The 66,880-nt window shown below is 46.3% G+C and overlaps 18 protein-coding genes across 18 annotated transcripts in view; 6 read left to right on the top strand and 12 right to left on the bottom strand.

The window, feature by feature from the left end:
* TREMEDRAFT_13294 (uncharacterized protein) overlaps positions 1-59 on the top strand; it is a gene marked incomplete at both ends in the record, with an annotated part of 3,059 nt that extends 3,000 nt beyond the window's left edge. The window contains one exon of the mRNA XM_007005197.1: positions 1-59. This exon is cut by the window's left edge and continues 60 nt beyond it. Coding sequence (XP_007005259.1) covers positions 1-59 — 59 coding nt within the window.
* A 577-nt stretch (positions 60-636) lies between these two features.
* TREMEDRAFT_39472 (uncharacterized protein) lies at positions 637-8,891 on the bottom strand. Its single transcript, XM_007005269.1, has 8 exons — positions 8,711-8,891; positions 5,948-8,660; positions 5,728-5,813; positions 3,608-5,682; positions 3,048-3,227; positions 2,622-2,804; positions 1,663-2,363; positions 637-1,359 (listed from the first exon to the last, which is right to left on the bottom strand). The coding sequence occupies exons 1-8, from the start codon at positions 8,784-8,786 to the stop codon at positions 921-923; spliced, it is 6,453 nt and encodes a 2,150-aa protein (XP_007005331.1). The 5' UTR covers positions 8,787-8,891; the 3' UTR covers positions 637-920.
* Positions 8,892-9,502: 611 nt separating this feature from the next.
* On the top strand, positions 9,503-14,551 carry TREMEDRAFT_62983 (uncharacterized protein; the record flags this gene model as incomplete). The annotated part of the gene is made up of 1 exon (XM_007005336.1): positions 9,503-14,551. The coding sequence occupies one exon, from the start codon at positions 9,503-9,505 to the stop codon at positions 14,549-14,551; it is 5,049 nt and encodes a 1,682-aa protein (XP_007005398.1).
* Positions 14,552-15,497: 946 nt separating this feature from the next.
* Positions 15,498-17,320, bottom strand: TREMEDRAFT_62982 (uncharacterized protein; the record flags this gene model as incomplete). Its single annotated transcript, XM_007005335.1, has 8 exons — positions 15,498-15,556; positions 15,846-15,942; positions 16,081-16,158; positions 16,288-16,334; positions 16,381-16,438; positions 16,736-16,793; positions 16,895-16,979; positions 17,176-17,320. The coding sequence occupies 8 exons, from the start codon at positions 17,318-17,320 to the stop codon at positions 15,498-15,500; spliced, it is 627 nt and encodes a 208-aa protein (XP_007005397.1).
* Positions 17,321-17,564: 244 nt separating this feature from the next.
* Positions 17,565-20,823, top strand: TREMEDRAFT_74076 (uncharacterized protein; the record flags this gene model as incomplete). Its single annotated transcript, XM_007005467.1, has 7 exons — positions 17,565-17,988; positions 18,046-18,326; positions 18,405-19,001; positions 19,193-19,303; positions 19,526-19,695; positions 19,989-20,173; positions 20,602-20,823. Exons 1-7 carry the CDS (start codon positions 17,596-17,598, stop codon positions 20,821-20,823), a joined length of 1,959 nt encoding a protein of 652 aa, XP_007005529.1. The 5' UTR covers positions 17,565-17,595.
* Positions 20,824-20,983: 160 nt separating this feature from the next.
* Positions 20,984-23,312, bottom strand: TREMEDRAFT_74075 (uncharacterized protein). The gene is made up of 2 exons (XM_007005466.1): positions 23,206-23,312; positions 20,984-23,162 (listed from the first exon to the last, which is right to left on the bottom strand). Exon 2 carries the CDS (start codon positions 22,777-22,779, stop codon positions 21,199-21,201), a length of 1,581 nt encoding a protein of 526 aa, XP_007005528.1. The 5' UTR covers positions 22,780-23,162; positions 23,206-23,312; the 3' UTR covers positions 20,984-21,198.
* Positions 23,313-24,238: 926 nt separating this feature from the next.
* Positions 24,239-26,719, bottom strand: TREMEDRAFT_32061 (uncharacterized protein; the record flags this gene model as incomplete). Its single annotated transcript, XM_007005265.1, has 6 exons — positions 24,239-24,322; positions 24,517-24,959; positions 25,172-25,276; positions 25,453-25,700; positions 26,076-26,331; positions 26,584-26,719. The coding sequence occupies 6 exons, from the start codon at positions 26,717-26,719 to the stop codon at positions 24,239-24,241; spliced, it is 1,272 nt and encodes a 423-aa protein (XP_007005327.1).
* A 592-nt stretch (positions 26,720-27,311) lies between these two features.
* On the bottom strand, positions 27,312-29,021 carry TREMEDRAFT_21899 (uncharacterized protein; the record flags this gene model as incomplete). Its single annotated transcript, XM_007005205.1, has 5 exons — positions 27,312-27,457; positions 27,590-28,318; positions 28,443-28,518; positions 28,699-28,854; positions 28,962-29,021. Coding segments are annotated over 5 exons (1,167 nt in total), but the record flags the coding sequence as incomplete, so codon positions are not given.
* A 1,527-nt stretch (positions 29,022-30,548) lies between these two features.
* TREMEDRAFT_74074 (uncharacterized protein) lies at positions 30,549-33,266 on the bottom strand (the record flags this gene model as incomplete). The annotated part of the gene is made up of 6 exons (XM_007005465.1): positions 30,549-31,724; positions 31,770-31,838; positions 31,885-31,964; positions 32,010-32,238; positions 32,380-32,544; positions 32,756-33,266. The coding sequence occupies 6 exons, from the start codon at positions 33,264-33,266 to the stop codon at positions 30,715-30,717; spliced, it is 2,064 nt and encodes a 687-aa protein (XP_007005527.1). The 3' UTR covers positions 30,549-30,714.
* Positions 33,267-34,070: 804 nt separating this feature from the next.
* TREMEDRAFT_62976 (uncharacterized protein) lies at positions 34,071-34,606 on the bottom strand (the record flags this gene model as incomplete). The annotated part of the gene is made up of 2 exons (XM_007005334.1): positions 34,071-34,097; positions 34,253-34,606. 2 exons carry the CDS (start codon positions 34,604-34,606, stop codon positions 34,071-34,073), a joined length of 381 nt encoding a protein of 126 aa, XP_007005396.1.
* A 1,598-nt stretch (positions 34,607-36,204) lies between these two features.
* On the bottom strand, positions 36,205-38,860 carry TREMEDRAFT_32017 (uncharacterized protein; the record flags this gene model as incomplete). The annotated part of the gene is made up of 5 exons (XM_007005258.1): positions 36,205-36,888; positions 36,947-37,000; positions 37,198-37,690; positions 37,959-38,390; positions 38,649-38,860. The coding sequence occupies 5 exons, from the start codon at positions 38,858-38,860 to the stop codon at positions 36,205-36,207; spliced, it is 1,875 nt and encodes a 624-aa protein (XP_007005320.1).
* A 1,696-nt stretch (positions 38,861-40,556) lies between these two features.
* TREMEDRAFT_32024 (uncharacterized protein) lies at positions 40,557-42,345 on the bottom strand (the record flags this gene model as incomplete). Its single annotated transcript, XM_007005259.1, has 5 exons — positions 40,557-41,308; positions 41,542-41,717; positions 41,783-41,959; positions 42,179-42,215; positions 42,282-42,345. 5 exons carry the CDS (start codon positions 42,343-42,345, stop codon positions 40,557-40,559), a joined length of 1,206 nt encoding a protein of 401 aa, XP_007005321.1.
* Positions 42,346-43,644: 1,299 nt separating this feature from the next.
* Positions 43,645-45,493, bottom strand: TREMEDRAFT_62973 (uncharacterized protein; the record flags this gene model as incomplete). Its single annotated transcript, XM_007005333.1, has 4 exons — positions 43,645-44,086; positions 44,185-44,477; positions 44,580-45,322; positions 45,376-45,493. 4 exons carry the CDS (start codon positions 45,491-45,493, stop codon positions 43,645-43,647), a joined length of 1,596 nt encoding a protein of 531 aa, XP_007005395.1.
* A 4,707-nt stretch (positions 45,494-50,200) lies between these two features.
* Positions 50,201-52,085, top strand: TREMEDRAFT_22027 (uncharacterized protein; the record flags this gene model as incomplete). The annotated part of the gene is made up of 8 exons (XM_007005206.1): positions 50,201-50,296; positions 50,352-50,450; positions 50,584-50,789; positions 50,923-51,082; positions 51,195-51,401; positions 51,534-51,604; positions 51,650-51,763; positions 51,938-52,085. Coding segments are annotated over 8 exons (1,101 nt in total), but the record flags the coding sequence as incomplete, so codon positions are not given.
* A 401-nt stretch (positions 52,086-52,486) lies between these two features.
* TREMEDRAFT_74073 (uncharacterized protein) lies at positions 52,487-55,384 on the bottom strand (the record flags this gene model as incomplete). Its single annotated transcript, XM_007005464.1, has 12 exons — positions 52,487-52,875; positions 52,921-52,998; positions 53,040-53,179; positions 53,228-53,407; positions 53,443-53,782; positions 53,820-54,073; positions 54,119-54,332; positions 54,378-54,591; positions 54,671-54,798; positions 54,884-54,957; positions 55,007-55,145; positions 55,223-55,384. The coding sequence occupies 12 exons, from the start codon at positions 55,382-55,384 to the stop codon at positions 52,564-52,566; spliced, it is 2,235 nt and encodes a 744-aa protein (XP_007005526.1). The 3' UTR covers positions 52,487-52,563.
* Positions 55,385-55,572: 188 nt separating this feature from the next.
* TREMEDRAFT_71823 (uncharacterized protein) lies at positions 55,573-57,489 on the top strand. The gene is made up of 10 exons (XM_007005463.1): positions 55,573-55,777; positions 55,896-55,994; positions 56,045-56,196; positions 56,290-56,430; positions 56,477-56,484; positions 56,531-56,613; positions 56,659-56,736; positions 56,779-56,873; positions 56,937-57,230; positions 57,277-57,489. Exons 1-10 carry the CDS (start codon positions 55,762-55,764, stop codon positions 57,439-57,441), a joined length of 1,131 nt encoding a protein of 376 aa, XP_007005525.1. The 5' UTR covers positions 55,573-55,761; the 3' UTR covers positions 57,442-57,489.
* On the bottom strand, positions 57,450-61,988 carry TREMEDRAFT_39463 (uncharacterized protein). Its single transcript, XM_007005268.1, has 15 exons — positions 61,542-61,988; positions 61,076-61,505; positions 60,049-61,034; positions 59,600-60,012; positions 59,389-59,551; positions 59,199-59,334; positions 58,929-59,157; positions 58,738-58,885; positions 58,427-58,683; positions 58,212-58,377; positions 58,065-58,172; positions 57,945-58,022; positions 57,757-57,899; positions 57,582-57,699; positions 57,450-57,540 (listed from the first exon to the last, which is right to left on the bottom strand). Exons 1-15 carry the CDS (start codon positions 61,950-61,952, stop codon positions 57,502-57,504), a joined length of 3,825 nt encoding a protein of 1,274 aa, XP_007005330.1. The 5' UTR covers positions 61,953-61,988; the 3' UTR covers positions 57,450-57,501.
* Positions 61,989-65,377: 3,389 nt separating this feature from the next.
* Positions 65,378-66,686, top strand: TREMEDRAFT_62968 (uncharacterized protein; the record flags this gene model as incomplete). The annotated part of the gene is made up of 3 exons (XM_007005332.1): positions 65,378-65,497; positions 65,783-66,328; positions 66,549-66,686. Coding segments are annotated over 3 exons (804 nt in total), but the record flags the coding sequence as incomplete, so codon positions are not given.
* Positions 66,687-66,880: the final 194 nt, after the last annotated feature.

The following is a 66,880-nucleotide window of genomic DNA, read 5'->3' as shown; positions in this document are numbered from 1 at the left end:
TCGCCCTGGGATTGAGCGTTTGGGCAGGGGTTAGGAGAGAACGTTTGAGTCGTTCGAGAGCATTAGCGTGGGTGTTTTTCAATCCCCTCCCCCTCTTCCTTATTTCTTGTGTGTTATCCGGAGTTCCTGGGATCTTCGTATATCTATCAAAAGTTGGATACTTGAGCATTTTTTGTTCTCCCCCCCGGTCTGATCCATTATGCCAAATTGATGGTTCGTTTATCAAGCCGTAGATCAGAATTCCCCCCCTCCCAAGCTGAGGATGGTCAAAGAAGAGACGAGTGTGTCGTTATGTTGAGGTATAAATGACTGACGAATCAGACAATTAGAACGTTTACAAGAAGTAGAATCATGATTTACATTTTTGGACAATTATGAACAAACATTCTTTCTCGTTTCATGTCCGTGTTACATGAATCAGCTTATCATCTTTCGAGATTTAGGATAAATTCTTCCTTTTGAGTTGTGTGAAATTCATGAAGATCATAACTGCAAGACACGTTGGTCTGGTTTTGTGTAAGAAATGTGAAGATACTTTAGATCAATTGGTTGTATGTATCTTTTCATGCATTATTTTATCATGATTGACAAGGCTTTCTAATTGTTCATTCGAATGGCGTCAGCAACAAGATTGTAGAAAACAGATAGTTATGCATTCATTCCATTCAGTCTTTATCCCTCCACCCAACTCCCGAAATCATCCCATCTTCGACTTTTCACTTTATCTCACTTGTCACTTCATCCCTCTGTCGGTTGTATCCCTCTCACCACTCCATCCCTCTGCCGGTATTATCCCTCTTGCCACTTGCCACTCCATGCTATCTCACTACGAACAAGAGGTTTATCACGTCATGTAATGTGAATACATGTTCCATCCCATTCCAAAATCAATTGACGATAAGGCGAATGATCCCCGGTGATCAATCCTGTTCCATCCCATCTTCACTTTCCTCCTCACTTTCACTCTCTTCTTCACCTTCTTCAACCGAAATCTCCTCCAAATCGAAATCTTGATCCGCACCAGTATAAGAATCGCAAATCACGTACAATTTCAATTTCTGTTTACCTTCAGGTAAACTGACTTCTAAACGACTTTCCAACTTATCTTTGACCGTTACTTTTTTGATAGCGTACAAAGTACGTGTTTTATGATCTCCTACTACTAACCACCAAGATACGGTTTTTTTATGTGGGAAAAGAGGAGCATCGGCTATTATATCGTCTGGGTTTGAAGGGTCTGATTCTCTGTCTAAAGTTATGGTCAAGATTAGAGGATCGGAAGTTGTGTGAGGTGATGATGAGATGGAATAAGAGATTTCTAAATTGGGATAAGAGTTTACGAATTTTGCTACTCGAGCACTGGAAGTTAGTGTTTGTCAATGTTTTGACACTTGAGATGTGTTTTTCCTTCTTGTCACTCACCACGAGGACCCGGGGAGGGGGGGGGGGGGATTATAAGTCGGATGGGCGGGAGGTGGGTGACGGATTGGGAGGAAAAGATGAATCAAGGGAGAGTACAACAGGAATGAAATGAATAAAAAGACAGAAAGGGAGAAGTGTAGAAGAACATTTTGACAGATGCAGGTATTACAGAAATGAAGAGAGAATGAAGAGATAGTGGATAAAGAAGATATGGATGTATGGAATGAAATCAAAACCCACAGTTGTCTCTCATTCATCCTCAACAGATCCATCCTCTTTTCATCCTCCAATTCCATGATATCATAAACCGAATCCAAACCTTCTTTCTTAAACCTATCTAAAACATCTACGTCGAAATAAGGAACTTGTTTCAAAGGACTATCTCTATCCCAAACGGCTTGAACACACATTTGACTTAGATCCATCGCTCCTAAACATCCTAAAAGTGATTTAGAACTCATAACATCCACACAAGCACTTAACAATCCAGTGACTTTACCCAATATCGTAGCTTGATCGATGGCTAGATCAGGTGGGAGTGTCATCCTTGAAAAATGAGCTTGTAGCAATAAGAAAGATTTAAAGTATGGTGATGAATAATCTACTTTTTGAACTTTGACAGGAACTCTATCGTAAATTCTAGCGAGTAGAGAATCTTCGTGATGTCTTATTGGAACTGTTTCGAATTCGTGTGCTGATGAAACGATTTCGAGAAGACCTTTAAGTTTGGTTGTTTCTTTGATTGATGCTGAGAATGTTTCGACAGTGACGTAGGATATGTAATAGAAGGAGGCGATCATACCCAGGTTATTCGGGAGAGTGTCCATATCGTCTTGTATGATGATACAGTCGGATTGGACAAGATCGCTGAGAGTGGTTTCGACAAGTTCGGAAAGGTAATCGGCGATGTGAGTGGGAGTGGTTCCTTGTAGATTGTAAAACTGGGGTCAGTAAGGCGTAATGGTATTCACAGATTTTAGGACCAAGGAGTGGGGATAGACGAAGGTTGGTGGATTTGTAAGAAAGAATATTATCGGCAGACTGGGACCAGAGGGAAAAGAAGCCAATTGGATGGGAGACTACACGGCATCGAGAAGAGGGGGTGTGAGACGACAGAGTACCGGGGAGGGGTGGGGGTGAGGGTCGCGTAAAGGGGCAGAAGAACGGGAAGGAGAACAGAAAGAAGAACCACTACTCACCCCTGGATTCTGCATCAACCTCCTATAAAACCAAGTCCAAGTACACCAATCCACTGCATCCTGTTTATTCTCAATAGTCTTGGCCACAATTTCAGCGTTGAAGTGATCGTGCAGGTAATTCGGCAGACTGCTTTCGACGGGTAAAGCTTCATTGATGAATTTTTTGAAGAAGTCTTTACGGACCTAGCTAGTCAGCTCGTGGACCGTGACAATGATGTGGTGCAGGACTTGAGACCCCAAACTTCGTACCACTGCTTTGTACGACTTCCCATGACGTGGTGAATTGACGAGTCACTTCTCAACTTAGACGCCGAAGGTGGTGGGGAGATATAAGCTGGGTTGTGCAGCCGATACAAATTATGCAGCGCAGCGAGTGAGAAGATTCTGAGGGGCATCCGAGAGGGATGTAAAAGAAAGATCACTCACCTGCTGACACATCAAAACACATCTAGACGATTTATCTACCCCAGGTCTACACGCTTTACCCATCATCTGTAATACGTCCGCAATGGCATAATCAACATAACGATGTTCTTGTCCGTCAAAAGATTGAACTCCCATGATGAGGACCATGTAGGCTGAAACGGGAAGAGACCACGCTGTGTCCTGGAGTTTAGCGTCTCTCTTGTGCACAACATACTTGAAGTTCCCGACTCGAAGGGAGACGGATGAGGTTCGTGTCGTCCCTCCTGTATCACTCTTCGCTTAGGAGTTCAAGGTAAAAAGGGTGAACCGATACAAGAGTTGTGAAGAGCACATAGATAGGGTGACTTGGATGTCTGACAATGGTCCAATGAAGAAGAAGACCTTTCCAAAACGGACGAAGGGATAAGCCACTTTAGTGACAAAGTTCGGATTGAGCGGCGTAAAGGAGAGGAAGCAAGGAAATGGTACAAGTGATTCTCATCGAAACGACTTTCAAGAGTTGAAAATTAAAGATAGATAATACCAAGGAATGAAAGTGATGTGAGATGAATATAACTCACCTTGGATGCTACCAAAACTCTTATAGCACCTTCTTCAAACAAAGTAGTCACAATTTTCTTATCCAATTTCCCTAAAGCTTCATGATAAAACCCAATCCCATATTTCAAACTTTCTCTCAAATCATCATCTTGAACTCTATCCAAATGTTTTTCCAATTCTTCTTTTTCAACACCTAAAAACTTTTCTTCATCTTCATCCGCAAGACAATAACTCAAAATATCATTCGCTGTTAATTTACATTGTTTCCTACTGGGTACGAAACAAATCGTAGGTTTTCCAATTGAATGTTCTACCATTGATAGATAAGCAGGTTTCGACATTGATAACATTAAACTTGGGAAATGTGAAATTGAAAAAGATTGAATATGTACTTCTAAAGGTAAAGGTCTTGAAGAAGTTGAGAAATTAAAAATGTTTTGATTTTGACATCCTAACCAATCACCTAAATCTTTTGCGTTTGATAATGAAACTGATATTGATATAATACGAGTTTTTAAATTTGTTTGTTGAGAAACGTATCTTGTTCTTGAAACTATGACTTCGTATGTACTTCCTATATCACCACCTAAAAGTTGAAGTTGATCCGTTATCAATAAACCTATTTCTTGTACATCTTTTCTTGTTTTCCATCTACGAGATAAGAGATCCCATTGAGAAGGTGTACAAATGATCAAATCGGATTTATGTAGAATAGCTAGATCGGCAGTTGCTTCACCTGTTAAAGAATTTATCTCTTTGTTTAAAGAAGAGAGTTTATCAGACCATTCGAGTAATCTGAGATCGACCATTTCGGGATAAGGTTCAATACAAACTGCTCTTGGTGGTTCTTTCTTTGTCCATAATCGTAATAAAGCAAGCTCGGCACAAATGGTTTTCCCACTTCCTGCAGGAGCACCGATGAAAACGTTTTCATCTGTGGTGTATAGAGCTTGAAAAACTTGAGTTTGAATCTTGTTGAATGTTTTGAATGAATACAAAGCTTCGTATGTTGGATTATGTAAACCAGATACGGGCATAGGTTGAAGATCCAGTAATTGAGTATGAGGTGGGAATGGTTCAGGTCGGATGAGATGGGTGAAAGAAATAGGTAGTCGAGTTTCAGATTGTAGCCAACGATCGGATATCACACTGACGTAGTAATTCGGAGGAACAGGTTCTGAGATAGGAACGGTCAAAGTGACAAAATGTTCATCTTGAGCGAAACGTTCTCTTAGAATGAAAGAATCGTGATAAAGGATATGTTCACCATCAACATCTTCCACAATGATCCAAAATGCTTGACTGGATCCGTGAATCTCATGATCCCATACGAAATCAGGAGTTATGGTGACGTTGATTTTGAGAAGTGTTCGTGTCAACGGTAAGACATGAGCTTGGAGATCTAATCGAGGGAATTTATGAACGAGGGATTCTATCAATTGTCCAGATTTAGGTAATCCTAATAATTCACCTAATTCCGCAGCGTCCAGGTCGAAATATCTATACCAAGGAAATTCTTTTCGTTCGGCTTTGGTGATGATCTCATTTCTGATTCGAGGGAATTGTCTAAGTGGAGTCATCGATTTCCACATTCTTCTTTCAACCATTTTACACAAATCCAAAGCTATCCTCATGGGACCTGCCCAACCTTTTTTGAGACAAATTTCGAACATTGCACGTATGATACGTCCTGCAGATTGTTGAATGAATACCATATCTGTCACAATGTCGAATCCGCTCAATTTCAACTGAGAGATGTATGCTTGGAGAAGGACGTTGATCTTAGCGATGGGCTCGTCGACACCTTCCTTGACAGGTATGGGGACACGTTCAAGCAGCTTGGCTAATTCGAGTTTCTCTTCTTGTCGGACGGGTAAAAGCTTGAATTCGTTGGACAAGGCGAAAACTCTGAACATGTCGATGATGCTCATGTTTGGTTTCAGATGTTTATTGTACACCGACATTGAAGAGTACGTCACGTAGTAGTGGGAGGCAATACGACCCAAATCGGTCGAGGCGAAGATGCCTGTGGAACGATCATACTTGATCAACCCGCCTTTCTCCAGTAGAACAGCAGCCGAGTGGATAAGATCGGCTGAAGAGTCAGCTTGCCACCCGAACATCACCAGGCAAAGCTCACCTCTTTTCTGAACAAGCGCAGCATCACCGTCCATGTAGTCGGCACCGACATTGTACAAAGCAGGTGCGCCAAGCATACGAACGTATCTGAAAGTTAGTCATATGACTCAATTCTTCTGAGGTCATGGACAAAATATGAGCACTCGGGACCCTGAGAATGCGATGACCGGGATACAAGAACTCAGGACGTGGTGGGCTAAGCAGGGGGTGAGATAACTCACAGATAAGTATACCCCATCCACTGCACTCCCTCATCTCGGTTCCTCACTGTACCCAGCACAATCTCCGCGTTCAAATTGTCAACCATCCTACTGACGAACTGACTCTCGATTGGTAATTGCTGATTCAACAAACTGGTATAATACTGCAATTCAGAGTGATTGGTAATGATGATACCCTCTCCGTAAGTATCGAATTGAGGTCTACCCGCTCTTCCTAACATTTGTAACACGTCCTGAGGACTCAACTCGCACCATCTTCCTTTCTCCGGATTGTAGATCTGTGTACCTTTGATGATGACCGTATGCGCTGGTAGATTCACACCCCATGCAAGAGTAGCAGTACAGCACAAAACTTGTATATGACCATCGAGGAAAAGTTCTTCCACTGTAGCTCGATCTTCTTTAGACATACCGGCGTGATGGATACCGAAACCGAATGGAAGGATATCTTTCAGGTTCCCGTCTTTGCTTTGTGACGCTTCATGTAATAAAACTTCTCTTGAAGCTCCTTCAGGGTTGATGAATTGAGTCAAAGTTTCTTTCTCCATTGCCATGTCTCGTAGGAATTTTGCAGTTTTCGCAGTTTCTTTCCTCGAGTGAACAAACACTATAGTTTGAGATTTCCCAGCTTGATTTAGAACTTTTTCGTAACAAACTTCGTTGATCGTTTGTAAACGTTTGATGGCTTTCTTTTCTGTCACGCCGATGAATTGTTGTTTTAATCCTACAGGTCGATACGAGGCGTCGAAGTAGAACAGACCTTTATTAACGTCCACACGTAAGAACGCAGCGACATCTTTGTAATTTGGCAAAGTCGCAGATAATCCAACCACACGAACCTCATCGTGGATTTGATCAGCACGTCGGATCGTACGAGCCAGGATAGCTTCGAGAACAGGTCCTCGGTCATCATGAAGCAAATGAATTTCGTCGACAATGATCAAACGTACAAGATTGGTGTATGACACGTCTGTGCTTTTACGGGTGATGACGTCCCATTTTTCAGGAGTAGTCACAATGATCTGCGTTTCGGAAATTTGTTGTTTGGTCAATTGACTATCACCGGTGAGTTCGGCGACGCGGATATCAAGACTTTTGAACCGTTTGGAAAACGCGTTGACTTGTTCTTGCACTAAAGCTTTCATAGGTGAGACATAGATGATCTTGAAGGAATCTCGATCGATATAGCCAGTGTTGGGGTCTCGATATTGTGAGATTGTTCGAAGAATGGCGAGAGCGGCACAATTTGTCTTACCTGCTCCTGTCGGAGCACAGATGAGCATAGCCTCGTTAGTCTCGAAAGCCGTGGAGAAAACTTTACTCTGGATGGGGTTGAGTTGAGATGTTTGAACGCTGGCCCAAACGGGATGTGTCCATTCCGGCATACGAGCGATTGAGATGAGCTCTCCCCGTTGGATTTCTCGTCGTTTAGGCTCGGGCACGTGGATCTCTTCATACCCCTTCATTTGCCGCTTGTACGATCCTTCAGGCAAAGTGACCTTCTTGCGCGACATCAAATGCCCTCCTTCGGTAAAGATGAGCGAATCGATATCAATGACCTTCTGTGGTCGGGCAACGGATCCAGGAGCGAGGGTAGCTTTTGTAGGAACGACATTTTGAGGTTTTTCTTCAGCAGCCTGTTTGCGATCTCCACGAAGTTGTCGTAAAATCCATCCCGCTCCTCTTTCTCGCATGGCGACTTCGACATCTTGACGTTCATCCTCGTTACAACGGGCGAGTTTAGTACACCAAACGATGACCTCGCGGTTTTTGGTGAGCGTTGCGACGAGATCAAAGTTTTCGTATCCGAACATCTCCGCCAGGGCATTCTCGAGATCTCGCAACTCGGCTTCAGAACCTAGTAATTCCAGAGCTCGAGCGGTGAAGTCGGAAGATTGGACAGGGTCAGGGTAGTATGTAGCGATAAGACGTTGAAGCCAAAAACCGTCGACTTCATGTGGTGATACTTTGTCGAATTTTGATTTCGTTTTTGTTGTTTCTTTACCAAGTATCATAGCTTCTTCCACATCCTCAGCTTCGGAAGACTCTCCCTCTTCTTCATCTTCCTCCTGTTCCTCGTCCTCATCCTCGGATGAGGCAGCACTTTCAATGGCGAACTGTTCCTCGTCCTCTTCCTCATCTTCGAACAACACTGCTACACCTTCGTCATTCACCGCTCGTTCTCTTTCATCACCCTGGGGTTCATCTTCATCCTCTCCGTAATCAGTGATCTTCTTCCCCATGTTGATCAACTGATTCCAAACCTCTTCAGTCGTCGGTCCTAGGACTATCTCGACTTCTTTACGTTTGTCAAACTCTTTCAAATCCTCCCTCTTCAGTCCTTCCAACACGGCGTCGGTAGCACTTCGCACCACTTCTTGAGTTTGATCCCCAAGACCTTGATGTACCAAGCCTAGCATAAGCTCATACACCTCCCGAGTCTCCGCAGTTCGAGGTCGATATCTCAATCCCTCCAGTTCGGCGACACTGGTCAGGACATCGCCACCACCGAAACGAGCAGATGAGGATTGAGCTTGACGTTTTATAGATCGTTCAACCTCTTCAGCGGCTTCCCTTTTGGCTTTGACCTTTTTCTTCTCGACATCTTTGGGCGCCTCTCGTTGAACGCGAGAACCCATATCTTTGAGGTTGATACGACCGACGAGAGATTCAGCAACACCAGTGGGTTCATCTTGTCGCAGGACGGAACGATCTGAAGTGAGGTCAGCAAAAGTCAGAGAAACTATCGGGTGGGAAACTAACCCTGATTGACGACGAGACTTGATATGTTTCCATAGTTGAAACCAGAGAGATCCCTTCCCTTTTTTGGAGCCGACATGATGGTGAGATGAAGGAGGGAGGGGAGTGTCTGAAGGGAGGAAGGGGTCAAGGGGGAGTGATGGTGGTTGGGGGGGTAGTGGGTGGGTGAGTGGGTGGTTTGGTGGAGGAAGGAGAAGGAGGAGAGAGAGGCGCGATTTGCCACTTTTGAATAAAATTGATGGGATATATTTCATGAATTTATCCCATTTTAGTCGTGAATTTGAATCCGTCCTCTCAACCCCCCCTTCTCACCCTTTCTCACCCACTCTTACACTTGTTTTCCTTACTTTTCACTCTATAATCATTTCCTTCATTTCGTTTTCTATTTTCTCTTTGGTCGTCGTCGTTTTGGCTCTATGAGTGATCCAAGAAAGTAGCGTTGAGAATCAAGAGACCGGTCGTCATACCAATTCTACACGGGCCTCTCAGAGTTCATCCTTCCCCCTCTCCCGCCCACCTTGACTGGCATAGCTTTTCCCTGTCTTCATCTTCACCTTTCTCTCACTCTACACCGCTACATGGTGCAATAGTGAGTCACATGATTCTACCTTTCCCTTAATCACACTCGTCCTTCGCGAGTATCAAACCGATCACAGATCAACAAACACTGACTCGCCACCTAGCTCTCACCCTCTTTCCTCCTCAACCCTCCTTTAGAGCCCCTTTGTCTATCCCTTGGTCAATCCTCATCGCCACCCCTCGACGGTAGATCAAGCCCGAGGCTTTGTACAAACCATGGAAGAAGCAACTCCGCCCTCTCTGGTCTCTAACGCCGTCTTGCAGGTTGACACGCCTGCGAGCATTCTGCCTATCATGACAAAGCCTCAGAGTCCTTCTACCCCTCTCATTGCCTCCCTCGAGGTGGGAGCTGAAGCGCTGGATGTGATCATGGAGACGAAAGAGGATGTAGCTGCGAGTCAGACTGATTTGGCTGCCGGTCCAGCATCTCAAGAGGCTGCACAATTACTCCTGGGTATCTCTGCCGCTGTCGACGCGCACATTCCTCCAATTCTATCACCCAAACCCATGGTCAACTCCCCAATCATTCGACCAGCTTCACCGCCTGCTGTATCAACAGCGTACCCTCAAACCCCTCCGGACGATGGAGCACCTTCACCACACTCTGGGCCTCAGCAACTTCCACCCCTTCCGGTCGATGTCGTTTTGCCACCCTCTTCTCCTGCTGGCAGATCTTCTCGTCGAGCAGCTGCTACGATCAACAACGCCGTTGCCGGACCTTCCAGACTCACCCGACCCGAAGACAACGGTAAACGTCCGGCTCATTGGATGGGAGAAGACAACGACACTATTCGATGTATCTGCGGTCTCACAGAGGATGACGGTTACAGCATTCAATGCGAGACATGTTATGCCTGGCAACACATGCTCTGCTTTCGCATCACCGACCAAGCTCTCGCACCCGAGGTCTGGTATTGCGAGATGTGTGAGCCTCGGCCGGTGGATGCGGAGTGGGCTAGGGACTTCATGTCGAAGCGCTTAGACGACTTGTACAATAAACAAGTCGAGGACGTCAAGACCCCGGCACCAGAAAAGAAAACCAAGTCAAAGCCCAGAGCAAAACGGTCCAGAATGGGAAGCGTCATGGTCGGAGAGATGGACCCGGAAAGTGGGAAAGATCAGCAATCCGGCACGGGAGCCATGGGTCCTCCGATCAGTAAACCGCGAAAGAAGGTAAACACTGGCAAACGGACAAAGCAGAGTACTACGGAAAGTACCCCCGGACCAATGCCCCGAGACCCTATTCCCCCTCTCAATTTGGAAGGGTATTATCGTCAGGCATGGAAGATGGAGTATATCCCTGTGGAAGAAGTGGTCTTTCGTAATGATCGCTCTCGTCGACTCTATCAGCAATTCCGACGCGATCAGACGGAAGAAGAGGATGTGGCAACACCCAGAAAGAGATCAACCCCGAATCCCACTGGGCTACCTTCGCCTACTGAAACGGGTGTCGTGCGTCTCTCCCCAGACCGTTTACTACCCCGACCCAATTTTGGCATCCTGGCACCCCCCGTGCCTCCAATACATCTCTCTGGTCCACCAAGCGAACTAGCTCACGCTTGGGAAGTGAGGCCCGTAGAAAATTCCGATTCCTTCTTACCACCTCGATACGAACAATCCTCGTATTCCACATTTGACTCTTTAGGCACTTACGCCAGGCCGACGATATATGCGGTGTTTGCAGATGAAGAATTAGATATGGGAGCGTTTGTAGGTGATTTCACGGGTGAAGTGGTCGATCCTAGGACATATCGGTCTGATCCCATCAACCAGTATTCTGGATTGGGTACCACTAAACCACATGTCCGGAGCATAGGACCACCTGTCAATTTGATCATCGACGCTAGGAGTTACGGATGTGATCTACGATACATTCGATCGGGCTGTCATCCCAATGTCGTCTTACGTCCCTATCTGTGTCGCTCTGTCGACAAGAGCTCTGACGATTTCGACGATCTTGATCATGATGATCCTGCAGATCAAGAGCACACCCGGTTAGATCTTCGATTTGGTATTTTCGCTGCGAAACGTGTCGAGCACGGAGAAGAGTTGGTGTTACCATGGGAATGGGACGACAAACATTTGGTACATATTCTTCATCATCTCATAATACCCGCTATGACCCCCGATGGTAATATCGCGCCTCCATCTTATACCATCCCTCAATCACGAGCTGTCGCCTTGGGACGACAGATCGAGATAGTCCTCACTCATCTATACTCAACCTTCTCTTCCTGCGCCTGTCAAATACCTGGAAATTGTGCGCTGGCCCAACTGAAATACATCTGCGAGTCACTACGACGAGACGAGTATCGCCCCGCGGAAGGAATCAAAGAAGCTGCGAATCTAGGAGAATTGATAGGTAAGGCACGGATGTTGAGATCGTGGGAGTTGGAAGAGGAGGAAGCTCGTCGAAGGAGATTTCCAGAAGGGTTCAATCTGGCTTTTCACCTCAGTAGGCAAGTGGACCGTGAACCGATGTCGAATTGGGAATCAAGGACGAAGGAACAGAGTGTAAAGAAAAGTGTGGAAATCACACCGACTGCGACGGAAGTGAATGATGGGAACAGTTCTCAATCTGAGGATTCTGATGATTCCGATAGAGATGAGGATATGGACATTGATGATTCACCCAAACGACATAGATCGTCTTCGCCTTTATCAAACACATCTCAAACTTCCCGACATACTTCACATCTCATCGAAAGTCCTCTCTCTCATCCTCAATCTCGCCCAGAATCACGAAACACTTCCAATATGGATGACATTGAAATGGAAACAGGTTCAGATTCCGAGACTACGGCTACCGAGGTGTTGGAAAGTGAAGATGATACTGATATGGAAATGTTCTCAGGGTCAGAGGCTGAAGTACAAGATGAAGTCAAGGACTTTTCTCAAAAGAAAACCCAGGTTGTTTCGCCTGTCAAAGAAGTCATCAAACCCATATCGACAAATTCCACTGCGTCAATGGAAGATCAGAAACCGGCTTTACCGATTTCGATTCTGGGAGAGAAAGACGCTCTCGATTCGCCACAGTCAGCACGTGCGATGGAAGACGCTTCTCTCAAGGATGGGGAAGGAAAGAAGGATACCGGTCCTGTTGTACGAAGCAAAACGAGGCGAAATTCGTCGGTCTCTGTGACCGATACGAATATGAGACCGACCCGTGGGACAAGGAACACGAAAACGAAAGGGAAGATAAATACGAAGCGGAATAAGAACACGAAGCCCGTTGCGTCATCTGATTCCGAAGATTCAACTATGGACGAAGTCGGAGTATCTCCCGGTCCGGTGATAGATTTTTCGGATGATCCTGCTGGTCTTACCACTTTCGAGGGTAAAGCAAATGACAATTCTACTGCACTCAAGCCTTTGCACGAGGGTTTGACAGGGATTGGTCAACCCATTGGAGACGTTGAAGATCTGGTGAGTGATAATAATTTGATAGAATCTATACTGACACTTCAGAAACCTGCAAAAGTCGAAGAAATTGAAGATGCCAAACAGATCGAAGAAGATGAGAGAAAAGGAGAACTTCAAGTTGGGAAACGCGAACCAGTCCCAGAACCCCTTCTTGATCCCCCGAAGAAAATCAGTATTATTGAATATTTGAAAACTCATAAAATCAAGAAAGATACCGGTCCAACTCATGTGAACCCTATTTCTGCTCCCAACTTGGAAGAAAACGCGAATCGTCCCGCTCCTCCCACTCCTGATGCACCAGGAATAGGAGGTAGAAGAAATTTTATGGATTTCTTACCTTCTCGACCTACGTTTGCACAAGGATCATCCACTGTCAATACGTCTTTCGGTCAAAGTACATCCAACACTCCTGCTACTCCTGGAAATATCAAAGAAGGTTATTTCACATCTCAACCTTTATCTCATACAGCTCCAAATACGCCTGGCCCAACATCGAAATCTTACGTTCCAAGAATTAGCTCTTCTTTCGTTCCTAGACAAAACTCTATTCCTATGACGAACCAAATTTCACTTTCTTTCACTCCAAACACCGCACCACTTAATCAATTTCAGCCTGTATCAACGACTCAACCTAACCAACCTATGTACATACCTCCAACTCAACCTAACCAACCTACATACATACCTCCAAACATACCTCCAACCCAACCCAATCAAATGAATAACCCATCAGGTCAACCAACTATCACTCGATCACCTCAATCAACATTTCCAACACCTCGTGACCTCCCTGGAACGCCAGATAAAACTCCAGTAGAACTTCCACCTCGATCATCATCTTTGATACCTAAAAGTCCAATGAGGACCTCCTCTATCTCTTCTTCATTACCTCCCATGCCACCTTTGTTGGATAAGAGGGATCCTCCTCCTCATCGGGTTGGATTAGAGAATCAGACGAACAGAATCACTGAGGTTTCCGGACCTGGTTCAAGAAGATCAGTGTCTGATGATCAAGGATCTAGATCGGGTGATATTTCCATGAACAAGGTTCCTCCTACTGCTCCTAGAGGTCCTAAAGGTCCTTCGAAATGGCCCATGTCACCTAGAGCAGGATCGATCCCACCTCCTACGGCTCCGAGGGGTTATGTATCTCTTGCACCTGGACCGACGGCTTATTCTGGTGGTTCTGGTGTTCCTTCTGGACCTAGAGATATGTCTGGGGCTATTCCATCCGGTTCTAGAGATCCCATTGGTGATGCTAGAGATCCTTCCAGCTTTGGAAATGGACCCAATGGGTCAAATGGGAATGTCTCCTCTTACCCCTCTGGACAAAACGGAGGATACGCATCCAAATCTCCAGAATTGACCATGGTAGAACCGAGACAAGTCGGATATAATGGTTTGGCGGAAGGAAGAATGAATTTAGGTGAAGGTAGGTTGGAAAGAGATGAAAGAAGGTTTCCTATCGAACCTAGAAGTTATGGTGATGGGAGGGGTAATTCATTTGAAATAAGAAATGGTCCGAATGAATCAGGGAGGTATGGTTCGGTCGAATCGAGAAATGGTCAGAGTGAACCGGGGAGGTATGGTTCATCTGAATCAAGAACTGGTCCGAGTGAACCGGGGAGATATCCGGCTGAAGATAGATTGGAAAAGAATGGAATTGGCAATTATACTTCTTCTGAATATAAGAACGACAAGAATACTTTGAGTTATACTGAAGGAAGATCTTTCGGTCCTGGGGAGAGAAACTTGGGTGGGGGATATAGAAGAGGATCCGGATTTGGATTTGGTCCAGGTTCAGGATCAGGGTATAGAGGTTATAGAGGTCGAGGGAGATGATGGGTTGTGGTAAAAGTGGTATACGCATACTGGGAAGAAGGGAGGGTGGATGGAGTGAAAGGTCATGTCACATTATTGCGAAGAGTGGTGGTTTAAGACATCACCCTGGGGACAAAACGGGAGGTTTATGTTGAAGGAGGTACATGAGAGTATGTAGGGGAAGTTGGGAAGTGATAGGAAGTGAATACGAGTAGTGTGAAAAAGGTCGAGCGTCAAATGTTAAATGTCAAATGTCAAGAAGGGAACTAGGGAAGTGGGGAAGTGGGGAAGATGGAAAGAAGGGAAGATGGGGAGGTAGGGGAAAATGAGAGATGTAAGAGATGAACGCAGAATAGAGGTTGAGGGGGGATAAAGAAGTAACAAGAAGGAAAAATTAAAAAATGAATTGAGGTAGAAGAAAACAAGTATAAACAGTTTATGTCCGAATACGTTAGATAAAAGTTGTATGACATATTCACTTTTCCCCAATTGGTCCATTGAGGTATTTCAACAACTCTAAACAGTCAATTACATATCTACCTCACGGGGCAATATCCACATACTGTAGCACCAATTTGGTTTACTAGTCGAATGGGGTAATTTATCCAAGTGATTTATCAAAGTGCAACTTTACTCCAATCAACCGTCGGGTGTCATTCAAGGAAGCAGTCTTTGATTGTTCTTGTACGATTATGACCTTCTTTTAGTACTCAACTCACAATGTGACAATCATCCATTTCTGTCTGATTTTCGAGATGACTATTACAAACCTCTCTTGAGGGTTGAATCGACGTGACTGTGTTGAGGCAGGCAAAAGCAAGGGGGGGGATCCTCGTGCGGTCGTTTATCGGGTGACAGTGGGCTGACGGATGATAGTAAAGATAGATCCTTGGATATACACATGCATAAGATCACATGACATGAGGGCGAGACATGAGTGAGAGAGAAGGGAAGAGAAGGAAAGAGATTAGTCGTAAGCTTCTTCTGCAGATCGACGTGCTAGTCTTTTCACCTTTTTCTTGTATGCTGAGAGTCAGTCGATTCGCGCGAGACGGGTGGATGAGCATACGACACACAAGGTTACTACTAGGACGAGGGAACAGTGCAAAGAAGGTCAGGAAAGGCACCAGCGGCAAAGACACAGAGCTTTCGTGTGAAGGATGTAGGCGAGGGGACTGGAGGATGGAGGTCAACGAGCGAGATGGGTTATGCAAGATATTTTTAGAAACAACCGTGGGTAGCATTAATGGTCTGAGGGTACGCAGCCGGAGAGGGAACCTTGTAAGGGGACATGAAGACAAACAAAATCACGCACATGGGAAATCATCTCGGACTTCTTTAGCGGCGTCGACGTTTGCTGGAGAGCTGAGATCTGGGACTTCTTGGGAAAGGAGCGAGATGACAGAGACAAGCTGCATGTCAGATTGGCAACTGTCGCTTCGTGTTCAAGGTGGCATATTCGAAGGATCGTGACTGACGGATGTGGTATGAACACACCAGGAAGGAAAAGTTATGTAAAGGGATGATCCGAAAACGACACTGTCACTCACAACACTCTCCACCGTATGCACGGGTAACCATCTCTCACCAGCATCTTCGTATCCCCATTCGTCCTCACCTGGCGCGTGCTGTACGTCAGCCACGGCTTGCACGAGTGAAGACTTTCAAGGGTCATCTTTCAGAAAGGAATCAGGTGATGACTTGTCCCACATTTCCATGTGAAAGATATTCACGAAAAGGGAAATATTGAGACTTACCAAGATCGATACACACACTTCTCCCTTTTTGTCACCTTTGTGATATACTACTCGTCAACCTGCATTCAGAGTGACATGTAAGGATCGACTCACTATTCGGATGCCACATCTCCGTATCGAATATCATTTTTGGTGGTAAGAGGGGGAATTCCTAGCTCGTTAGCCACTTTCGATTCATCATGTCAGATATCTCTGCTCAAACGTCATGGGATTGTTCACCGACATGATCCTTTGTGCAAATATGGTCAGAGCTCACTGGCCTCCTTGCGCAAAGGTATCATGCGTATTTGAGGATGGCGTGACTGTGAGGTGACTTGGGTATGAAAGGGCATTTCTGAATCCTCATGTTATACACATGTAGGCAATGATCCGGGATGAAGTAAAAGGGAGATAGGGATGGGGATAGTAAAGTGGAGAGAAAGGAAGAACTGCGAAGGGAAGAACATACAGGAGGGAAAATGAGACGAGCTTTGAGAATGGCTCCTTCGTATAATGTGTCTGCTGGACTGGCACGTTAGCAAACAGGTAGTATTGACGAGGATGAATCAAATTGCAGGACGAGTATATAAAGTCATCAGTCTTTGAGAGGAAGAAGTAAGAAACTCACCCAATGATGACAATCTGCCATTCCAACATGTTACTCTCATCCACCAAGCCAGCGGAGAATCCATCGACAGGGTTCTTCTGGAAATCTACCAGTCAGTCATGTTTGTTCTCATGCTTCTCATGCTTCTCATGCTTCACGATGATCCTGATTCACCTGCATCCCCGGCCATCACCTTGCACTCGTATTCAAGTCCCATTTTGTCGCTTCCGTTCAAAAGTAACCATCTGCCGCCTCGGTGTGTATGGAGAGATCAAGAGGTATACCAGAGGACTCTGACTCACCTAAGAGCTGCTTTCTGAGTATCAAACTCGAATTCGCCGCTGGAGACTGAGAAGGAGTACCTGGCTTTGTGGACCCGGGTCGAGAAGCCGAAGCTGAACCGGGGTGTGAGGGGCCGTTGCCACTGGATGATCTTGCTGCTGGCATGGTTTGTGGGTGTGTCGTTGTAGGTCTAGATGAGTGCGAAAGGGATGAGAATTGGGATGTATGGGTTGATATACCTATGAGAAGAAGAGAGTAGTAGAGATGTAGAGTGGAGGTCGAGAGATAGGGGGGAAGGTGAAGGAATCGGTCCTCCCCCCAGTTCCCCACGTCATAATTTCTCACCACAAAAGCTTATCACTCATCAATCTACCAAGATTTCAATTCTTCTCTTTCACCTGTAAGTTAACATACTTTGAATCGTATTCTTCTCATTCGACATGGTCAAGACGACCCTCCCAAAGCTCAAAAGTACTGCGGGGTCATCAACCTCGGCTCTCTTGGAACAGGTCAAACCACTCGAGAGCCAGCTCTTGGTCAAGCCTTACAACCCTAACCTTCTTCTCTCCCTTCTAGCTTTGGGTTCCAAAGATGACCCTCGAGTCGTTCACAAGGCTATATGGGCTTTGCATCGTGTCTTCGTGGTTTACATAGCGGAGGGATTAGTTGGCTCTATCCGAGGCTCGCTCTCCTTCACGCGAACAGTTGTTGCGGAGGATAACGACGACCGAGAAGATGAGAGTAGGGAGGTGGCAGTATGGACGAGAGATCGATTGATCGAATATGTCAAATTGATATCTGGGCTACTACGGGATACAGAGGGATCTCTTAGGGTGGGTCATGTTCTCAACTCTCACTGCGTGAAGATGGTGAAAAAGCTGACAGGGAAGACCAGTGCGGTCAAATTACTCTTCGCCCTCCTCCCTCCTCTCTCTTCGTCACTCTCACAAATCCAAGAAGGAGCGATAGTTCATCTTCCTTACTTCCGGCTGCTGCTTGATGCCTTTTTCAACCCTGTGGCTTCACCCCGCGGAGCTGCAGCTGGAGAGGTGAAGCAGGAGAATCAGGTTGAACTGGAAGATGGGGTATTATCGGAGGATGTTATTAGTGCGATCGCTGATTATTGGGCAAAGTACGATGATCTTCGATGGATCTTCTTCCGAGAGACCAAGTGAGTCTTCCAAATCACAAGAAAAGCTCTACGCTCCTTTAGTGACTCTTCACCAACAGTATCGCAGCTAATGTATAGACGCCATCTAGAGAGTCAGTCTATACCTCATCCTGGGAACCTTTTGGCTCAATTACTACCCCTCAAAAACCTTCCTACATTACCGGAACACATCAACGCTTTTTACATCCCAGCCTTCTCTCAACCTCCTTCGAAACAACCACCCCAACCTAAACCAGTCACATCAAAAGAGAAGAAACAACCCACATCTCAACCCAAGAAGAAAGTCAAAAAAGATTCAGCGGTCGATACAAACCCTTCATGGATGGACTATTATTCTTCCTCCGACTCTGACTCTTCAACAGAGAATACCGTGCTTGGTAAACGCCCTCGACAGCGTACATCTCAATTATCGATTCACCCTTCCATTTATTCCATCCCATCGCACCAATTGGTCTATACATCATTGTGGGAGACCGTACTGACTTTATCTCTGGACGACGGATGGGTGAGAAAGGTGTTGGTGGGATTACATGGAGAAAAGGGGATATTAGGTCATATGAAAGCGGAAAGAAGGGTTAGAGTGGCGGATTGGTTAGGTGCTTTGGTAGATAAGGGAGGGGTGGAGGGTATGTTAGCAATGAACGGGTTGTATGTTTTGATGACAAAGTATAATCTGTGCGTTGGTTTTGTAAACTCCCTCTCTTAGATATACCCTTGGCCCGCTTCCCTGTCACTCAGTAAAACTACCTTATGTTCCCACGATCGCAGGTCAATTCAACTGCATATCGTCGACGCTCGATGATATGACATTTCTGTCGGGGGTCATCACTGCTTGACAAGTGAAAAAAGTTGAAGCTGATATACAGTGATTATCCTCAATTTTACAAACGTCTTTACGGTATGCTGGATAATGAAGTTTTGCATGTCAAATATCGGGCGAGGTTCTTTCGTCTGCTAGATACATTCTTGGCGTCTCCGTGAGTTGCCCTAGTCTTCATTCGTCCATACATCCCAAGCAGTTTTGACGTCACATCCCCCACATCTCTCTCTCTCTCTGTCTTTTCTGTCTTCCCCTTTTCATGGCTGCCGATGAGAATCGAGTAAACACACCCGTCACCTAGTTCCACCGTGGGTTATGACCCTCGGTGGAGCAGCTGAGGGAGGTCATGACAGACATACTGGGATCCCGCTGACCCCAGTCTACTCCCCGCGACAATGATAGCATCTTTCATCAAACGTCTAGCTCAACTATCCTTGTTCTCACCACCAGCAGGAATAATCATGATCGTTCCATTCATTTACAACTTGTTCAAACGTCATCCAGGATGTATGATCATGATACAGCGACATGAGTTGTCGGAATTGACAGGTGAGTCGATTCCGTCCCTTCTCCGTCTTGACATCTCATATAAGATCGGTGACTCGTCATGCAGAACTTACTCAATACATGTCTTGTGAACTTGAACATGAAAGTGGTATTGGTCTCATAACATAATTCAACCCTCTCACATCCTCAAAGATATACATCTGTACAGGACTTAATCCTTCGTGTTTCTGTTTCACCCATTTTGAGATACATTCTAGTGACACAACATCCTATAGGAATTTAGATAAGGGTCGTAATGGTAAAAGAGATAAATGAGAAGAGAAACTAACGTGTAGACCCATACGATCCATCGGAACAATCACCTTTTAATTCTAAAGCGATAGATTCTTCATTATGGGAATTAGCAGCATTACAAAAACATTATTTGAGTAGTATATCAACATTGAGTAAAGTTTTCGGGGAAGTATTTACTAGACCGGAATACGATTTAGAGGATTTCATAGATCATGGGTATACGACTGTGAGTTGAAGTTTCACCCTTTCTTTCTTTATTCTCCTTGATCCTTCTTTCCTCTCTCTCTCTCTCGAGATATACGCTACGAATACGGCATGATTATATTCTTTTAAAGGTCTATTTTTATCAACTCCGTATGATTTTTGTATGCCTTTTCATCCCCCAAAATCAAGTATCACTTCCATCCCTTCCAAAGTATCTCCTGTACTTTCTTATGACGATTATCTGTTCACTTCATCTTCTTGTCGTTGAGTATGTAATTCTCAAGAGGTTCATTAATGGATCAATCTATATCTCCTACGTATTCAACTCCCACTCCATCCCAATGACTTTGATATGGTCATTCCATCTATTGTAAATCGTTTGAAGAATCGGGACATTCTTCCCACGTTTGATATATTCATTTGATGATAAGATCAGAACTGACAATGTAGTTGTTCAATACTGAACTTTCACGTAAACTACGTCATGCACCCGCTATTTCTTTCGAAATGGAGAATGATACTTTATCTTCTTTGTTCCCTTCTTCCAAATCCATGAATCCACAAGTTGTCTCGACCGACTCGATGGATCCTTCCTCAACACCCCCGACCCACGATCTTTCCACCAATCCGACAAGATCGGGAGAGGTAGTATCGACTTTGTGGACTTTCTGATCATGTCTCCGTATATCCGTCTATCGAATGCACATGATCCGTCATTGGATGCATAATCATTCGTCACGGGATCTCAGATGAAGGTATGTTTGGGAATGGGATCAATGGGAATTTTAAGGGCATTGGTACAATATCACACGTCAGTATATAGTGTCTATTTAAGGGTATAACATACATAGTGAAACTAGACACTGCCAAGCGACCAGCGGGATACGATAGGAGTTGAAACAAAAGTAGAGCGAGATGCACATGCATGTTAACATTTGAGCGGGATGGTTTTAGATTTCAAGTGATTATCATTACTTCAAATCAACTAGAGTAATAGATTCAATGCTTGTCCTGACCAACTCTCTCTTCGAATGTCCGTGATCATGATCAACGTGTATTTCGAGAACGCATCACCGTCGTCTTCTCAGAAACTGGAATGGTGCTAGCAGGTCGGATCGGGATGGACGTTCGAAGAGAAGCAGTGGCGATACTGAGAGGATAAGGGGTATGAGAAGTTTCTTTCTTTTTCCCTTCCCCGTCTTGTCCTCCTTTCCGTCTTTTTTCCGATTCCTCTTCATTATCCCCCGAGCCTACCTCATTACTTCCTATTACTCTTTCTTCCCCAATTATTACTTCCCCTCCATTCCCATATCCCACATTGTTCCCATTCTTGATAGGACGATCACTGTGTCCTACGAGAGAGTCCCGACCGACGTCAGTCACAGTCGATCGGTCGACCCGTCGGCGCTTATCTGGTGGAGAGAAGGTCGAAGGGTAAACTTCCCTTTTCGACCTCGATCCGGATGCTATACGAACATAGTCATCCTTGAGCGGCTGTTCGGCGGGCGTCTGGGACATTGGTTTTGTGATGTGAGTAGAGGCGGACATGGAAGAAACGGAGCTTGTGAATCTGTCATTCGGGGATGATTTCTTTTGAGGCAAAAAGGGAATCTTGAATTGCGTGAGAATGTCTTTGGGTTTGACTGATGAAACCTTTTGGCTCTGAGGAGAAGAAGGAGGATGGACAGACCAACAATTGGGATGACCGGGGATTTGACATCCTGATGGTGAATGGGCAGAGTAGGCGCATGAAGAAGAGAATATGCTCTCTCTGGGAGGGATAGGTATGCTAGGGTCTTCATCTGACTTCATGTTCTTCTCTGACACAGATACTCCGCTCTTTTCTTCTCCACCATGGGTTGACAAGGAAGTCGACGGTGGTATAGCTCCCGTCGACATCGTTTCCTGAGACCGTTGATTGGGTCGTCCCTTCTGGGTTTGAGACGTGGGGTGGGGTGGCGCGACTGGGAGGTGAGATGTCGAAGAAGAGGGTTGTGTACTATTCGGCGGCGTGGATTTGGATGATGAAGAATACGGTGTAATTTGAGAGTGGGATACGATAGGGATTTTAGCGGAGACGGGAGCAGGAGGTCGGGTAGGTCTGAAAGGATATTCTGACCAAGTGGGAGCTAAAAGTGATCTGGGAGTAGAAGACGTATGAGTTTTTGTGGAAGTAGGTGCGAATCTGACTTTATGGGTAGAACGGGGATTTGATTTCGAAATGATCAAATTGGAAGGGTTCTTGTTTGTTGGCGATCTTGAGAAAGTCGTGGGAGGTGGCGACTGAGGTGTGGAAGATGGTGGTTTTGTTAAGGTTGATGAAGGTTTTGATGAAGGATGAAAAGTGAAATATGATGAGTGTTTTATCGAAGAGTCAATAGCGGAAGGTTTAGATTTGATGACGAATGAAGGGGATGTGGAAGTGGTGAGAACTGAGGAAGAGGTGGAAAGTATCGATAAAGAATTATCCGAAGTAGTTGATATCGGTGTTGAGAGAGGTGAAGAATTATTAGATTTTCTACTCTTCTCCCAAGCTTCTTGATCAAGAGCTACGAATAAAGGTTCTGGCCAACCGGCCAGTGCCACCATTGGTAACATTTTTTTCTCCTTTTCAGATTCGAATTCCATCTTCGTCAATTTCCCCAAGACCTTCTTCTCCCGATTGGATTATAACAGTTGGTACAGAGTCTCCGAGTGGGTGATTGATTATCTTTTTCCGAACCTTTTCTCACTTGTTGATATTCGCCTCGATGATAAGGTTGGTATGGTGAGTGAAAACGTCCGACAACTTTGAAGATTGGCCGTTGAGATGGAGCAAAGGTGAAAGTTGTTGGTATTTTTGTTGAGCTGCAGGTGGTTATGAGATGGACGGCAATGATGATATACAACCTAGCCGATCGTTAAAAGATGAGGTTGGAGTGTTCCGGTGTACGGTGTTGACTTTACCGGTGTAAGGTGTGGGGGATGAGCGGCTATTTTGGCGAAATTGGGATAATCCGGAGGAGGTTACACTATTATAAGTCTTTCGCCTGGCCTAGATTCTGAAAAACAAACCTCACGATTTCTTCCTCTATCTTATGTTGTCATCTCCGACCTATAGCTCACGTTCTTCCCACCGTCTTGTTATCTATTGGAGATTGTTAGGGCAAGACACCTTGAGGATACCTCGAGGGTGGAAGTGTAAAGAGGGAAACGATAAGAATGTGGTGGGGCGGAAGATACCGGAGATATGAATTTTTCAACGATGGGACCGGGTTGATGGGGCCCGGTTCGGCAGTTCGGTTATCTTGCTTAACCGGTGAGTTCGCCACTCCGTGCGTCTTGTTTTTCTTAGAGTACAAGTCACTTCACTCTTTCCCCAGCAAGTATGACGGGAGAAAGGGTGGGATAGGGGATAAGCGGAATGTAGGGTGAAACTTGGGAAAGGCGTGAGAAGGGTGGGTGGAAGGGATGATGTTGGGTGAGGGGCGAGAGGTGGGCGGCAAGGAAGAATCCGGAAAAAAGATGAGAAATGTTACCCGCAACGCGAAGATAACCGAGTTGCCGCCGGTAATATTTGACCGATACGGGGCGTGTGACTGTTGATCGGACTGTGCTGCTATGGTAATGAACAGGGACGGGGAAGAAGAAAGAGTTGCAGTTTATCCATGGGGGTACTAAACTACTATCTTGGGTTGTACATTGCACGAGATCGAAGACACAGGGAGAGAGAGAGAGAGAGAGAAAAAAATTACATGTGATGCTGGAGATAACTACATTGTTCATAGCAATCAACAATCCAATCAATCACTCTATCTTCCTTCTACCAAATCAATATCACTCTAGGGACCAGCCTCAATCACATATTGTTCCCCACGAGACACACTAGTGATCGGTGATCGGTGAAGATATATACCGGCAAAGAGTCAAGCACTATATGGCAAATCTCCCACACCGTGAGCCTTCCTGTCGGTCAGTTCTTCAATTACTCACGAGTTCAGGCAGCTATCCTATCATTCATGTTGGACCTGTAGCTTTAAATGAGATTAGATAATAGAGAATGCATTGACAGACAGTCTGGGTCAAAAGAAAAGCGAAACGAGTCGACTCACCATAACATGTCCGCGTGAAGATCTTCCACACCTTCTTCTGTCTCACGCACTCCGTCAGAATTGGAGATGATGGCGTTATTCTTCTGTCAGCTCATTCCCACTCTCGCCATCACACACCATCCTTCTTTCAGCCGCATAACACAGGAAGAAGCACGTAAATTATCTGGTGTACAGTACGTCCATTACTGGCGGACAGTGAAGGAAGACCCAGCTTATGACAAGGGTTCTTGAGGGATGGGGTAAGTGAAAGAAGATGATGTTTCGAACAACCCACCAATCCCAACGTAACCTTTATGGCAGGTCCATGTTTCTCATAAACCTCCAAATTCCCTTCCCCTTTGATCAACCTTACCACATTCCTAGCCGCTATCATACCCTGCCACCAAGCGACATGACCCGCTTGTATGGACCCAGTTTCCGCACAATCCCCAATGGCAAACCAGTTCTCCCATCCTATCCTCTCTAGTTGCATCGTGGGTCGCACTCGGATCCTACCTGTTTTCTCATCCACGCTTTCGGGGAGGAGAGAGGACATGAGAGTCGTGGCGGGTTTTTGACCCGTACAGACTAGGACCAGATCGGATGTGAGGGTTCTACCGGAGGTGGTACGGATAGTTTTCGAATTGGGGGTGGATGGGATACCGGGATGAAGAGGCCATTCGATGACTCTTTCAGAGAGGATGACTCGGATGTTCATCTTGATCAAGTTTCGAAGGACTGAATTTAGTGGGAACGTATGTTGGAAGTGTGCCATATGCTATACCATATGCTCCATTTGTGAAGAATGTTATTTCTGCCGATACTTGAGGGCAAGGCTCAGTAATAAGTAAGGGATGATATGAGGAGTGGGAGGGAAGTGAAGTGACTAGGGTGCAAGTGGGAATGGAATATGGATATTTGAGGGCGTTCAAAGGGGCTGCGCCACTCACTCCCTTCATGCATCTCCATAGGGTAGATGGGTAATAGCTGAGCTCGAGAATGAACCAAAGTGACCTCTTTATCGGGGTAAACATCTTTGATGTCCGTGGCGGTTTCTTTCATCAGCGTGGCTTGTTCATTGATCCAACTAGAATGTCTCGGAAAGAATCGGTGGAGCGTGACGTAGCTGAGAGGAGTGGCTGAGAGGAGTAGCTGAGAGGAGAAGCTGAGAAGGGTGAGGGAGAGCAGTAGCTGGGTGGAGTGGTCATGAGTAATAAATGGATGTATTCACGTATACCCAACGCTCCCCCTCCAACAACAATAACACTCTTTACTTTCTTATAAACTTGCGCCTGAGCTTCCATAAACCTAACTCCTCTGATCTTATGACCCAACGGTTCGTCCTGATGTCCTATTTGAGGATGTAATTCACCACCCCATACGTCCACCGGAGCGGGGAGAGTGGCACCTAGGGCGTAGACTAGGTAATCGAAATGAATAGTTTCTTCTCCAAGCACATCTCTACAGCTCTCCTTGTCACTACCACCAACATTCTTGGAGTTGCAGTACTCCCCGTTACTTGTTTCTGCGATGCTGTTGTTTTTGTTTAGAGAGGAAGAGGGGGGATGGGAATTGGTTGAATGTGTCGGGGGAATCAGATCAGAGGAAGGATAAGAAGGACCGTTAGCTGATAATCTGGTAAATGTTACAGTATCACGAGTGAGAGAAGTGACTAGACCATGTATCCAAATACGTTCCTCTCGTCTTTCTCCTTGTGTATTCTCCTCAGTCCTGGTCCCCTTGGTGGGGCCTGTCGGAGTGGAATGCGTTGATGGAGATGTATCTACTTTGACGGGGGTGGACGTGGAAGTGCCGTCGGCCTGGGGTGTTGGGGGAGAGGTCAATCTCTCAGACTCTGTGGGTGAGGTGTTTGAGGTAGGTTGTGTTGCAGGAGTGATGTTTTGGCCAGATAGAGTATATTGAGTTGATTGAACAGGCTGAGTATGTTGAGTAGATTGGGTGGATTGAACGGGCTGAGTAGATTGGACAGGTTGGGTAAGTTCAGCAGATTCGACGACGAATGGACCTGGAAGAAAAGATTTGATATAGGGTACGAAAGCTTTTGGAGCGTGGACAGATAGGACAGTATAACGTGGGAAAACATATGCGTCTGGTGATTAGGGATTTCAAAGTCTTAGTTCAATCCAGGGTGATGCTACAAGTCACATCGAGAGAAAAGAGAAAGTCAAGTGGTGACAGGAATAGAGAGTCATAGTGAAAGAGAAAAAACGAATGAAAGAGCTTTCATAAAAAAGAAATGAATGGTCAATGGTGCAGGGAAGTGGGGAAGCGTAGAAGTGAGTGAAGTGAAGGGGAGAATGGAGGAATGAGAATGAAGAGTGAAGAAGTAGAAGAAACTAACGATTAAAATGTGTATTCCTATCAATGACCACTAATCTCCAACCGGGAGGTAAGATCTGAGCTAAAGTCTGAGCACATCTTCTCCCACCGTACGCAGCGCCGAGTATCACAACAGTGTGTTCAGAGTCTTGTTTCATGTTGACCATTTGATAATCCTACTAGTCACTATTGGTATTCAGCGGAAAGTTTGGAGAATATCCCAAGTAGATAGAGTTGGGAGGTAGTGAAGGAGAGGTTTGATGTGAGTTATTGTTCAGTTCAAATTTGGTAGGATGGTGGGAGGGTTGATGTTGAGTTGGTGTTGATTTAGTTTGCGGTGATTCAAATGTAATGTACTGGAGGAATGATAGAGCGTAGGAGTAGATCTGAACTTGAGGACGGTAGAGGTTGAGAGTGTGAAGGGTGGTAGGGTTAGATGATTATAGAGTGATGGGATGGGATGGACGGTGATTGACGGAATGAGTGTGGATTGTATCATTGTAATCTGATTAAGAATCAAGGTAAGGGTCAAATCGGGATCGCCTTTTTTTAATCAGATAATGCCCGATAGACCGGTAGCTTCATGCTGGTGCCAAATGGAAGTTTTCGGCCGAATGGTACAAAGACCCCACCAGACAATCTCGTTTTTGTGAGGGTGTGAAGGATGACGGATGATGGATGAGTGGGAATTTGGACTCTTCATGAGGAGGTTCTACCATGCAACATGCAACATGCAAACAACTTTCAAACCACTTTCCTCCCTCTCACCCAAACACCTGCGATATCTCTATCGTCACCCGTCCATAACCACTTTTCAAACCTTTTCTTCAACTTTTCTTTTTCTTTTTCTTCCCATTCTTTCATCCATCCCTTAGCATCCCCATGGATTCCACTAACTCCCATTGCACCATTTTCTGACTTGGAAAAGTGAGATGACTGAGCGTGGCTTTGTTCATTGAACCCTTTACCTACATCTGAACAAACCAACTTATCTTCTTCCCCCACCCACATCCCAGGGCTTGTCGGACAAATCCTCAAAGCGTCAAACTCTTTTCCAACTTGAAAATTACATATCCTATCATCCAACCCACAGACTTCCGCCCCACCCAAAGTAGCCATCGCGAATAACTCTTCGACGGATAACCATCTTCTTCCTTTCTCCCCAAATGCCAAACAGCGCGATACGGTAGAAGCATCTCTTAACGTATTTAATACTCCTGTGGAATATCCACCAGAACAATCTGTTCCTAATCCCACCGGTATCCCTTGATCTAACAACTCGACAACGCGACAAGAACCAGAAAGAAGATTAATGTTGCTAGTTGGACAATGACTGACCCCCGCTCCGCATTCAGCTATTAGGTTTCGTTCCGAAGGTTCCAGATGGACACAATGAGCGAGTATTGTACCTTTTCTCAAAAGACCGTGAGAGTGATAGATCTCGGTATAAGTCGAAGAGTTGTATAACTTTTTGGCTAATTCCACTTCAGATGGATTCTCAGATAGGTGAGTTTGGATGGGAAGAGGTGGGGAGTAAGAGTTGGATATGGAGGAGAGACCGTGAAGGAGAGGGGATGTACATGAAATGGCAAATCTCGGTGTGAGGATGGGACGGACTAGGGAAGTGGGTGAAGAAGGGGAAGGGAAATGGGAAATGAAGTCGAGGGTTGATTGAAGGGAAGAGGATGTAGATGGTTCGATATAGGTAGGAGGGGAATTTCGATCCATATTGCATTTCCCGATAAAAGCTCTTTGTCCTGGGGGTCAGAGAGTGCTAAAACATTTGCCTGAATCCCAGTGGGCCAGAGTATACTTGCTCAACGGCCCCCCGCCGGGGGGGGGGGGATGAGGGAGTCGTTGAAGATGTGAAGTAGAACCCACCCCTTCTCTCGCAAATCCTCGCGAGGAGTACACTAGCCTCTACGTGAATAGTAGCATAGTAACATGAAGTGGTAGTCTAAAGTCAGTCAAACAGTTCTCGCAACAATCAACCAAACACTTTCAGCAAAACCATACCAACAATACGATGTCTAGCCATATTCGCCCTCTCATCAACAATCACACATTATACAACCCACAGGGTCGACCTCAAACAACCAACCTGCAGGACATTATGAACAAAAGTGAAACCACTCACCCCAGATCTCAAAGTCCTTTCCACCACCCTCTCATAAACCCTTTTAGCATAATCCAAATCTTCATATTTCTCTTCTTCTGGGAAAGTGAGTTTATCAAGCCATTCGAGTAATTGTAAACTCCCTCCTAGACCATTGTTCGGGAACTGAGGTGCGTGCTGGGTGTCAGCCCATTTCGAGCAAACTCGGTGCAGACCTGTCTTGACTAAAACAGTAGAGATCTGATATAGTGGAGAGTTGGTTGCGGAAAGGAATATGGACATACGGTATGTGTATCAATCAAACCTGGACATAGAAATTCGTCATTATCTAACCTTATCACTTCCACTTCCACTTTCTCCAATCCTCCATCCTCTTCTTGTTTCCTAAAGTGTGATATAAAATCCTCCTCCTCCTTCTCCTCATTGATATTTCTTTCCGTACTAGTCGAAACAAGTGAAGTACCATCTTCCTCTTCTAAGCCATTTTGCCCGTGAGACTCATGCCAAACCTGTCTACGGTGCTCTGCATCCAGCTCATCTTGCTCCGATTCATCATAGTCTTTCTTCGTATGTGTAGGAATGTTCAAATATTTCAATATCCCATATTTCTCCCCGACTTCTTTCAATTGGGAAGGATGACATTTCTCAATCCATTCGATCTTTCCTTTTCTAACTGATATGATGGCGAATGGTACGTATTCTATCTTATCTTTGGAGATGGAATGTACGTAAGGACCTATGAAGATTTGTTGGGACATTCTTCAAGTGATATCCAAATTGTTTGGAAAGGACGTTCGGTAAGTAAGTTTGTGCTTTTGTGATTTTGTGGGTTCGTGAATTCGTGTTTCGTGAAAATATCCATATGACAAGATTAGAGCGTTTATGAGATGAGCTCCGAGTTTAAGTGGGGAACGAGTCAGATGTAAAAGGTGGAGTGGATGAGAGTTTCCAGATTGGATTCTTTCAACGTTGATGTATGCGAGATGTCTGAAGTTAGCTCATTCTATTCTCACAAGTAGACCCTTGACATAAAGGAACATGCTCGTTCGTACCCTTCGATCCAAAAGTCAGGTGTTGGATATACGAGTAGAGTAGAGTCCTCCAGAGTACTTGTAGAGGTGATCTAGAAGAGATGAATCAGACAAGAACCCATTTTTAAGGGTGATTAGCCATAAACTGGTTATTCTTCTTCATTCCTCCTCATCTACCCTCGAGGAAGGAAATGAGTGCCCCAGCAGAAATCATCATATTCCATCTAAACAATTTCAGAGCGTCAGAGTCCGAAAGGGATCAGGTGGGGAGATACACTTACTTTAACCTTACACAACTCGGGGGTCGGGAAAGTCGACAGGGGCGGATAGTCTTTCAGAGTTGGGGGCTGGGGGGAATGAGAGAAAGTGAGGTTTGTGAGGATTGTGTTAAAAGGAAAGGGAGAGATGGTGGGTTTTTTAATTGAGAGATATGCCTAGTGGAGTAGAGAGATGGGTAAGTTGACACGATCCCCGGTACGCCGTCACATGTCTCAAAAGGTAAGGTAGAATATCAAGTCGAGTGCGATATCAATGGCCGACCGGATCGGACGTAGGAGTAACACCTACTTACTTGCCTCCACTTGATATGTCCACTTAACACCAAACACCTGGCTCATCCGACACCGAGTTAACCTAGTATAGTACTCTACTACATTGGACCACTGAGTGATGATGATGCCAACGGACAGGCGGATGAGTGACAATTAAACGAGTGACGATTAAGTGGTTACTTAGTGAAGAGAAGGTGGGATAGGGAAGAGGACCTAGGACCAACTCTAAGTACTCCACCTGATCACCCGACCATAACTGCGACATGCGACAAGTACAAACATCAAGATAATACCTACTGTACACGACATTGCATCAAATAGATCATCTCTTCTTACCATATTACTAAAATGTCATTATGCAGGATTTACTTGTACACATCCGCCACACTATCAGGCATCACGAGCTCAACTGAAATGATAGAGGAAAGATAATGACCGACAACCAAACAACCACACTAATCCACCAAATGCCCTAATCTCATCCTATTACTCGGTGGAGTTTTATCCCTTGATTCTCCCCCCGTCCCCGACGCCCCCGACACTCCCGCAGCTCCCCCTTCCACCAAACTATTGACCCCACCAGACAAGGAAGAATGACCCGAAGAATTCGTAGAATTCAAACTCGTCGCACTGGGTAAAGGCGAAGGTTCCGCTTCTTTGAATATCAATGGTAATCCAGCACTACCCAATTCCCTTGTCGATGTGACACTGACAGCTACTGATAAACCATCTTCACTCTTCCTTCTTTCTTGTTGATCCGTTTCTCTACTTTCCAACGTGTTCGAATCAAGTTGTCGAGATGGTTGTTCTTGACCATGATATGAAACCCGATGTTGAGGGTCTGGTCTTGAAGGTTGATTATCATAGTAACCTCTCTGTTGGATGTTATGATGAGATTCTGGTCTAGTGGGAGAATGAACGCTTCGTTGAGGAGGTGATGGGGGTCTTTGACCACGAGGAGAGTTAGGTCGTGCAGTAACATGTTGCGGGAACCCTCTCGATTGCACTGAAGGATGCGAAGGAGGTGGCGGAGGTTGATGAGATGAAGGAGGGGGAGGTGCTCGACCCTGTGGCCATGGAACAGCACCACCAGCACGGTCATATTGACCAGGGGGATAATAATACTCTGGTCCAGGCGGCATGGAATGTCTACTCCTAGGTGGTCCAGCTTGTGATTGAGGACGTCCATATGGAGGGTAATAAGGAGACATACGATGATCGTACCCACCCGGATGTCCGGATGGCGGAGGCGGTGGTGGAGGCATTCTTTGTCCTTGAGAATACGGGTAGTTGGGATATTGCGGAGGAAGAGGGTGTCCCGGGGGGAAGAAACCTTCGGGGGAGTGATGCATGTATCGGGGATCATCTGGTCCGCCAGGGAGGGGAGTGGTGCGAGTACGTTTAGAATACAAATCTTCGTCTTCAGATTGTGCGGAGGATTTCCGTTTAGCTTTGACTGCGCGACCTTTTACGTCAATACTTTATTGCATCTGCAGAGCGATTCACTCACGTCTGGGATCTTTACGAACTCGAATCTTGAGGCCTTGCTCGGCGAAAGACTTGGACAAATCTGTGGCTTCTGATCGATGAGCTAGGCAATGGTGGTGGATAATCCTCTGACTCACTCTGCATACCCGGGAATTTCTTGGCAGAATACACGGAAAAAGTCGAAGTGTACATGGTTGTGCAATAGTATACCTCGGCACTAGACGTCAGCTGAGTTGTATGCTAGAAGCGTTTCTCAGCTCACTCGACAATCTCAAACAATGTCAACTTCAACTTGTACCTCCCTTCCTTTCTCACACCCAGATCGGGAAATACAAAGAACGCCGCATCAGAGTTATCCAGATCTTTGAGATGGTACAAAGATGAGACCGGAGTGCCGGTCAGGAACCGTGTCTTGCCATCGTCGATAACGTGTAGCTCGTCTTCGAGTTCGTCGCCACCGACTAAACATGCAAAGAGAAAGTAGTATGGATCTGAAGTCAGCCAGATGCTAATCTTCGCCGGTTGCGATCTGGCAGCATGGCATTCTCAAAATAGCCATCTGAGGACCTTTCTACCAGAGATGGGCAGGGAGGTGAGGGAAATAAAAAATAGCACCAGAGGCTTTGACTCACTTTGCATGAAAGTCATACCACCCGGTCCAGGATCAGGTCTGCGTAACGCTTTCCTCCCGGCTTCATCGTCTCTCGTCCGGGGGTCCACATGTGTGATATCATCGCCGTTCTTGTCGATGACCTTGAGCTGAATGATAGGAGTGGGATCCACTGGCCTGCGGTCCGCTGACTTGTCAGCCTCATCTTATCTTCAAAAATCATACACAAGATACAGTACGCCACACCAGCATGATATAACCAATGCCAGGGGGGTCACACTCTCAAGTGAGAAAAGTTATTCTGCGTTGATGTGACGGTGGAGTGAAGCCCAAAGATTGAGGCGATGCGCCAAACCCAGAAAGAGTAGACAAGGTAACAAGGGGATCACATGACTCACATTTATCTCCCACACCACACATCCTAGCCTGGAGAGGTTGTTGTCTCATGCTCATCTCATACGTTCTGAGTACGCAAGGATGGTCCCGGGCGATACATGGCGGTGGCAAAGTGTGATGAAAAGGGCGAATTCGAGATGTTGGAGTTTCGGAAGAAGCGACAGAACGAGATGGAGGTATGGAGGATGAAGAAGTTTGGGCCGAGGTTGGGTCATGTGAATGTCCATGTGACCGTGTCATTCGTGGTTTACGAGAAATTGGCGAATCACGAATGTAAGGTGAAGCGGAAGAACGAGAATTGGAACGTGAACGTGATGCAGGAGGGTGTAGATGTGAACGAGAATGAGAATGAGAATGAGAAGTGGAATGAGAGGTCGAACCAGAAGTTGAACCGGGTGATAATGGAGTGTCCAAGAGATTGGGGGTATGAGGAATAGCAGGTGTTGGTGGAATGTATACGAGTTGATGAGTTGGATTATGAGGTGGGTAGAATACGGGAAGATAATGGATCATGTCAGCTGGGTTCATTGTTCGTATTGATAGATGAGACATAAGAGTCGGTGGCAAAAGAAAGAAAAAAAAGAAAAGACAAAGAAGGTGGAGATGTAGGAAATGCGTCGTCAAGAAGCAAGATTGAGCTTGGGGGTATGGAAGGGGGGCGTTGGAAGCAAGGCTTTCATTATTGATCACGGACCACGGGGGTTTCATAGAAGGGAAGGATCATCTGAGAAGCAAAAGGGAAAGAGCACCAAGGGTTGGTTCATGTTGTGTGGAACAAGGATTAGTGTATACGATACCCCTAAAATAGGATGGATGCGACGGGACCGGAGGTGTTCCGAAGGAGGGGAAGGAGAGGGAGAAGAGAGAGAGAAGAGGAGGAGAGACGACGGCGTGCCTGGTTCATCTCGGCAGTGGAGTGATGCACACAACTTGATTGATGTCCGCGGGGAATATCAAGTGGGACGACAGGAGAAGAGAAGTTTAAGCGGTACACATGACACACACACACACAGCACACAATCAGTGTTGATGGTGGCGATGAATGGGTCGTGGTTTATGCGTGTGGCCCGGTCTAGAAAAGGGGAGAAAAGATGGGATTGTGAATCGACCGGGATATGAGGTTTATTGTTGTTGACGGATTGGTTGTGGGTGAAATGGCAATGGAGGATTGTGGGTAGGTAATGGGAGAGATAAAGGAGAAAACTGAAGGGGAGCTCAATGTCAAAGTGGGATTTACCCGAGTGAATGATTCAGAGAAGTCATACACAGACAATTGGGATGAAAATGAAGATGAACGAGATGACCGAAAGGTATCACTCACATATTGTTTCTTCCTTCTCGTCTCTGTATATCAACATTCCGTTCATTTTGGACATTCAAAGGTGTGTAGGTCGGTGTGTGGTCTGAAGGGTGTATGTGGGTAGGACAAAGTGTGGATTAGAATGGTACGATTGAACCAAGATGACAGAGAATGTGGAATGTTGAGAATTTCGACTGACCTGAACCACGGGTACATATTCGTAGGCATATTCTTGAACCTCTTTATCCTTTTCTTTACCTTTCTTTTCCTTTTCCTTTTCACCTGATCTATCCCCTTCCACAGCTTGAGAAATCGACGCGTTGGCCATTTCGACAGGCATCAATACTGCTCTCTTGATGGGTGATGTTGAAGTGAGATGATGTTCAGAGGGATGTTGTTGTTTTGGAGGTGTTTGAGAAATTCGAGCGGAGTTGGATGTGAAAAGTTTCAGATGAGGTGATTCAGGCGTGAGATGATCGTGATGATTAGGATGTGAAGTCTGATTGTCTACAAATTGATTTTTATCGATAGTTGGTGAAGGCGATAGAGACATGTGTTGGAGTGTTGTCAATCTCACAAAGTTGGGGGTAGTAGAATATGAAGGAGATGCTCGTGCTTGATGAGAGTTTGAAGCTTTTCAGTTGGGAAGTTGGGAATCGGGAGCTAACTGCTTTAAGAGATCAGCATGGTTGTCAAGGTGTGCTTGGGAACGGATGGACCGAGATGCACGGGGAGGTGAAAGGAAGCATCTGATCAGGGGTGGGAGACGAGAGTGAAAGGTGTGAAAGTGTGACTCGTAGGTGAGAAGTGAGACGTGAGAGATGAAGAGTCAGCGGGGCGAGAGGGGGGGACGAGATGGAATGTGTGATGGATGGGATATGATGTGATGAATTTGATCCGCCCCATCAGTCTACGGCAAGCGACGAGATGGTGAAGTCGACGATTCACTGAGAAATCGAGGAGAACGAGACTGGGGGAGAGATAGTATAGCATCGGGATACGATGAGAGAAGATGTGAGGGAAGGACATGATTAAGATGACTCACTAGGATGAATCTGTTCACGATCGTCTTCAACTCGATAGCAAGAATACAGCCTGTGATCTTAGTATTCTTATACGTTTGTAGGCAGATCAAAAGCTGTGGGAAGTGCGAGAACACGAGTGAAGAGATAAAACCATGGATAGAAATGTTCTTTAACGAATGTTGGTGAGTGATTTGAAAACCAACCTTATACGCCCTTGTGCAGTTGAAACCCCGTGTTCGAAAAAGACTCAGCTGCAGCTGTCCTATCGATCCTTTATCTCTCTCTCCACTGTTTTCTCTTACACTCTTCACCCTCCGATCTATATCCTTTATCCTTTATTCAGATCTTCGGTTTCAATCACGAGTGATCCTTTGTTTTCACAACTCTTCGACTCAGCAGCCCAGAGGTGAAGGTGAAAGGTGATAATCAAACTTTGGGTCCTTTTTTGGATTGACGGATGATCAAGGATGACACATGGGGTAAAAGTGGTCGATTGAGAGTGAAGGTGTACGTTCCGTTGTAATTCTCGTTTCTCTTTCCTTTGTTGTATGACATGTGCTAAGGGGTACATGGATAGGGGGAGGGGGGAGGGGGAGGGGAAGGGAGAACGTATAGAGGAAGGTTTATTGAGAGAGAGAGAGGGCCAAGCCCAGCACGGACCGCCGGCGCCGAAACTTTAAATGTAAAAGTGGCACTTTGGCGTCGGGCGACCAAGCGCAAGCGATCAAGCATGCAAGCGATAAGCGTATAAGTAGTAAGCGAACAGATGGCCATGACAGGCTATGCCAAGTGACGGAACAACAGAGTTCGGGATCGGGGAGGATGGGGTAGGGAAGGAAGAACGGGAAAGATGGGAACGTGGGAGGAGCGGCAGGTGCTACAGTAGGCACAGAAAGAGAGGATCGATGTATAAGTACTACTCTACCCTTTGCATAGTAAGAGATCGCTACGTACAACCCTATTACCTTCGTCCCCAACTATCCCACTATCTAACCAATGACCACCCATCCATCCATCCATCCCAGGACTATCCACCTACAATGTCATCTGTCGCTACGGAGAGAGAGTACACACCACCAAACTCGATGGAAGACATTCTCCTCCACACATCACTCCTCCCCCACTTCTAAATCTTATCCCCCACATCATCCGCCCGAGTCTGTTCCATCTCGTGTTGATGTTCCAACAAAACCTTTGGTTGTTCAAACCCCTCCATCCTAGTTTTATCCGCAAAAGCCGACACTGGTTCATTCAAATCCTTCCAATAAATAGGTATCAAAATAGCCAAAACGAAACAACCTCCTGCCAATGCTACCCAAGGCCAAATCAAAAAAGGATCCGTTATCACATCCGCCAAAGCTAAAGAAATAGCATAAGCTACTGCCGTGTTGAACAAAGCTAAAGCGTATACTAATCCTTTCATCCTTGCTGGTGATCTTGTATAAGCGAGTTCGTAAGAAACTGGATTAACGAATATTTCTCCAACGGCTGGGATACAGATGATCGGGACTTGCCACCATAATGATATGGGTGAAACACCGGCATCACATGTAGATGCGGAATAACCACAAGGTGAAGTTTTGTAAATTCTCCATTGGACGATAGCTGCGATGGCTGCACCTATAGCACCGAGTAAGAAACCTATACACATTCGAGTCATGGGTTTGACAGGACGACCGATTTTGGAAAAGAATGGGTAAATGCCGTAGGTTATAATAGGAGTTGCGATTATGATTGCGAGGGAATTGAAGGAGTTGTAAAGATCGTTGGGTACACCGTCGAGTGTCATGGCGGTACTCATAGAGTTTACCTGGGGGTGTCAGCGAGTTAGTCCTATGTTGTCGGAAGAGGAAAGATTAGGAACTTACTTGGTTTCCTATACCACCATCGGCAAGGGTGAACACCGGGATGAGCATGAATACCTGTGAATCAGCGAGTGATAAACCACACCAACCGGGATACAGAGCGGAACTATGAGACTGGATGATGACATATGAAAGATTGTGCGATGAAATATTGTGCGACAAGTGGAAGATGTAAGTGAACGAATACGAGACTAATTGAATCGTTCTGCGAGGTGATGATTGTGGTATGTCAAGAAGAGTTAACGCTAACTCACCTGACAAGCACGTAAAGATTGTTTCAACTCGTCCACAAATTTATCATCCCAAAACACTTTATCAATATCCAAACCACCATCTCTAGCTTCAATATAACTTGGTTTAGCCCTGTTCCAAAAATTATCACCACCTTTCCACATTCTTTTCCAACCACCATCACTCAACAAAACTTTGAAAACTTTGAAAGCTTCCAATACCACTGAACCTTGAGGTGGAGCTTTATAAAGACGTTTGTTACAGTAATACAAGATGATAGGCATGAGTAGATAGATGAGACCTGGGAGAAGGAAAGTGAGCCAAAAACCGACATAACGTTCGGTATAGGAAGTGGCTATGGTGAAAAAAGCTCCGATGTTGATACAGCCGTAGAAGATTAACATGTAACGTTCGGCCGTGGCTTGAGGATCTAAGATGACTCTTTCTCCTTTTTTGGTGTGGATGATGGATGGGACTCTGACGGGAGAGTTGTCTAGAAGTAGAGGGCCGAGACAGCTGAGATATGAGCGGGGGTTCAAGAAGTACAGACTCATCATATGCGTTTTCAGGATTTCTGCCAGAATATCTCGCCACAGTATCAGGACTACTCTCGAAAGAGTTCAAGATCAATATACATTGGAGGACGGATAGGTTGCGTCCGCGGGTAGGTTGATGAGGGAGATTTTATCAGGTAGGATGGTGAGGATAGAAGATCGAAGGAGATACGCAAGAGGACAGAGTAGGAGATACAAATGGAATACTTGGAAAAAGAAATCAAACTCACGGCTTGATAAACCCACTGGCGAACGAAAGAATATACAAAGCCACGATAAAAGAACCCAAAGCTCCGTTGGGATGTTTCAAAACCGATGGAATAGCAGGGATGACCAATAAAATATGAGAGATGATACCCACCAACACACCCACACAAATCGTTTTGAACCTACCCCATTTCGTATCGGCCACAATACCACCGCAAATGGGTATAACGTAGGCTAAGAATTGAAAAGAATTGACTAGACCAGATGCCGCTTTCGACCCGAGACCCAAGGCACCGGCGGATTCTTGTTTTCCCAAAGATCCTTTGGCCACTGCACCAGCTCCGTTCCCTCCGACAGGCAGAGGGTTGTTGATAAAGTTGTTGAAGGGAGAAGTTGAACCGTAGTATGACGCTCTCTCAGCAAGCTCAACTAGACACATGAGGATGCACACGAAGCTGTAGGTAAGTCATGAGTTCTGAAGGTAAATTGGGTATCACGGAAGTCTGTGCGAACGATCTGATGGATGATTGACGCCATGAGTCAGAGAGATCAGAGATCAGGAAGGAAATGGTTGATGAACTCGGGAGACCTGAACTGGACAAGGAAGGTATTCTGGTGGAAGATATAAATAAAACTTGTCGAGTCATGTACAGTACATGAGTGTATCAGGATGAAAAAGGGAAATGCGGGATGACAGAACCTTTCGAACTCACGGCATACCCCCAGGTACTTTCCTCAAACTCATCATTTCTTCCTCGGTAGGTATCTGTTCCGAATCCAAATCTACCGCTCCGGAAACAGTGATCTCAGCTGGGAGGTCTTTCTCCTTGATAGGTTTTTCATGAAGTACATGACCGGATTGATCTGTACCCGGTAGGGAAGATGGGACAGGGGCGGATTCGAAATCGATGGTGAGGTGTGACATGGTGTTGATATTTGACTTGATGTCGATATTTTGACTTTTCTTGAGTGTCGAATGTCAAGTTTCAAATCACTAGTATCGATTGTATAGCTTTCTTGATGAGACGACTCAAATATCTTTTTAAATTTCGCTATATCCTGTTTGTTGAATCGTTTTCCCGGGACTAACGATTGATGGTGATGATGATGATGGTGGTGGTGGTGGTGGTGGTGGTGGTGACGGACTACCGGCAATCAAGAAGATGGCGTCAAGTAGTCTCCTCTAGTGGATTCTCGGAATGAACAAACGAACAGCAGTTTATGGTGATAATTTCGAAAATAAAAGTCTGATTTTATCTTATGTACTTTATACCACAAGGAGACCACATGTTCCAATTTATCAAAAAAAGGGATTTAATACTCCACCAAAAAGAAGATAGATAATCCATCACTATCATGTCTATCTTTGTTCGTTCGTGCCCAAAAGCCGTATATCCCGCACATCTTTGCAGGCGTATGGCGTAAGGTGTAAGGCGCATAACGTATGTGTCATCCATTCTCCAATGACAAGGAAACTTGGATGAATAAGTGAATGTTTTTTTTTGAGCATGTGAGTCTTATCGGTTAACCTAACTATACTATGATCTTCATCAGTAAATCAGTATCAGCGGATAGTAAGTGGAGCGTGGTTAAAGGGGTGGAATCTGAGTAGATTGAGAGGGACAAGAAGAAGGATGTACGAATGGTCATAAAAGTAACACGCGGTACGTAGGTGGATTGAATCAAGGACATGTGGTTTATGTGCGAAGGTATGATATGGATCATGCGGTTCGGAAGTGAGATGATAACGTATGTCAAGATGGAATTGTTATAGATCGGAATTGTGTGGAGATGGATTACTTTGAAGGAAGATTGGTATCACATTGTACATGGAGAACCGAGTTGGTACCTTGGTGATCTTTTTTGGGATTGGCTGAGCTCGATGCGATCGAAGAAAGAGGAACGAAGGGATGTAAATTTGGAGTTTGAAGAGTTGAAGAATGTCACGCGAGTATACGAGAATAGAGGGGTGCAATGCAGATGTACAGAGGGAAGGAGGGAGGAGGAGGAGAAGGGGGAAAGGGGGAAAGAGGTAAAGGTAGGAAAAGACGGAAGAAGGATGAAATGGCCGGGATATTACTTTCATTTCTTCCGTTTTTCACGGCATTGTCACAAGTCTTGACATTTGTCACCGCGTGACTATCTGTCATTTGTATCTGGCGGGTAACATGCATACATGGATCGTACGGTGCTAGACCACGAGACATAAGTGAGGAACAGGCATTGCAACATGCAACATGCATCATGGTGACAAGGTCGAGATAGGAAAAGCATAAGGGTCCTCGATGATCTTCGGTTACGAAAAAAGTGATTCTTTGATTGCCTCGTGTTGTCTCAATCGTCTTGACAAGTGGGAACCGAACAAGATATGAGAGGTTGTGCATGTTGCATGATACAAAAACGCATGGCATATTCAATACGAGTACTCGTACTCGTACTCGTACTCCACTCATCAAGAACCCAAAGCAAATCCACATGGTCACTAACGCCACAAGATGTTCACTCTATCACACCCTGGAAAAGAAGCTTATTTATCTTATCTCCTAACTCACCATACGTCATGTCTGATACCCGACCTTCAGCCGTAAAGGGAAAAGTTCCAATAACCAAACTTCTCCCGCCTACACTTTCCATGTCCCCTTTACCCTGATTTGAAAATAGATACTCGCTGCAGTCAACGCCGAACCGACCAGGACGCAAACTCCACTCCAGATGATAGGAGCGTAAAATCCATAACGATCCAATAAAGCGCCGGTTATGGGAGTTCCCGATAAGGCCGCGAATGACATTACTAGCATTCCCATTCCCATCCTCATTCCTATTTCTCCAAAATTATGAGCCAAGGAAATAAGTGCAGGTGACATCATTGATACGTAAGCTCCTGAAAAGAAACCGTAGAGTATAGTGACGACTATCAAACCTCCATTCGTACCCGCACCGAACATTGCCCAGATGATGATACCTGAACAAACCGACATGATGAATGATAAATTTAATGGACCGAAAGAATCCGCCAACATGTTGGGTGTGAGTCGACCGAATACCGAGGCAGCGTTGAGTATTGCCAAGGTGTAGAAAACGAGAGTATGAGATACTCCGTGTAGTTGTGCGTAAACTTGAAGATAAAAGATTGGGAAGAAGATCCCTTCGGATATGAAGAATAATGCTGCGCAGAGGAGAGTGTAAGGAAGGGAAGAGAAAAGTTGTTTGGGGGATGGTCGAGGTGGTGCGTTGGGATTTGGAGGGATACGAGGTTTCATGAGGATGATGGAGAATAATAGACAGCCCATTATTAGGTAACCGGTGTATTGAACGGCGTGACGGAATCCATGGGAAGCGATGAGGTTGTTGAGCATGATAGGGAGGCAGATGCCTGAGAAGGTAAGCTCTTCCCTTCTTGTTGTCGATATCGTGAGGTATCAAAATCCTTGGGGAGAGGGGTATAGATCTTTGTGACGCTGCCGAAGAATCAGCCGCAAGTGGATGAGTATGTCTGTGAGTTGTGAATGAGTATGCTGTGGAAGGAAGGAAGGATGAGGATGAGGCGGCGATTGGATGTGGAAGACCGAAGAAGACGGGAGTCAAGAGGAATAAAGATTGACCCACCCCCCGTTGACGACCCAGTCACCGCTATACCTATAGCCAACGCACGACGTCGATGAAAGTAATGCGAAATGATAGATAAAGCAGGTAAGAACAACAATCCTATTCCGAGTCCTACACAGATACCCTGGGCAAGTACAGTTTGCCAAAATTCCTTGCAGAGAGAAGTCATGAAGAGACTTGGTTTTAGCACTTATTCTAGTGTAGTGACGAGTGAGAAGAAAGAAAGTAAGTTCCAACTCACCCCACGATATAAATCACACTACCAGTAATGACCAAATGATAAAAATAACCTTTATCATATAATGGTCCTGCTATAGCACCCATGGAGAATTGTAAGAATAATTGTACACTTCCGACCCATGAAATGTTAGACGCGCTTTGATCGGGATAACCGATGAATTGGTAGTAATCTTGGAACCTTATCATCAGCCAGTACTCGGGTTTCATCCCTCTCCGGACCAAATCAGAAAAGAATTTAAGCGAGCTACCGAGGTTTTTCATCCACGCAAGGAAAATACCGCCTGGTTCTTTTGTAGCATTGGTAAGTGGAAGCAGTGGAAAGATATGGTAAGCTAGCTGAGGAATAGCCCAGTTGACGGACTAGGGTTTAGGCCGGAGGGAGAAGTTGTGAACGTACACTCCAAATGTGTTTGAATAACCAAAAGTCACAAAGACTATTGATCAGTCTTTAACCTCTTGAGGAACGACCTCTATTATAAGAAGAATGTTTGAGGACTCACTCGCTAACCAACTTCCTGCTATACATAACCAAGCCCTCAAACCACCTTCCGGAAAAGTCGGCATGACATGTGTAGGTTTCGGTACGGCTTTCTCTACATCTTCCTCCGTGGTGGTCTTCTCCACTACCGTATGACCTATAGGGGAATGTGGTTGGTTCTGAAGTGTCGTGGTTTCTGAATCAGGTACGGGAGGTGGTAGAGGATCAGCTGCCATAGCTGCCGATTCTTCAGCTCGGAGTTCATCTTCGTTCAATATTTCTTGAGGTGACATCTTGGCTTGGGTTTCTACTGCAGAATTCTATGTCGCTGTTCGGACTTTGTACGGCTTATGATATTTCTTCTTCTTCGGACGGTTCTTGTTGGTAAGGAAACTTGGGATACTGAAGATCAACATGTGTGATGCAAGTACGGACAGAAGAAGAGGGTTGAGATTACTCGTACCATGGAAAATCAGGCACGTCGTAGAGTCGCAAAATCTTCAGGCATTCCGCTCACAGTATTCTTTCCTTTCTTAAACTGGACGCAGTGGTGGGGAATGTAGGTAAATAAAGAACACTCACTACACCAAGATAAACCTCCCGGAACGACCCAAGAAAAACAGTCAACAGTGAGAACCAGAGAGGAGGTATAAAGGATGCAATAAGAAGCGCAATAATATACTAACCAACCGTCACCGAGGTAGGTATGAGTAGGTCCGCCCCGGTGATCGGTGTATTTTCGTTGAAAAGTATTCGGCATCTCTTCTTCTCACTCGGCACGACAGAACAGCGGCTAGCGGCGGCATGTCAAGTGAGGTGAGTGAATGGACCATGACAGTTCTGGCGTAGTTGACTGGATGAAGGTTGTACGTCGGTCTAATGATAAGAGTTTGTATGGGATCAGCCATTCGCTGAGAGTGTCAAGAGAGGGATGTGGAAAAGATCCTTAGGTTTGTCGCGGCGGGGGAGAGAGGGAGGGGGGGGGGCATGTGATGGTTCTTGACCAGTGACTTTGGGGGGGTGTCTGTGACATGAGGATCCAGTGAGATGGACATTCTCTTCATTGTGGACGGTTGAAGCGAGTGATGGAACTACTTTACATCAAGTACTTTACCAGATGCTGTCGTTGCACTACACTACTATATACGCGTACTACTACATATGCACCATGGCAAGCACCACCCGCGCCATGCACTGACAGTACCTTGAGACCGACGGCCAAGGGAAACACGGACATCCACCCTGTCCGTCTTTCTCGGCCTTTGACCTCGGTCGGCTTGACTGGGATCTACCGGAATCTCTTCCAGATCTATCTACCCTACCTCATGTGCACTTTGCACGTAGGTATCTTGGTGAAAATGCATGATTGTGAGAATCTATACGATCTACTTATTGCATACTCCCGCCCAATCACCCCATTTCTCACCCCTCTTATCCACCCATTCTCGGAATGTCTCCCACTTGCACGAATTCTCCACACCATCTTGACATCCATACATGATCTCATGTTTTCCATTGACCACCGCACGGACGTAGTCTGCTTTCTTCTTGTGACTCGACTGACTTTCTACATCTTCGTCTACATCTATCTCATTCTTGAGGGAAGACAACATGGGCTCTGAAAACGTCGGTTTGCAGCTGAATCGCTCTAATGCGATATGACCCAGAAAAGAGGAAATATGCGATGTACGCCATTGACGGTTGTCAACTCTCCGATCAAGGGGAGGTTCTTCCGATGCCGGATGGGGTAGTTGAGTAGAATTGAAGAGGTTGAGAAAGGTAGAGACGAAAGCTGGCGATTCACGGTGAGTAAAGTGGGGATGAAGTCTGTCAGTTAGCTTCATGACCCGATGGGGCCTAGAGTAATTACACCATGAGACCAAGCAAGTAGGAGAGCATGAGGAAGATGGATATTCAATACTCACAATTGACTATGTGTAGCATTAGGAGGTACCCTTGGTCCAGGTAATTTCCCTTTGCCTTTAAAAGACCCTTCATATACAAGATGATCCCCTTTCCCGTCGTCCCCTTCCCCTTCTAAAAGATGCTTGGCCGTTTTAACCCATGGCATTCCTAAATATGGCGCAAGAGGGGAACCGTACCCCATCATGTAGTGGAATCGAACATCGAAGTAATACTCCACGTCAAGCCACTCCGAGTCGGTAAACACGTGACAAAAGGGAGATTTGCCGGCAGCGATAGTTTCGTAGCCACAAAGCTGTGAGTCAGTTTCGTAGCCCTTTCCTCGCGGTACCCTTCGTACTGTATGAGTCCGTATATTGACACGTGAGGGCAGATAGGTGACGAGGAGGTCACTCACCATCTGCATAGCCAGAATGTCCTGATCATTTAATCTCTCTACCAAGTCCGGAATATACCTCTTCAATCTCTGTCTGACTCTCGGAGCGTAGACCGCCAACCACTGATTCGCAGGCTTCAACGAAGACTCCTTTTCGAACCTATCACAGGCTTTATGAGGTGTCAAACTCTTCTCCCATTCTTTAGCATGATTAGGAACTTCGATCAATTGTACCACATCGCCATCTCCCTCACCATCATCTCCACTTTGATGACTGGGGAAGCTACCGAGGATGTAAGCTTTGGCAGTATCGATATCCCTCCCACTGGAAGCCGTCCAAACTTTGTAACTCGGTTTTCCACCTTTTATCACTCCCTCCACACCTTCTTTTGGGGTTTGACTGTTTGACCCCCGACGGGTACGTGGAGGAAAGAGGGAGTTATACTGTTTCCTGATGTATTTGCCTAGATGTTTCGCATCTTTCCGACCGCGAGGTGATATCTCCTCCAAAGTCTTCTCTACGATGGGGGTTTCCCACTGCCGTAAAAAGGCCCAAGGGCCGGAGGAAGGGAGAAGATGTGGCTCAGATGTCGAGATGTTGCGGACTTTTTGGATGAAGGGAGACATGGTTTGTTCGAATTCGTCGTCATTGCCCATGATAGCAGAATGTCGGATGAGCAGGGAAACACGGGTGAGGGAGCAATGAGGTGGTAGTGGAGCAGGTTGTTCGAAAGGGATATAGAAGGGAGAGATGGCGGAGAGATCTGTTCGTCAGCCAAAAGAATACACATGAATTGGATTATGATAAGAGACGTACGCTTCAGAGGGTCGAGATGGTTGTGTATGGTAGGAACAAAAAGGGGGGCTTGCCCGTCGATGGGAGCAGCATAGGAGGGGGTCAGAAGACATGTCGCAACGAGGGCAGAGAGGAGCATGTTGATATGACCTTGGAAGGGGGAAAAGACGAGGTGAGGGTCGGGAAGGGGTGGGGACGATGGGAATACACAGAGAATAAGATGTTGATAGGGTGGGTAAGTTGTAGAGTGAGGACTTGGTCAGAGTGTACGAAAGAGCCAGAGATAGTACAGGTCTGGTGGGGTGACGTCAGTATGCAGGAGAGGAGCATCGGGGCAGATCGGTGGAGATCGCCGAGATCTCGATCTCCGGGAACTCCGGCGTCATCGGCGGACACCTCGGTCATCGGCGGAAACTCGAGCTCTTTCTGTCCTACTGTAACTTACCTGTCACCCCAGCGCAACCTCCTAAAATAAGTACATTTTCAGTTCAATTATAATACTCTAGCATCTCTAATCCCCTCATACTCTGTCATCTTCTCTCTACACTATGCACCCGGCAGACTCTCCTTTCTCTTCTTCCGACCATGATAGAGAATCCAAACATTCCGAACCTCGACCCAAACGTAAACGACCCGTTCTCTCTTGTCTCGAATGCAAACATCGTAAAACCAAATGCGACAAATTACTCCCCTGTTCCACCTGCGTATCAAGAGGTGATCCCTCTGCTTGTACTTATGATGACGGTACTGCACCTCGACCTTCCATGTATGTTGAACGTGACGAATTGGAAGCATTAAGAAGTAGAGTCGAACATCTCGAACGAGTCTTGTCAAGTTCATCACAAACTCAAATGACACCTCAAACTCTAGCTAGCGTTTCTTCAAACACATTTCAAGCTGAAAGCTCGACCGCTACTACTCCACCGGTATCGAAACACAATGGCGAAACAGATGCAATGTTTTCGAAATTAGAAATGATGTATTTGCAACAGAAAGGAGCGAATAAACCTACTTTTTCAATGCCGGAGCAAAGAGGTTGGCCAAGTGTTTTGAATCCTCATTCAATACCTACCAGAGAGAAATGGAAGAGAAATATGAAAGAGGCTTTAGATTCTTTACCTCCTAGGGATGTAACGGAAGCTTTGATAGATCATTATTTGGCGGACTTCCAAGTCGTCTGTCAGTTACCTTTTTCTCTTCTTCTCTCTTCCCTCCTCTTCTCTCTTCTCTCTTCCCTTTGCTGACACTTACCACCCTCCGTCCCAATCTCTTCTAAAGGTGAACGAGGCAACTCATTGATATCACAGCACACCATATCCACGAAGTTGTTTTTAGACATGAACTAGGTCAATTTTGGGAACTGGTGGATACGAATCAAGCCCATCTCGTCGATCCAGCTTGGTTGGCGTTACTTTTATCAGTCACAAGCGCAACTGCTCATTCTTTAATGGAAGACACCTCAGCTTGGCCTATTGACATGACAGAGGATGCTCTGGGAGAGTTGGCGGATGATCTATCAGAAGGTTTAGAGACGGCACTCGTATGCGCCGATTGGACCAATAGACCGCAAATGAGGGTTTTGTTTGCTATTGTGGTTACAATGGGTCTCACGTGAGTTTATCCTCTTTTGTGTCATTCTGGTGTGTATGTCATCAAGTCGCTCTTCGGTTGTATTTTTGTCCAGTATTTATAATCAACTTCACGTCGTGGAAAGGTGAAGAAGCAAGAGACGTCCCACTGACAATGCGTAGATCTCGATGGCTCCAACTAAAAGTACCCTTGATAGTTGAGTCCACCGTCGGTCCTCGAAGTCTTTGGCCTGACATCGCCATTGGGTAAGTACGGTTTTCTTCTTTGCCTATTGCTCCCTCTCCAGTTATAATCTGTCCCGTCCTACTGCTTTGGAACAAAAGTCGATGGGAGAGGTAGTTAGACTGATTCACTACAGTATCTGCAAGACGTTCGGTCTACACCGACTCGGTAACGATCCCAACACCATGCCTCCTGATGATCCAATGTTCCCTCCCGGAGCATCTATTTACAAACGCCAAATGGCTTCTAGAATGTTTTACATGATCTTATTGTTTGACACCTTTGTGGGTTGCTTATGGGCGGGGTGGACGCCACCGTTGTATGCTTTTCCAGCGGGTGAGTCTTTCTGCCATAATGTACCAGTTTGTGTCAATATTTTGTATCTGACATTGATCATAACAGGATCTTATGACACTTCTGAGCCATTGAATTATGCCAGTAATGATTTACTCTTACCCCATGCCAGACCGAAACACCTTTCCGAACCGTGAGCCCCTTACTCCTGCTGTCTCTGTACCAATCCTTCCCATTCCGTTGTCCCATATAACACCAAACCTCACGAGAGGAATAAATTCGTGACTGACTCCACAAAATATCCCTTGCTGACACCTATAACAGAACCGACGTTGTTTTCGAATTACACCAATTCCGTATCCTTACTCATCTACGCGATATCGTGTCTCACACGGCGCACAAAACAGATTATCCAGTTGTCCTCCGTATCGACCGAGAATTGAGGCAAGATTTAGATCAATTATTAGCGATGAAACTTGCTCGGGAAGATATGACAGATAATGAGTGTATAGGTTTCACAGTGACGAATAGCTCGTATACCCAACGATTACTTAGATTACATCGAGCTTGGTTTTTGAGAAGTTATACGGAGGAGGGGTTTGAATATTCACGAGAATCGGTTTTATCGGGAGCTAGACAAATGTTGAATGCTCATCGAAACTTATTCAGAAAGTATGGACATAAAGGTGGGTTGCAAATTTTCGATAGCCTTTAAAACCTTGCTCACTATCACTTTCATATCTTTTACCCTGTATTCCATGATATGACAAGTGAGATGCGTGGTTCTATTTCGACCTGTGTCAATTGGTGTATCGGGAATGAATAGGGACACGGAGGCGAAGGAAGAATCAACACTAACATAGTAGCAGCTGTACGGAATGGTCATTATATCTATTATCATCATCTTTCCTCTATAATTTTCCTCTTCGTTCATGCGTTGTATACTCCGGAATTAAGGCGAGAGACAAAACAAGAGATGATAGCTTCTCGTGATTTATTCGTCGCTCGACCTTTATCTTTTGGGAAACGTAGAGGTATGCAAACGGTCATCAGTGAGAGGATACAGAGTGCTATCAGGATAATGGATGTTATGATTGAGGTTAGTGGGGTGTCTCTATTCGACAGGTTGAACCATTGACCAATTTCAACCTTCATTCACCATCCGCCCTCATTTATATGTCACGTTGGTTGTCAGCTGTCGGAGCCTCGTCTCCTTAATTGATCCATGTGTGAATACCACTCACCACTCAGACCATTGAAAAACCTCTAGATTTGAAACACGAAAATATCCGAGAACTCCTGCAACGAATCCAGACAAACGCCTCGGAATCATGTTGGGAAGAAATCAATTCCGTCCTTTCAGCAAATAAAAGTAAAACTAATCTGAAACTCAACCCTAATCCAATGCCCAACAACCCACCCCTTATCCCCCCCTCACAAGCAAACACGACAGGACGCAGCCTTAGCAACGCTGATAAATACCGTGATTCCATGGCATTCCCCTTTTTCGGTTCTTGGCAGAATACCAATCCATCTGGATTATCTATGGAGCCTGGGTTAGGAGATCCGGCTGCTGGATCCACAGGGGTATCGGGTTCATCTGCTTTGACAGGTGTGTCAGATGTTGATGGTGAGATGGGTGTTACGGGATTTCCCGGGAACCCGGGAGTTGGAGCAACTTGGCCGGATGCTACTCCTGCAGGAGTTGCATGGAGTGATGGATGGGGTTTTGAGTGAGTATTCTTCCTACATCAAGTTGATTTTGGAAAGTTGATGAATAGCTGGGATTCCCTTTTGGGTTTTTGAGTCGACTTTGAGCGTGATCACGAGATTCAAGATACTTAGTACTGCATCCACGGTAGATATTCAACACTTTTCATCTGTACGTTAGTGGAGTAGAGTACTGTAGATGGGGACAAAGGGACGATGCTACTCCACTCCGAGAATATTCAGATGATCCAACATACTGTCACGGAGTACTTACCCACGCTGATCATGTGCCCTTGACGAGGTCGCTGATGAGAAAGAGACACGTAATGGAGGACTTTTGATTTGGCTTGCTGGTGAAGCTGAGGCACACTCCGAGATGGAGTGGCAGGTATGTAGCAGTCCAGGCATTGTAGAGAATTTCTGCTTGTCAATGGATACTCTGTTCAGAACTTCCCCTTTACCAACGACCACAGAATGACGTCGAGATAGTTGCTCTACAAGTGATAGGGGGGGAGGGCCGCTATACGAAAAGCGTCGGAATTCTCGGATCCGGCCGAAGATCACGTGTCTTCCTCTAACTACACTCCGGGCCGGAAAAAGGCGGAATGCACCTCCACCCGAGCACTGCTACCTCTCCTTTTCTATAGATAGCGATAGACCCACAATGCCGCGAATGCCGCGATCTCTGCCAAGCCGGCTGTGGGATGGATGGAAGCCACAAGGGGCCCCCTTGAAGACAAGTTGGAAAGCAAGGTGGAGGTCAGCTTACACATTGAATGATCGTCGTTGTTTCTTCCTGTTCTCTTGGTTCTTACTAGGATAATCTCTTCTCGGCTTGTTTTACACATAAAAAGAACCTCTTCACCGTGCACAACGTACCGAGAGGAACCCTTTTCCCATTCGGTTAGCCCGAGGAAAGTGTTGAGGAGCAAGAAGCACGATCATGGAGGATATCGAAAGTAAAGGGATTGATGTAAAAGAAGAATCATCTCAATCACTCTCTCCAGATCTAAACGTGACTCCATCGATTCCTTCCGCTCAACAAGATGGTAGACAAGCATGGACAGTTGTATGTGGTGCTTTTTGCGCTACACTTTGTACTTTTGGATCTACCACGGGGTTTGGGGTAAGTGTTTTCTCTTCTTGATTTGGATGAGGAACGTATTGCTGAAGTTTGTTAGGTCTTTCAAGCGTATTACGAATCGGATTTATTAAAAACACATTCAGCTTCACAGATTGGTTGGATCGCCGGTATACAATATTGTCTATTATTTCTACTTGTAAGTTATCGTTTCCTTATTCCCTCTTTATCCGTACCCAACTTCCCCTTTCGCTCTTCGAAGCTTCAATACACCTTCGAGAGGATCCGAGGATATGTCTGCGAGTATTGAAGAAGACATAATTGACATATAGGGTTTACCCACAGGATTACTACATGATAGAGGTTATACGAGATACATGATCGTGATTGGTTCAGTCATAGCTGTCATCGCACAACTTTGTGTTGGTTGGTGTACACAATATTGGCAATTTATATTGGTACAAGGAATCATCTTTGCGACTGGTACAGGTTTGGTTTTCAATCCTGTATGTGCTTCTGTACCTGCTTGGTTTGACAAGTGAGTCGACGTATCTCTCCTTTATCTACTTGCGTGTACAAGTGGGAGATCATCACAAGGAATGTCAAAGCATCATGTGGCCAAAAGTTGATGTATGCGGAAATGTCAGTATTGTAGTATTATTGACACTCAGTCGTCGAAATATGGCACTTGGAGTCATGGCGATGGGTTCGGGATTAGGTGGATCTGTTTATTCAATCATGGCAGCTTCACTTTTAGATAAAGTCGGTTTCCCATGGACATGTAGAGCATTAGCATTACTCATGCTTTGTCTTTTGTCAGTTTGTTGTCTTGTGAGTTCTCCCCCCAGCCTCCCCGCGATTATTCCCCCGTTTCCCAATCTCATTTCTCTTTCTCATCCGGTCGTCAAAGTAGGATTAATGGAAAGATCACTGATCAATCCAGCTCGTTCGGCCATTTCCTCGTCGACCTCCACCTCCAACACCTTCCACAATCGAGATACTTGTTAAACAGCAATCTTGGATTCAAAGGAATTTACCTTACATATTACTCAATATTGGAACTTTCTTAGCTTCCGCGGGGGTTTATTTACCTGTCAATTATGCCAATGCCTATGTGGATAGATTAGGTTTGACGGATCCTTCTTTAAGAGTGAGTATATCTCTCTCCCTATCTTCACTTCATGATCTCCTTTCATCCTCGCAACTCAAACAGCAGGTCTCTCGAGGAGTTCATGAAAGAGAAAGAGTCGCCAGAAGATGAGTCATACCCTGGGACTGATAGCAGTACCTCGTAGCAATCATCAATGGTACCTCCCTAATCGGTCGACTCTCAGCGGGACATATAGCCGATTTGTAAGATAAATCTTACACAAGTAAAGAATCACCTGACATATATAGAATAGGTCCAATCATCGTCATGGCAGCCGGGGTAGCAGCATGTGGTATCATGTGTTTCTTCTGGACCAAATGTTTGACCCCGGCAGCTATCATTGTGTTTGCTGTCGTTTACGGGTATGTTCACTTCTCGCTTTCTCCCTTCTCCCTTCTCCCTCCCCCTCTTCATCTTCCGTCCCACTCCCACCCTTCTACCCCCTTCCCCATAACTCCCTTCCGAGATGCCAGTCGACGAGTGATTGAGATGTTTTCCGCGTGATGAATTCCAAGGAACGAAGCTGATTTAAAAAGTATCGTTCAAGGTGCCTACGTTGCCTTACTTCCAGCTGGAGCGGCTCATATCCGATCTCGAAAATTGGGTCGATCAATAGGAATCACATTCAGTATATGTAGCATCTCAATCCTCGTCTCACCTTCCATTTTCGGCGCTATCATATCCGACGACCCAGGTGCAAAAGCTTATAATTCACCAGCCATATATTCAGGTGAGTCAAATTTCGGAAACCCAACAATATCACTAGAAGTGGGTCCTGACTACAGGTTGCGTGTGTTGCGCCGCTTGTGTGCTGTTCATCTTAACCGAAATTGCTTACAAGCGGGAATTGAGAATTCTTGCGGAGAACGGATGACCATGTATAAAAATGGTTGACAACTACCAAGATTGCAGAAGCCAGTCAGATACCACAATGACAAATTTGTAAGGAATCAGGTCAGCACAATAGCTCTCCCATCATGTCCGAGTTGACCGGTGTGTCATACAAACAAACCATTTTTGAGATACCCATAGGGACAAGTTAGAGATTATTCCAGTTGACCCGTCCAGCTGATGCGTTCACCGTTGGGAAATGATGATAGTTGCATGTGCATGATATGATGATATGTAGGTAGAAATGCTCGTGGGTTTCATTCGTTGAACATTACCTCTCCTGGGGAATCAACTGTTGACTGACTTCTTCCTGTTCTTGTTCGTCCATCAAAGCATAACTTTCCCTGATGGAAGACCCATTCCTCGGTAAATCAGCAGCCCTCGGCACCGAAGTACGGGAAAGGGGTGCGTGAGGCGAAAACGGAGGAGAAAGCGATGGGGCGTCGTAGGGATCATAACGCAGCTTCGAGGCGGGAGATCGAGAGGCGGTGAGTTGGACAGGAGTATATGTCATTGGGGAGGTCTGGGGTGATCGAGAGAGAGAAGATGCGGTTTCGACGATCGCGACCAGTAGATCGGGTGGCTGGGGATGGTCAGTTCACTGAGAGGGACTTCAAAGGGAGCTCACAGAATGCGACTTGGTAGAGCGGTAGACTTGGTCTAATGCGCCTTCAGTCTGGAAGACCGTCATGACCTGACCACATCGCTAGATATCAGCACTTATCAACCGGGGCTTTCAATGTGTACCTTTGACACATGCTTTGATGAGCCTGCGCGTAGATCTTGAAGCACAGAGATAATCTCCTCAATGCCTTCGTGTCGAGGATTCGCCGGCATGCGATACACAATAGCGACTAAAGCCACGAGGATGACTTCTTGGACCGAACCTCTTCCTTAGCACAATGGCGACTTGAGTACAAACACTTGTCACTCACCTGGAGATGCCTTCAGGTCTTTGAGCAAAGTGCTCAGGATCTGCTTCCCATCTGATAGAGGTTGACGGGCATATTCGCAGATGACAGTAGCACGGACGACGGCCAAAGTGGCCCCACTATCGTTCGTAGCTTCGGGCGCGACAATGATAGCGGTGAATGAAGTGGCAAATGATTCAGAACCTGACTTCAGCCCAGACTTCAAGGTTAGAACCCACCATCACGGAGCATTTCCAATATACGTCTGATACCTTCTTCCCAAGGATGTTCCGGACCATCCTCATGATAGGCAACCAGGATTTTTGAAACGGTCTGAACATATTGAGCTCCTGATGGTTCCACTTCTGCTTCACGAGTGCCTATTCCACACATGACTTCCGCAACTTCCAAAGCACGAGTAGCGAGTGTACCTTTTCCAGTGTGGTCGGGATCACTATGAAGATTAGATGACTTTCGGGTTCGAAGATTGGGTAAATCGTGTGTTTCTAGCTGTTTGAGCAGACCATCGAAAGTCAGGTCCAGAAGCGTTGGATCCAGATCTAGGAGAAGCCTTAACGTCTAAGAAATCAGCCACGTGACGAGAATGATCACTCACGAGTTTACGAATGGTATCGTCCACATGCTCCAGACCTTGCATGATAATACCCATTTCGTTCTCGTCTAATTGGCCATCCCAACTTTCTTTCGGTAGTTGAGTTAGACAGCGGAGTGCGAAGACGTGCATGTTCGAACTCGAAGTTCCAGTGGTACTCGACAGAAGTAAAGCCGCTTTGATATGTCGGAGAAGGATAGGAATGATATCTGGGGAGGTCTTGACGACCTGCAGAGCGCAAGCCTCTAAGATGAAAGCTTCGTTTTCAGCAGTGTAAAAATGCGATCAGACAAGCAGCTCACCCATATCGGACCGACTAGTCAGTCGTGAATTCTGCAATTCTCCTCGTAGCCATGTAAAGGGGATTTCAAGTCCCTGATCCGACCGACTCAACAGACTTCCCAGAGTGCGGACGTTCTCGAATTTCCCTACTCCTTGCGCCTGCTCGGACTTTTCCAAGACTAGTTCGACTAGGTAGGATATTTCCTCTTCGCTGGCTATCGAATGCGCACCGTGCTGACTGTTAGAATTTTGGCTCGAACAGTCAAAGAAAGAACTGACCTTCAGCATATCACGTATGATTCGGACTAGAACGATCTGGTTGCTCGAATCGGTTTCGGTCGACAGAAGCTTGGCAACCTTTCCCATTGACAGAGGGAAGCTGCAAGACGGTGTGAGGGGATCTGTAGCTTTGGCTTTGCCTTTGTGGGTTGAGGGTGGGGGGTTGGGGTATAAAGCTCCTAGGGCCAGAAACGTTCGTTTACGGACGGCGGAACTGTACGTGAGCGAAGGGGAGTATATAGAAGATACGTCTGCATGACTAGTACGGTTTGAGGAGGGTGCGAAGTACCCACTTCTTGTGCTTCAAGAGGTCTTTGCTCGTAAGTAGGGGGCTCACAGCTGGGGCAAGCTCCGCCGAAGGGAACTGAATCACCATTGTAAGGCCTAGGAGGACTTGCTGGGCTTGCTTGGAGGCTAGATCCTGAGGATCAGTTGACCGTCACATGACACTGGCAGGGCGCCAACGTGGGGGTTCATGTTATAACATTGCGGAAGAGGTAGCTCACTTTGCGGATGGTGTTGACCAGCATCAGCTCTAGTTCATGACCCTTTGGCATTATCTCTGACAGGAACATATATCCTGTGGGTCATCAACTTGATCTCGCGGAGGTGTGACATGAGAGACTCACCCATCCGTCGCTCTGCAAGCGTCTGCCCCGTCTCGGCCAAGTCAAGAGCCTTGATCAAGGCCCATTCTAGCTTGTCATCTGTGCTCTGTCGTAACATTGCACATTGCAGAATAACGATGAGCGTTTCGGACACTTTGGACTGTCTGTCAGGAGTAGTCAGATGTAGCGGTTGATGAGCCTTCTGGAGGATTGACGCAGCATGGCTAGGAGACTCACGTTCGAAGGCGAAGAGGTAAAGAGGATACGACATCGGTCCAGCTCGCTAGTGAGGATGACTTGTCGTTCATTCTCGGATGCAGCAGCTTCCAGCTTTACCACCAGGCTGTGATGGGCTCTAGAGGTAGAGCCCGAGGTTATATAAGGTGGTACAGTTGACATGAGGCATAAGGGGCAAGGTGCGCGGTGAGAGGGGAAGAAGAGAGCAGTTGCGTCATCACCCTCAACACCCACCCACCATACAAACCACCCCCATTCTTGACCATCTTCTTTCTCTCTTGTTGACTATCAATATCCCTTCTCGGACCATCCTAAAACACAGCATTCTCAACCCGCGTAAACCAACACTCCATCCGTTCATCGACCATTGGGCCCGAGACGACTTTGTATTCACCGCGATCGGGCTACGTTACAACCCCCTAATATTCTCTCGCTCGTCCGACAAACACCGCCTTGAGCCCAAATACCTTTTTACTTACCAAGGTCCTCAACATCTTAAACCTCTAGACTTCTCACCACCATCATCTCGGAAAGTCATTATGGATCAATCAGAAGGCGAGTTTGACGGTCCATCTTTCGCCTCCCGAACGCATCCTTTGTCGAACCCCTCTAAACCCCTGGCAGTCCTACACACTTCAGTTGTCTATCGCCGCAACAATCGCTAACATGACAGGCGGCGCGGTACCAGTAGAACAACGAGCAGGATGGGGGGCTTTTCTCAAGAGCTTGGCCCATATGACTGGTGACTTGTCTTCGATGACTGCACCTCCATGTGAGTCTGGCTTGACCAAAAAGCTAACAAAGTGTCAAGACTGATCACAGTCATTTTGTCTCCCACATCGTTGACAGAGTTTCCAGCATATTGGTGTGAACATCCACTCGTATTTGCCGCCATCGCCGATGGCTTGACACCCCACGACAGGATGGAGAGGGTGCTTCGTTGGTTCATCTGCACTCTGAAGGGGCAATACACGGTCAGTCCGGGCTTCTCTATATTCAGACTGACATCATCCCTTGTCTCGGTAGACACGTCACTACCTTGTATGAGTCGTGAAGCTCATCATTAGACACGAAATGAGAAAATGGGGTCAGAGAAGAAACCTCTCAATCCTGTTCTTGGGGAAGAGTTCTTTGGTGTATGGCCCGATGTAGCGGGACGAGGCGAAACAAAGCTCATTGTGGAGCAGGTTTCGCATCATCCTCCAATCGTGAGTCGATTCTATGTATCTCGTGCGACCTTGGCTGACCTTTTAGACTGCCTAGTACGTCGGAAAGACTTATCACTATCGTTACGCGCTCACCACTCAGCTTCATCGAGAATGAGAAAGCAGGCGTAAAGCTGCAAGGTCACTCTGGTCAAAAGACCAACTTCAGTGGGACAGCCATACATGGTGAGAAACCGTGTTTAGACCTCATCACATGGCTGACTAGGATAGTGAAACAGTCTGGGCATGCCATTTTGACGGTCAAACCCAAATCTGGAGAGCCGGCAGAGAAATATCTTATCACCCTTCGTGAGATCCAGTCTCCGTGTGTATCGCAGCTGACGATATAAGCCAAATTGCGGATCGAGGGTATAGTGTGGGGATCACCTTACATCGAGCTCACCGACACGAACGCCATTCAAAGCAATACCGGTTTCACAGCCGTGGTGAGTGACCAATCACTGAACCCGAAGTGTGCTGTGCTCAGATGATACATGCTGATTTTCCAGATCGACTACAAAGGTAAAGGCTACTTTACCGGCAAAGCTCACACGTTCAAAGCCACCATCAACAGAGGTAATCGCACGATCCAGTCATACGAAGGTCAATGGACTGGAATCTCGTATGTCGGGGGAAGCAAGGGACCCGTGTTCCTTGACACCAGCGCTCCTAAAGAAGAAGTGGTTGTCCGACCGATCGAGGAGCAGGGCGAGTGGGAGAGTAGGAAACTCTGGGAGAAGGTGGCGAAGGGTATACGGACGGGAAGTTATGATGAGGCTGGCAAAGAGAAATCCCGGATCGAGGTGAGTGTGGATCCATCATGCAAGTCTAACAGAACTGATATTTTAGAACGATCAACGCCAACGCCGAAAAGACGAGGCGGCAAAGGGAGAGTCGTGGAAACCGAATCATTTCATCCATCTGGAAGAAGATCCAGAATACCAGCAGTTGGCGGCGATGTTGGACGACAAGTTGACTCCAGCCCACGAGGATGGTTACGTGTACAAGGGTTAGCGTATCGTAGTAAGCTAAATAACCCGTATCTGCATGTTTGTCCTGATCTGCCGGGCGTATTCATCTCCTACTTAGATTTTGTAACTGCACCAATTCGTACTACCCTGTGAGCAACACCATTTGGCAGTGGTATGACTCACATAAGTACCCCGTCTAGCTAACAACTCGTCATGCGTCCCTTTCTCCACTACTTGACCACCGGCGAGGCAGTATATGATATCAGCCTTTTGGATGGTCGATAACCTATGGGCAATAGCTCTTGGTGGTCGCGGTGTCAACTTTGACAACTGGTCATCGAGTGAGCGCACGACTCACATAGTGGTCCGACCTTTAGCAGCCCGATCTAACGCTTCTTGCACCACCCTTTCGGACTGTGAATCAAGTGCAGAGGTAGCTTCGTCCAGTAACAAGATCTTCGGGTTCCTTACCAAAGCTCGAGCGATGGCGATACGTTGTTTCTACCTAATCAAAAGGTCGTCCAGCATATGATAGTGTTGACTAACCTGACCACCTGACAACTGCGAGCCAGATCGACCTACTTCCGTGTCAAACCCATCAGGAAGAGACATGATGAAGTCGTACTATTTGATCAGTCCGTTCTCCTCCTCCGATGACTGACTGACAATGTTGGCATCCTTACAAGCGGAAACGAGCTCTTCCTCACTAACTTGATCTATTGGTTTGTTAGCACCGAGAAGGATGTTGAACCGTATGGAACCGGAGTAGAGCGTCTGTGATCGTCAATGATTGTCCGACTCATGAATACTCACAGGTTCCTGAGAGACGAGCGACATTTGTGCTCGATAGTCCAAGATGCTCAGTCGTCGAATATCAACACCGTCCATTGTGATTCGACCAACAAGCGGGTCATAGAATCGTTCTAAAAGTTGGATAATGGTGGATTTACCGCAACCCGAAGGTCCAACGATAGCCACACTTTTACCATCAGCTTGAGGTACTCTGTATCGATGTTCATTCGACTCACTAGGAACCTTGTGGGATATCTAAAGTGAGGTCCCAGAGCACCTGAATCTCGGGTCGGGAGGGATATCGGAAATGTACACCTTCAAGTCGAATATAACCATTGGGTTTAGTCTCATCCAGATGTATACCTTGGCCCAATAGCGTATCAATCGCCGGTACCTCATCAAGAAGTTGAAAGGTTTTCTTTGCCGCGCCGTTGGCCTTCGTCGCGTCTGGAACAAAGGTGAATATATTGGCGGATTGAATACTAGCAAAGATCTGTCCACCTCAACGCCACATTCCTGAACTGATTGTAAAGTTTAGCAGACTCACGACGGCCATGAGAACGGTGAAGAATTCCGCCGTCGAGTATCTATTCGATATGATCCACAACGCACCGACGTAAAATACGAGGGAGATTATGAGAAAGCTGATACCTTTACTAGCGGCGTACAGAGCTTGTGAAGGAATCGAAGAGCGACTATCAAAATTCAGCAATCTTCTCCTATGATGGTCTGACTCACATCGCGACGTTTCGTGGTCCTTCCAACGATTTCGAATACATCTCGTTCACTTCGTCTTCTCGGGTCAATGATGCAATGGTCCTAATGTTTCCCGCTGCCTCGGCGGCCAGATGGGAGGCAGGCGCATGAAGTTTCTGTATCTTGGCGTCTTTAAGTACTACAATCTTGAGACTTATATAACCCTCTGCGAGTAACAATGGGATACAAGCAATTCCGATCAGAGCAAGGACTGTGGTGTCAGAGAGGTTTAAGTGTCTGTCAGATACTCACGAGGGCCATACGCTAAGCCGATCACACAACCACTGATGACGGTAGCTATGGTCTGAACGATTGACCCAAGAGTGGTGCCAAAGAGACCTTCGATTCGTTGCGGTAATCCGGTGATATCAGAGGTGACCGCGCCGGTCTAGAGATTAGGAACCGGAAGTCTACAATTTCGTTCGTGGTAGATTACACTCACAGAGTTTTGTTCCTCATCAAACCATGCAACATCGTGCTGGACAACTGCGGTGAAGAGTCGAGATTGCAGCTTTGCTTTGAGGTTCGCCCCGGTCCATGAAAAGCCCATGATCTGGAGGTAGATAGATAGCCCAGCAAGGAGACTGGTAATGAAATAGTATCGTCTACTCAATCAGCAATCATGTTGACGAGGGAGAGATGTAAAGACTTGCGCGTTATTCGTGAGCTCATGTTTGAGCAAATGTACGTCTGAGCTCTGGAATGCTTGAAGGGCTCTCCCAAAGACAATGGCCATTGCTGGATACACGACCCCTGCGCAGGCTGACCCAAAAGTTGCCAAGAGATAAATCCAACGATCTTCAGAGTTGATACGGAGTAAGCGATGGTAGAGCTTCCTGGCCGGAGTAACTCTCTGTCCAACATCATCCAGCCGCCGAATCATGCCTTGCTTCTCCCCTTCCAAGGTATCCTCTGTGCCACTCATCTCAGGTTGGAATGGATAATAGGGGTTGCCGAGATCACTAGACGATTGGCTATCGATGATATTGAGGTGTTTCATTTTCTTTCCGGGGTCTTGATCGTCATTCGCCTTATTCAGGTTTTGAGTGGCTACAAGTTGGGCATACTAATCGTCAGCTTTTGATGAATTTGCTTCACTCACCGGTCCGAAGACGTCTTGAAGTAGTGTGTCGTGTGTTCCTTGTTCCAGGATCTGTCCATCCCCCATGACGATGATGAGATCTGCATCCTTGATGGTGGAGAGTCTATGAGCCACAGTCATAGTCGTTCGTCCCCGAGCGGCTTTATCAAGAGCATCCTGTACTATTCCTTCTGATTTCGTATCCAAAGCTGAGGTGGCCTCGTCAAAGAGTAGGATCCGCGGATCGGATACAATAGCACGAGCGATAGCGACCCGTTGCTTCTGACCACCAGAAAGAAGTTTCCCATGTTCGCCCACAATCGTTTCGTATCCATTTGGAAGCTTCAAAATGAAATCGTGCGCGTTTGCGTCTCTGCATGCACGTTCGACAAGTTTGCGTTTCTCCTCTTGAGAAGAGTCCTCCCACTGAGTACCAATCAAACCATGCTCGACGTTGGCCCTGACAGAAGTCGCAAAGAGAGTGGGTTCCTGTTGCACAAGTCCGATCTGTCTGCGAAGCCACTTCAGGTTCAAACTTCTCAAGTCATGGCCGTCGAGTCGGATGACGCCTTCCACAGTATCGTAGAAACGTTCAATGAGGGAGACGACAGTACTCTTTCCGCTACCGCTTGAGCCGACTAGGGCGATTTTGTGACCGGCTTGGAGAGTCAGGCTGAAGTCTTTCAAGATCGGCACGTCTGGTCGAGAGGGGTAATGAAAGTTGACCCCTTCAAAACTGATAGTCCCGTCGATATGGTTCGGTCGATGCCCACTTGTATCAGAAGAATCAATGGCTGGTTTCCGGTCGATAGTGGCGTACAGTTTGGCAGCAGCCCCTTGGGCTTTTGACACTGCCATCATCTCGGACGTCATGTTCGCCATGGAAAACGACCCGATGAGGATAGACATGATGACTGTGACTACGATTCCCGAGTTGGCTCGACCTTGTACAACCAAAATGCCGCCGTAAAAGAAAGCGAGGGCATAGGCGGACCAGATGGAAAAGACTGAATTTCAGTAATGAGTCTCTTCTTCTCTCATCACTCACTCATCACTCCAACACCAGCTGATTCCACAAGAGCATCCGACCTTCCTGCCCGTCGACTACTCTGTATGTGTCCGTCAAATCTCCTCCTCAGGGTGGATCCCGTGCTGAAAGCGTGAACCGTTCGGATTGAGCCGATAATCTCTTCGGCAAGCGAGCCCGCCTTGGCAATGGCCTCAAGAGAGACAGTGCTGTATTTCGTCATGACCATCATCATGTAGGTTCCCGAGGCCATGAGTACAATTAGGATACTGGCAAGGGCGAGGGCGAGGCGCCAGCTTCGAACAATAGCGAGAACGTAACCGGTGATGAAGGTACTGAGGTATTGAACAACGAGCGCGACACGCTCCGAGCTACCGTCTTGAACCAGGTCACAGTCCGTTTGAATACGGGTAGAAACTTCCCCAGCACCGACATCGTCAAAGTAGGCGATCTGACGTCAATCATTGACTTTCATTGATTGACTCACTTCTTGTCGCAGAACCGCTCGAACGTACTCCTCCCGCAGTCGTTTTGTACTAAGTTCGCCCGTGTAATTCCATATGAACATGAACACCCATGTACAGATGAAAGTTCCCAAACCCATCGCGAGGAGGTAGAGAGCATCACGCCCCGAGTCGGTTCTGAGTCGATGTTGAGACGCTTCAATGGCAGCAGCGGTTTCCGGAGTGTTCCCGTATTGTGCGACTTGATTGAGTGCAATAGCGTAGGAGGTGAAAGACGAGGTGAGTCGACCGAAGATGAGCGTCATGAGAGGTTGAGCTGCACCACATGCCGCCGACAAGATGAGACCGACTATCATCAAAACTTTCTCGACGGGGGTGGAGAAGCGGAACAGGTCGAGTAAACCAACAGATGCCGGGACATCCTGCTCTTTCATTTCTTCAGGATCTCGAAACCTCTTTGTCTGCCTTGAGCTTGGGCATACCGCGGGTACAAAGTAAAGTATCCAGGTCTTCTCTCGTCACCAAACGTCCTTGTGCTTTTATCTGATAAGTCAATCTCGGATTCCTCGTCGGTTTTCGATCGCCGAATTGAGGATCAGTAGGAAGGAATTTAAGATGATACGAGGAGTCAAAAGGGGATACATCCTGTTGACGCACAGGGCCCGTCAGTATCACACAGGTTGACTTGGTCCGAGAAATTCAGAGGTGCCGAATGTGTGATCATGATCCCTCGGCGGCGGCAAGACGCTGACGGCCTCATCCGGCATCCGTTTCTTCTTTGCGATCGGGCGTTTCGGCCGTCAGAACCCATGCATGTCGGATCTCTGCTTGGTCTATGGACTGTCAGCGTCATCCTTCCAGTCTCCATAGCGCGAAACAGTGATCAGAGAATGGACTCACGGGTCTCTTTGACATTGTTGCGGAACAATGGACCCCCGGAGTCGTCGATTGATGTTCATACTACTAGGTAGATCGACAAGTGCGCGTCCGAGTCGATGTTACGGTGGCCCGATAGTTCTTCGAAATCGACCATTTTCGATTCTGCGTTTTCGGTTCATATGCTATCCTTTCTTTCCCCATTACTCATGCATGCAACCACTTAGAGATATGTTCAGACCACCTACAGGATCCTACAGACCACAGCTACATCCCAGTGCAGTACATACCACTCAAAAAGACCCATGGGAGAAAGTCACTTTTTCTACATCTAATGTGGCACTTTACCTGGGGTATCCGTGGTATCTGTCCATCCACTTGGTCCACCTCCCATCACTACTAACTTACTGTACATAGGACAACCCATCAGATCCTCTTACTCCCATTTGTATGAGAGCTGGTAGGGTAAGTGATATAGCATGAACCATATGAATCATTGTCTTCCTGCAACTCCGCCAATTATTGAGACCGACTACAAGTGTCACAGTCGTCGTTTCTTCTTCTCTACTGACCGACGGTCGACAAACCTCGGCTAACTACGTCGTGGTGGGGCGTCGATGTCTCACTAAGACAGGGTACTCGTCGAGGAACTACGGCTAACTTCGCCGTAGTAATACGTCGAGTGGTGAATGATAAGATGATTGTCGATGAACTGCGGTTAACTTAGCCGTAGTACGTTGAACTGCTCGGTGGTAGCTCTCCTTAACTCGAAGGTTGTAGCTACTGAATATATCTCTCGCTACTGACAACAATCAAGGATCGCTGAAGAAGTTCAGCGATCTGTAAACTATCTATACTACTCCTCTCTTCTCATAGAATGTCCCTCAACTCCTGCACTGCCTCACGCTCAGTCCTCTTCGTTCAACTTCGCCGTACCTCGCCATATCCCCGATATCCTACTCCGCTCACTTTGACTAACTTCACCTAACTTCCCCTGTTCTGCTCTCCCTCGGTTCCCTTCCCCTAACTTCGCCTTAGTTCCCCGCTAGGCGGGGTTATCGTGACAAATCCCCTCTTGGTTCTCGTAACTTAGCCGTAGTTGGTCTCAGTGGTTCGAGTGGAGGTTGGTAGTGGTGAAAGGAAGGTCGGTGATGGTGAAAGGAGGGTCGGTGATGGTGGTTGTCAGGGATGTTACGACGTAGTTCGTGACAACAAGTACATAAAGCAGCCACTACTCATACTCATACTTGTAATAGAGAGAATCTAGTGCTCCCCCCTACTTGGGTCCCTCTGCAGCTACATGCATAAAATTCACAGTATGCACTCTTCTCATCTAATGAGCATACGAGCCAAGTCATGGACCTTGAGAGTGTCCTGTGGTTGAGCGATGCAGCCCATGGTTCATGGATTTCAACACAATATCAGCAGATGTCACGCCTGCGGGTAGACTGCGGTAGCAAAGGACTGCCTTGGGAACTGAGGGGTTTAGTCTCTGGCTCGTGGACCTTGGTGACTGCCTTAGGTACTGAGGGTTCGAGAGGTTGGGTTAAAACCAACTGAGTGACTTATCAAACGAGGGGAAGGGAATTGAAACGATACATCGCTGAAGAAGAAAACTACCGTACTAGATAGGGTTTAAATACTAAAATCAGCCTTTTCCAAGAGGCTCGTGCAGACCTGCGGAATACGAGCGCTCTGAACCGTTGTCACAAAGTGTGTGACAAGTCGAGCGAAAGTCGGGGAAGGGTATTTAACCAGCGATCGGCGGTAGTGTTAACCGCCGATTAATAGGCCTTTTCGTCGCAGTGGTTAAGATCACTGTTCCGTTGGGCACTGTTATATCGTGCATATGCTGGTCAGTATGTCTCGTGACAACCGTCCTGCACTGTCCTGCATGCATTGCCATGCATCCCACCGATTACCACTGATATCCTACGATGCCATATCTGCGTTTACCTATGTCCTACTATGATATCCTACGTGATGCGCCGGAAGTCGGTGACTTTGTTGAAGGTGGTCGATGAGGAACTATGAGGAACTATGCGGAACATAGAAGAGCTGCGAGAACAAGAGACTCAGAGATTATGCCTTACAAGGCATCAGAACAGAGGAAAGAGAAACTAGAGAAGTACTTGGAGCTTATGCCTGTCAGGCATGAGAGCACAGGGAAAGATAGTCTTGGGGTTGATGCCTGATAGGCTTGAGAGCAGAGGAAGATATGAGAGTGGAGGTTTGAACTTGTGATTATGACAAGTCATTATTTGATAGTGTCATTCATGACAGCAGAAGTAGAATCGAAAATTGTTACGAACCGTCCTACGTTGACCTCGCTGACGTAAGACGATTGGAAAGTGAAGGTTTACAAAGGGGTGTGACTACAAGGAATGAAGTAGTCACTACTTGTGAATTGGTCGAAAGTGGTGAATCAACTTGGAAGATCCCGCAAGTTGTGCAAGTTTCTTGAAGAAATAGTAAGCTAGTTATTGGTTTGAGTCAAGTGAAGTAACTTTTGATATTTGATCTGGGGAAAGTGCGAAGGCTCTTTATCTTTCGCCCTCAAGACCTGTGTGGGTGCAATCTACTTGAGCGGGTCGTGAACCAGTTCTATGAGGTTCTCCGAACCCCTTTCTAGGTGTTTGCTTACAGAACCCATTCTAAGAGCAACTCGTCGAACCCGTTCTAAGAGTAGCTCGCCGAACCCTTTCTAAGAGGTGGTTCGATCTTGGGTTCTTAGAAGTGCTTCTTTGAAGCGGTTCTTTGGTGGCACTCCCCTTGACTACAAGGATCTACTAAGACTATGTACAGTATACTAAGGTGTTATGATAGGATCATAACAGTACCCCCCTCCTTATGGTGGGACAGTCCTCTGTCCTGCTGAGTCGGACTTGATTCAATCCGTTTCCCTCCATCTCTGCTCCGTTCCCTTTCCAATGTTGGTTGTGTGCATGTCCCTGAGCTCCATTTAGAACAATAAGACCTTCATATGTCATGTCTTATTGTCCTCCACCTGTCTGTCTTGGCTTATTGTCTGATTCTTATTGTTCTTCTTGTACCGGTCTCGTTCCGTGATCTAAAAATAACTGCCTTGGGGTTTCTATGGTCGGTCCGTTTCAATTTATAAGACGGGGTCTCTTGTCACTTTTCCATCCGACTTCCTTCTTTCATCTCTACTCTACTATCTCTCTACTCTACTATCTCTCTACTCTACTATCTCTCTACTCTACTATCTCTCTACTCCGATTCACAATGGAGTTTCTCTGTCACTTGACCAAGTATCTCCGTCGACTTACAATGTTGTCCAACAACGATCCCTTTACCCCAAGCTTCTGGGCGTGGATTGAACAGGTATGTCCGATGTTGTTCAATTTATCTTGCTGACGGATTGCAGCAAGCCGACGAAGCTCAGTCAACTGAACAAGTTGCTCCGGCTACTGAACCTGTATTGCCTAGGACCAATGCCCTCGGTCTTCATATTGACAATGACGGACCGACTATCAATCCATCGGACTTAGTTACTACTGAGGTTCATGAAGAGTCGGATGATGGCAATGAAGATGTTCAGTCGGAATCCGAGTATGTTCCGTCTGTCACCGAACACGCTCCGTCTGCGCCCATGTACTTTCCTATGTCGCCTACCCATCTTCCTGGTGGTCACTTTCCAACTCCTTCGCCGCCTCCTCCTACTCCGGCACCTGAGAATGACCATGTTCTCCCCTCTGAGTTGTCTTCAATTGTATCTTTCATCCATCCGTCCATGTACAACACTCAAATGAATACTATCAATAACGGTTGTACCGCTCAGTCGTCCTCCGAGCATCAGCCGTTGTCGACCAATGGCCAGCATTTGATGGATCTTCTTACTCAGGCTGTATTTAAAGCGGAGGCAGATCGGATGGTAAAAGAGAAGGAACAGGCTAATGATTGTGTATATGCTGTGAGTCCTTCCGTCTTTGCTCCAATGTTGTTCGTTCCCGTCCATCACAATGTCCCCATGCTCCATTGACGGTCCGACATCATGCTTAGATCGGACACTAATGGTCAGAGGATTAAGCGTCATTACTGTTACCATCAAATTCTTCTCCGTGGATATCCGTCGCCAGTCCGATGCCATTGTTGTGCTCTCGGTCCTGTGCCTCACCGGTGCATTGTCAAAGGACCTCGTCAGAAGTGTGCCCGTTGTATTTATCATGGGCAGCCCTGCTCCCTTAGTACCTCCGACTAGGCCGGTCATCGGGGTTAGGGGGTTAGGGGGTTACATAGGGATCCGGGGGGGGGTTTTTAAGACATTTCGCGTGAGCATAGTGTCAAGTATACTTATTTTGCACCATTTTTCGAGGGGATTCCAAAAATAGCAACGGTTCAAAGGGGGGTCCTTTAACCACGGAGATAGCGAAGATAGGTCACTTTGACATGAGTATTACCAAAATGTACCAAATTTTGAAGCGGAGCCTAAAATGAGATCCTTGAAACAGTAGTCTTACTCAGG

The sequence above is a fragment of the Tremella mesenterica genome, assembly GCF_000271645.1.
Source record: "Tremella mesenterica DSM 1558 unplaced genomic scaffold TREMEscaffold_7, whole genome shotgun sequence".
Taxonomy (NCBI): domain Eukaryota; kingdom Fungi; phylum Basidiomycota; class Tremellomycetes; order Tremellales; family Tremellaceae; genus Tremella; species Tremella mesenterica.
This window is presented reverse-complemented; position numbering and strand designations above follow the sequence as displayed.

Excerpts from the sequence above, each read along its gene's own strand:
- TREMEDRAFT_39463 (XM_007005268.1), bottom strand. The coding sequence starts at position 61,952 with ATGAAAGAGCAGGATGTCCCGGCATCTGTTGGTTTACTCGACCTGTTC. Across the intron at positions 61,506-61,541 it reads GAGCGGTTCTGCGACAAGAA|ATCGCCTACTTTGACGATGT; the intron begins GTGAGTCAATCA and ends GATTGACGTCAG. Across the intron at positions 59,158-59,198 it reads CGGCTTAGCGTATGGCCCTC|TCCTTGCTCTGATCGGAATT; the intron begins GTGAGTATCTGA and ends CTGACACCACAG.
- TREMEDRAFT_74075 (XM_007005466.1), bottom strand. The coding sequence starts at position 22,779 with ATGGAATTCGAATCTGAAAAGGAGAAAAAAATGTTACCAATGGTGGCA.
- TREMEDRAFT_71823 (XM_007005463.1), top strand. Across the intron at positions 55,995-56,044 it reads TTCGATGACTGCACCTCCAT|TCATTTTGTCTCCCACATCG; the intron begins GTGAGTCTGGCT and ends GACTGATCACAG. Across the intron at positions 56,197-56,289 it reads CTCTGAAGGGGCAATACACG|ACACGAAATGAGAAAATGGG; the intron begins GTCAGTCCGGGC and ends GCTCATCATTAG.
- TREMEDRAFT_39472 (XM_007005269.1), bottom strand. The coding sequence starts at position 8,786 with ATGTCGGCTCCAAAAAAGGGAAGGGATCTCTCTGGTTTCAACTATGGA. Across the intron at positions 2,364-2,621 it reads GGTTGATGCAGAATCCAGGG|TTTTACAATCTACAAGGAAC; the intron begins GTGAGTAGTGGT and ends TACTGACCCCAG. Across the intron at positions 1,360-1,662 it reads AGGATGAATGAGAGACAACT|TGCTCGAGTAGCAAAATTCG; the intron begins GTGGGTTTTGAT and ends ACTAACTTCCAG.